We start from the raw sequence: 69,989 nt of genomic DNA on the forward strand, positions 1-69,989 counted from the left end.
TTAATGCAAGATATGTCTATTTTAAGAAGAACAAAATTAGATGACAATTCACCAATTAATTTAGTTCCTCTTAAGAAACACTCAAAAATTTAATTTTAAAAAAATGGAGAAACTTGAAGAAGATACGGTCTTGTCATATGTAGTGCGATGTCATGGGATAGAAGATGACTCCCCAATTCTCAAACTTAATTTCCGCTTTACGTTGATCTATCCTTCTATTTTTGTATGCAGAATATCAGGTTAAGTATTAATATTTAAAAGGCGTTTTAAATGTCTATATCAGAAAAGTTTTACTGATGAAGAAGGTGATGACATATAAACTTACAAAGACCAATAAAGATTATTGGACATAGCAAGTAAAACTAAGGATACTCCTTCTTTTTCATAAAACCCTCTTTTTTCCTTTTTCATTATTCTTTACTTATGATGTTTAAAAAATTATGAGTTTTCACTAATGTATTGTTTTATCCTAATTTAATCATGTTTTTTTAAAAATCAAATTTTGAATATGCAAAATATATCCAAAGATATCTCATCTTTTTTAAAGTTTAATTAGGTATTGGAACACAAATAAAGTATCTCTAATTGGTATAAATATACACCAATTTTTATTTTATTTTTTCAAATAAATGTTCTTCATTCCATTTTACTATTACCAGAAAAAAAGAACTTGTATCACTAATTATCAGAACGACATTGCAGAAATATTTAGCGGACCATTGTTGATATTGCATTGTAAAAATAGCTTATTCATATTTTTCTCATAAAAGCAATAATTTATTGTTAGCTTTGATAATTAACACCAAATAATTATTCATTAATTTTGGCTATAGTCAAAATTCAAATTGTAAGTTTATTTTTTCGGTATACTTAAAAAAAACCTAATACGGAAAAAATAAATTTTGATAAGTCAAATTACTTGATTCTCCGAAGAGAAAAAGCATTATCTTATTTTTGGTGACTTTTCAAATTAGAAATTCTTCTCTTTTTCTTTTTTAAATAAAAAATTGGAATTAGATAAAGAGAAAATGGAGGAGTGTATTACAAGGTAGGGTCAAACCCTCACTAGTAAATTTAGAATTCAGGTAGTCAACGAACATAGCTACTATGAATCTTAAAATAGTAATTTTTTGTATTTTATAATCTTTATTTCTCACAGAATCTGTAAGATTATTTATAATCTCTCTTCGAATGCATATTTTATCCTTCATTTCTATCAAGTGTTTATAATATTCATTAATAGCAATATGACAGTGAAATTATATGTCCATATTTTTTTTAATTATAAATTGATAGCAAAAGGTAATATAATTATTGATATCTTTAATTATGCTATGTTTATGTAGGATTAAGTTGTGAATTTTTTCAAAGAAGAAGTTGAAGAATGAATAAAGTTAAATGAAAAAAAAAGGAGATGATAAATCCTAATGACCAAATGGTAAGGATTAATCATGTTTCGAAGAAAGAATAAAGTTAAATGAAGAAAAAAAGGGAAGATAAATCCTGACGACCAAATAATAAAGATTAATCAAGTTTTCATAAAAATTCTTGATGTGGTGAGATCTGACAATAATTATTTTCTCTTCGAATCTCCGCTTCTCAAAAAGGTCTATACATTGCAAATATATATATATACATACACACACACACACACACACACACACACATATATATAGACACAAACATACATATATGTATATATATATATATGTATATACATATATACATATATATATATATACATATATGTATATATATATGTATATACATATATATATACATATATATGTATATATGTATGTATATACATGTATATTTATATATATATATATATTCATACATATATACATATATATATATATATATGTATATACATATATATATATATATGTATATACATGTATATTTATATATATATATATACATACATATATACATATATATATATATGTATATACATATATATATATACATATATATATACATATATGTATATATATATGTATATACATATATATATATATATATACACATATATGTATGTATGTATATATATATATATATGTATGTATATATGTATGTATATATATATACATATATACATACATATATATGTATATATATATATATGTTATGGTTTCTTATACGTTATATTTGTATTTTTATTATAAACTAAAACATAGACAATTAAAAAGAATAATTTGTTTCTTCTAAATCATGTGACCTTCTTTTCTCTTTAATCTATTATTAAAAAAAATAAAATATTTTCCTTATTGAAACATGATGATGTTTGAACCTCGTATATTTGATCTTTCAAAGACATGTTTACTTTAACTCTACATGGATCACAAAATTCTAAAACTTATTGTCTTAATTATGTTATAATATTTGTGTGACTAAAAAACTTCTCACTAATTATAAAATAAAAATTTAATAGATTGATTATTCCCAATATAGACAGAAGTCATATTTTTTTTGATAGATTGGTATCAAAATGATGTTACATAAAATAGGAAAGAAAGGAGTATCTAACGTGTAATACTAAATGTACTTTTTTTCTTTTTATACTCATTATTGTGAGGTCAAATTTACAGTACCGGAATCATATAACATGAATTACATATTCGCTATAAGTGCTAATATTTGTATATTTTTCAAGAAGATTTCTGTTATACAAAACAAATCAAGCAGCATATGGATTTATACATTATTCGAAACCTGTTAGAACAAGATAGGTTTTTTGAACTTGAAAATGTCAATTTCTTTAAAGATACCTTATTGATTTTTAGCAACATCATTGCTTATTATCCGAATATAACTCTTCAATATTTTTTCTCGCCTTAACTCAAAGTCATTATGTTCATAAACCCTAATTTTGTCGTGAAGTTGTGTGTGGATTAGTAACAATTGGACAACAAGGCAGATTAGGCACATAACAAAGCTCAAGAAGGTGAGTCGTTAGTGAGGAAGAGTACAAGAGTGAGAAATAAGGTTTCCAAATTCAAGAACGACGGATAATGACTGCAAAGGGAAACACCAAAGAATGACAAACAAAACATAAGAATATTTTAGAAGTAATGAGTGAAGCTTACTAGAAGGTGGTCAAATTTATAGATGTTTTTTTGGTGTATTAAATTTCTTTTTTTTTATAGTTCGGATAATTCAGTGTTTATTGTCAATGTATATTGGAGACTATAATTAATCTCTTAACCTTATTATGTGCCGTTTTCCTCAAGATTTTGTGTTTTGAAGAGAAAAAAATGTCTCCTAATTGAATTAACATAATTTAGTTGATGATGTGAACAATTGTTTGGTATGTGACTTGCATCAACCTCTTTAATTTTTTTGAAAAAATATTCATAAATTGTTAGCATATTTGAGCATTTTGATATTATCTTTTTTTCAAATTTTCTCTTATCCTATTACCCTCTATTGCCCACTCTTCCTAGGAAAACATTCGTAGACCATTAGGAAGTAATTGTCTTTTATTAAGTGACGGAACGAAGGCTAGTCATGACTATAGCTTCTTATTGAAACTCCATTACATCACACATTATTTTATCTTTTTAAGTATTTTAATAGTATAAAGAACAAGTACCCCTTGAATAGGACCAAAATCTCATACACATGTCTTTTATTAAGTGACGGAACGAAGGCTAGTCCTGACTATAACTTCTTATTGAAACTCCATTATATCACACATTATTTTATCTTTTTATGTATTTTATGTCACGACCCAAAACGAGCCGCGAGTGGCACCCACACTTATCCTCCTACGTGAGCGAACCAACAAATCTAAACCCCAACATTTACCAATATTTCAACCATAGTGAACAAAATATAATGCGGAAGACTCAAAACTCATTAAACGAAAATCAATTAAATAACTTCTAAAACTCAAAACTTATTATTCCCAAAATCTGGAAGTCATCACATCAAAAACATCTATCCTCAAATTTCTAAATCTATGAGTATTAAGCAGCTGAAATAAGAAAAAGGATGGTCCATGTCCGAAATTCAAGACATCAAGACGCGAAGGAGAGAATCCAGCACGAGCTAGGAACAATAGCTCACCCTAAATTCTAATATGGTGGAGAGTGGCTAGAGTTGAGGGCGAGTCGAAGTCGATGGCGCACTTGCTACACTCCACAAAATAACAAAGAAGGAAATACAAGTAGGGGTCAGTACAAGGAACAAGTACTGAGTAGGTATCATCGGCCAACTCAGAATAGAAAGCAATATATATTGAATAATAATATAAAATCAACCATAGTACTTAACAGGTGACAATCAACAAGTACAATAACCATTGGCAACAACGCCATGCATACCTTTGAGGACACAAACCTCCACACCATACTCATTTGGGAATTAGGTTCTTTGAATTTGAGTATATTAACATAATTCAAAATTACTTCTCTTCATTATTATCGTGTCGGAACATGACACTCCGATCCCCTAATTCTACGTGTCGGAACGTGACACCCAATCCCTTAAGGCTACGTGTTGGAACGTGACACCCGATCCCTTAATACTACATTTCGGAATGTGACACCCGATCCCTTAATACTACGTGCCGGAATGTGACACTCCACTCCCCTAATTCTACGTGTCGGAACGTGACACCCGATCCATTTATCTCATTACTTTAGTTCATCAAGCCTTCTTTATGTCAAGGCATCATCTTAATGGAGAGGGCTAAGATTAAAGATTTCCACAATCACAACATACAAACACATAATCAAGCATATAGAAGACTTTACAATACTACCCAACACATATCGATCGCTATTTTGAGTTTATCTATCAGATAGAAAAAAACTATAACCTACCTCCACCGAAGAATCGTGATCAAACAAGCTACTTCCCAACTCCTTTGCTTTCCTCTTCGCTTCTCCCTTTTCTCGCTCGTTCTCCCTCTCTCTGCTCTTTTTATTTTTCCTCTCCAAATTCTTTTTCTTTTACCCTAGTTATCATATAATTCATTATGACAAAAGTAACAAATTATTTATTTCAAGGTTATCTCCTTTAACCCCCAAGTGAATAAATTATTAAACTTACCCACTAATTTCATAATGTTTGTCATGAATGGTTCAAAATACCCCTTTAAAACTTTTAGCAGAAATCCGACCCAGTCAGGTTTACGCAACTCGTGACGGTCTATCGTATCTATTACGGGCCGTCCTGCACGTCCGTCACAGAGTTCAGAGACTCAAATTCAGTAAAGAGGTTTGTGACGGTCCGTCGTATCTTTGACGGTCCGTGCTGCAATTTCGTCGCGAAGTTCAGAGAGTTGATCCCAGTACCCAGATTTTTGAGTTGAAGTTTTTTGGAACGGAAACTCTCGATGGACCGTTGTGCATATGACGGTGCGTCCTACCTGTCGTTGAGGGTAATGAGGAGAGAAAAAGAAGAATTTACATAAGTGTGGGACGATGAAGTCCATCACGGTCCGTCGTGACCATGACGGTCCGTCGTGTGATCCGTCGACCCTGTCAGTTTTTATCAAAAATAGTTTCACTGCTCAAACTGACTTAACAGGTCGTTACAATAGATATCAATTTACCCATCGTTCATTCCCGAACGATCACAAGAAGAAAAGCAAGGGCGAGAAAGAGTACCTGAGTTTGTAAAAAGATGTGGATATCTTTCTTGCATATCAGCCTCATTCTCCCAAGTGGACTCTTCAATTGGCCGATTCTTCCACCGAACCTTGATAGATGCAATCTCCTTTTATCTCAACATGTGGACCTCTCTACCTAAAATAGTAACAGACTCCTCCTCATAAGACAAATTCTCATCAAGGAGAATTGAATCCCAGCGAATCATGTAATTTCCATCCCATTGGTATTTTTCCAGCATAGACACATGAAATACCGGGCGCACTCCTGACAGTCCTGGAGGCAAGGCTAATTCATAATCTACCTCCCCGACGCGCTTCAGAACTTCAAATGGACCAATTTACCTCGGACTAAGCTTACCTCGCCTACCAAACCGCATCACACCCTTCATGGGTGAAACCTTCAGCTAGACTTGTTCACCCTCCATCAAAACCAAGTCCCTAACCCTTCGATCTGCATATTCTTTCTTCCTGTTCTGAGCTGCTAGAAGCTTTTCAAGAATGAATTTTACTTTAGCTAACGATTCCCTCAAAAAATCGGTACCCCATGGTCTCACCTCAAATGCATCAAACCAACCAATGTGAGACCTACATCTCCTCCCATACAGTTCCTCAAATGGGGTCATACCAATACTTGAGTGATAGCTATTATTGTATGAGCACTCTTCTAAGGGTAAGAAGTTATCCCAATGACCACCAAATTCTATCACACATGCACGAAGCATATCATCCACCACCTGAATCGTTCGCTCAGACTGACCATTGGTCTGAGGGTTAAATGCAGTACTAAGATCCAACCTAGTACCTAATTTAGCATGCAATGTTCTCCAAAACATAGAAGTGCGTACCTCTATCTGATATGATGGAAAGTGGAACTCCATGCAATTGAATGATTTCTGAGATATAGAGTTTGGCTAACTTCTCTGCATTGTAAGTCATCTTGACCGGAATGAAGTGATCAGACTTAGTTAACCTATCAACAATTACCCAAATAGAGTCATACTTACCCAAGGTCTTCGGAAGATCAACTACAAAATCCATTGCAATTCTCTCCCACTTGCATTCAGGAATCGGCATTCTCTGAAGTGTCCCTCCAGGCCTCTGGTGTTCATACTTTACCTGCTAACAATTCGGGCATTGGGCAACAAAATAAACAATATCAAGCTTCATCCTACTCCACCAGAAATGGTGCTTTAGGTCACGATACATCTTGGTTGCACCAGGATGTCTAGAATACCTTGAGCTATGAGCCTCTGTAGGAATAGTGTGAATCAAATCATCGACGCGGGGCACACATACCCTTCCCTTAATTCTCAAAACGCCTCCCTCATCAATTTTTGCTTCTTTAGATTCTCCTCGCAATACCATATCTCGAATCTGGATCAGTTTCTCATCAGTAAGCTGTTTTCCCTTAATCTTGTCAAGAGAGGAAGATCTTGCCTCCACACAGACCAAAAATCCTCCCTTCTCCAGTACTTCCAACCTCATAAATTCATTAGCCAGAGTCTGAACCTCTCTAGTCAATGGGCGTCTAGAAACCTGCATGTGCGCTAGACTTCCCATGCTCCCTTCCTTTCTACTTAAAGAATCTGCCACAACATTAGCTTTTCCTTGGTGATACAATATAGTAATATCATATTCCTTCAGTAGTTCCATCCACCTCCTCTGTCTCAAATTCAAATATTTATGAGTAAAGACATACTAAAAACTACGATGATCTGTATAGACTTCGCATTTAGCCCCTTATAGATAATGTCTCCATTGCTTTAATGCAAACACTACTACAGCCAACTCCAAATCATGGGTCGGATAGTTGCATTCATGCACCTTTAGTTGCATCGAAGCATAAGCAATTACATTCTTCTCCTGCATTAGCACTGCACCCAAACCAGAATAAGATGCATCATAGTAAACAATGAAATTCTTACCTTCCACTGGCAAGGTAAGAATTGGTGCAGTAGTCAACAAGGTCTTGAGGTTCTGAAAGCTTTCTTCACATTCGTCCGACCATACAAATGGAACATTCTGGTTAGTCAAATTTTTCAGTTGGGAAGCAACAGAAGAGAATCTCTTGACAAATCGACGGTAGTAGCTAGCTAAACCAACAAAGCTCCTTACCTCTGTAACATTAGTAGGTCTTACCCAACTCTTCAGTGCTTCAATCTTGGAAGGATCCACCATCACCCATCCTTAGAAACCACGTGCCCCAAGAAGGACACTGAATCTAGCCAAAACTCACACTTGGAGAATTTGGCATAAAGCCTTTTCCCCCTCAACAATTCCAATACAAATTTCAAATGCTCCTCATGTTCTTTCCTGCTCTTTGAGTATATCAGTATATCATCAATAAATACGATAACAAAGAGATCCAAATATGGCTTAAAAATCCCGTTCGTCAGGCTCATGAAAGCAGCAGGGGCATTCGTAAGCCCAAAAGACATTACTAAGAATTTATGATGCCCATACCTGGTTTGAAAAGCAGTCTTTGGCACATCTGCTTCCCGTATTTTAATTTGATGATAACCAGATCTCAAATCGATTTTTGAGAAGGTACAAGCACCTTGTAACTGATCGAACAAATCATCAATGCGAGGAAGAGGATACTTGTTCTTAATAGTTACCTTATTTAGTTGCCTGTAGTCTACGCACATCCGAAAACTTCCATCCTTCTTCCTCACAAATAAAACCGGAGCACCCCAAGGGGATGCACTTGGCCTAATAAAGCCTTTACTTAACAACTCCTGAAGTTGGGCCTTTAACTCCCTTAACTCAGCTGGAGCCATCCTATAAGGGGGTATGGAAATGGGGCCAGTACCCGGCTCCAGATTAATATAAAAATCAATATCCCTATCTGGTGGCATACAAGAAAGGTCTGCAGGAAACACATCCAGAAACTGACGGACTATCAAAACAGACTCAATCGAAGGTACTTGGGAAGTATCATCTCTAAGATGTGCCAAAAAAGCTAAAAAACCTTTACTAACCATTCTCTTGGCACGAAGAAAGGAGATAATACGAACTGGGGTGGAAGTATAGTCACCCTCCCACACTAGCGAATCTGTCCCAGGCTTGGCCAATGTCACAGTTTTAGCATTACAATCTAAGATTGCAAAATTTGGAGAAAGCCAAGTCATACCCAAAATTACATCGAAATCAACCATCTCTAGAATAATCAAGTCTACATGAGTATTGCTCCCCAAAAAAGTCACAAGACATGACCTATACACCTTCTCAACTATCACAGACTCACCCACAGGAGTAGAGACACGAATAGGCATGTCAAGCAAATCACAATGTAAATCAAGACCAGTAGAAAATGAGGAAGATACATATGAAAATATGGATCCAGGATCATATAATATAGAAGCCTTGCAATCACAAACCAAAAGATTACCTGTGATAACAACATCAGATGTCTCTGCTTCAGATCTTCCGGGGAAAGCATAACAATGGGCTCTATCACCTGTCTGTCTGTTGCCCCTACCATGTTGTGCTGCAGTAGTTCCAACTTGCCCGCCACCTCGCCTGATTTGGTGACCACCATTACCTTGACCAACACGTCCTCTAGAATGGCGGCCTCTCTCATGACCACCTCTACCTCTAATTATTGGGGGTCTATAACTCTGTTTTAGACAATTTCTCCTAATATGTCCAGTCTCTCCACATCCATAACAATCGCTGGAGTCTGGCATAGGTCTCTGTTAGAATGACGATGTCTGGGGATAACCTCCAAACTCAGAGAAATGTTGATTGGTCTGCGATGAACCCCCAGCTACAGCCTGTAGTGAAGATTGAATAGGTCGGGCTGGGTAACCTGCTGAACTCTGCCCTCTGGGGTAAGAACCAGTAAACTCACCTCCGTGCGGAACTTCTTAGAGGTCGACGCCATGGTGAAGTTATCTGGCTTCATCCCCTCCACCTCTATCACAAAGTCAACCACTTCCTGAAAGGATTTTGCTGCAGCAGCTACCTGTAAGGCTGGGATCTGCAAATCTGACCTCAATCCTTTCACAAAACGGCGAATCCGCTCTTGTGGACTGAAGCAAAGCTGGGTGGCATACCTGGATAGTGCACGAAGTTTAGCCTCATAAGCAGTAACAGACATCCTGCCTTGCTCAAGACTCAGGAACTCATCTCTCCTCCTATCCCTCAACGTCCGGGGTATATACTTTTCCATAAATAAGCTAGAGAATGATGCCCAAGTTATAGGTTGTGCCTGTGCTGGTTGACACTCAACATACGACCGCCACCACATTTTCGCATTCCCTGAAACTGATAGGTCACAAACTCAACCCTGAACCGTTCTATTATGTCCATCTTATATAGCAGCTCATGACAACCAACCAGAAAATCATAGGTTTCCTCAGATTCAGCACCCTTGAAGACTGGAGGTTTCAACTTCAAGAATTTAATGAAAAGTTCATGCTAATCACTCGTCATTATAAGCCCTGCAGTTAACTGAGGAAACGTACTTACTTCCAATGAGGCATCCATGCGGGGAGCCACAACAGCTGCATGTTGTACCCCCGGAACCTGAAGTGCTGGTGCAGAAAACACTGGAGGTGTCTGTCCCTGATCGGATAACCCGCTAAGATAAGTAAGAAACTAGTTAATCATCTCTGGGGTAGGTTGGGGTGGTAATTCCTCATCCTGCACTTGCTTATCTTCCCCTTCCTCACCCTCTCTTACTACATCATCAGTCGGTGGAGGAGTCACCGCCCTAGTAGTAGCTGGACAAGGCGTTTGTCCTCTACCTCTAGAGGACGTCCTCTCGCGAACTCTACCACGACATCTTGCCACTGCTTCTCCTCGAGCTACAACCCCAGTGGCTGGCTCAGACGCACCCTGTCTTGCCGGTGTTGGTGTTGGCACAGTTGTTGCTCTCGTTGTAGCCATCTGCGAAATAGAGTGAGGATGTCAGATACCAATTTGTATCACATAGATACCAATTTGATCCAAGTAATATCACGAAAGGAAGAAAGTATGGAATTTTTCCTAAAGTCCTATAGCCTCTCAAAGAAAAGTAAGGGCGTCCCCCTACCGTTCCTCAAGACTTTACTAGACTCATTCTTGTGTGATGAGACCAATGAACCTAATTGCTCTGATACCAAGTTTGTCACGACCCAAAACGAGCCGCGAGTGGCACCCACACTTATCCTCCTATGTGAGCGAACCAACAAATCTAAACCCCAACATTTACCAATATTTCAACCATAGTGAACAAAATATAATGCAGAAGACTCAAAACTCATTAAATGAATATCAATTAAATAACTTCTAAAATTCAAAACTTATTATTCCCAAAATTTGGAAGTCATCACATCAAGAACATCTATTTTCAAATTTCTAAATCTAAGAGTATTAAGAAGATGAAATAAGTAAAAGGCTGGTCCATGTCCGAACTTCAAGACATCAAGACGCGAAGGAGAGAATCCAGAACGAGCTAGGAGATATAGCTCACCCTGAATTCTTATATGCTGGAGACTGGCTAGAGTTGAGGGCAAGTCGAAGTCGATGGCGCACTTGCTGCACTCCACAAAATAACAAAGAAGAAAATACAAGTAGGGGTCAGTACAAGGAACAAGTATTGAGTAGGTATAATCAGCCAACTCAGAATAGAAAGCAATATAATATTGAATAATAATATAAAATCAACCATAGTACTTAACAGGTGACAATCAACAAGTCCAATAACCATTGGCAACAACACCAAGCATACCTTTGAGGACTAAAACCTCCACACCATATTCATTTGGGAATTTGGTTCTTTGAATTTGAGTATATTAACATAATTCAAAATTACTTCTCTTCATTATTATCGTGTCGGAACGTGACACTCCGATCCCCTAATTCTACGTGTCGGAACGTGACACCCAATCCCTTAAGGCTACGTGTCGGAACGTGACACCCGATCCTTTAATACTACGTGTCGGAACGTGATACCCGATCCCTTAATACTACATGTCGGAACGTGACACTCCGCTCCCCTAATTCTACGTGTCGTAACGTGACACCTGATCCATTTATCTCATTACTTTAGTTCATCAAGCCTTTCGTTAAGTCAAGGCATCATCTTAATGGAGAGGGCTAAGATTAAAGATTTCCACAATCACAACATAAAAACACACAATCAATCATATAGAAGACTTTACAATACTACCCTACACATATTGATCGCTATTTTGAGTTTATCTATCAGATAGAAACAAACCATAACCTACCTCCACCGAAGAATCGTGATCAAACAAACTACTTCCCAATGCCTTTGCTTTTCTCTTCGCTTCTCCCTTTTCTCGCTTGTTCTCCCTCTCTCTGTTCTTTTTATTTTTCCTCTCCAAATTCTTTTTCTTTTACCCTAGTTATCATATAATTCATTATGACAAAAGTAACCCATTATTTATTTCAAGGTTATCTCCTTTAACTCCCAAGTAAATAAATTATTAAACTTACCCCACTAATTTCATAATGTTTTTCATGAATGGTCCAAAACACCCCTTTCAAACTTTTAGCAGAAATCCGATCCAGTCAGGGTTACGCAACTCGTGACGATCCGTCGTATCTAGGACGGGCTGTCCTGCAGGTCCGTCACAAAGTTCAGAGACTCAAATTCAATAAAGAGATTTGTGATGGTCTGTCGTGTCTTCGACAGTCCGTGCTGCAATTTCGTCGCGAAGTTCAGAGAGTTGATCCCAGTACCCAGATTTTTGAGTTGAAGTGTTTTGGAACGGAAACTCTCGACGGACCATTGTGCATATGACGGTTCGTCCTACATGTCGCCGAGGGCAATGAGGAGAGCAACAGAAGAGTTTATGTAAGTGTGGGACGACGGAGTCCATGACGGTCTGTCGTGACCATGACGGTCTGTCGTGTGATACGTCGACCCTGTCTGTTTTTATCAAAAATAGTTTCACTGCTCAAACTGACTAAATAGGTCCTTACATTTTAATGGTATAAAGAACAAGTACCCCTTTAATAGGACCAAAATCTCATACATATGCCTAAACGTAACTGCGGTCCTATTACCCCCTCCCTCCCATCCCCAACTCATTTTTTTAAATATTTTTATGAACCTTTTGTGATGGAATGACAAGTTCAACCACCCAAGTATGTTGCATTTGTACATTGGTCTTCCATGTGTTTATTATATATATATATATATTAAAAAAATTGATATTACTAAAAAAATATTCTTATTTTCTTTCATTTTCATTTTATTTCAAATCTAATTTCAAGTGTCTTATATTTAAAAAAACTTAGTTTTGAACTGATATCAAAATAAATGAAGAAAATCAAATCAAACATCAAACAATAACATGTTAAAACTAAGGGACACTTTTAAATTATTTATTTTTTGAAAAAACATAATCCTTTTAAATATTTTGATTGTGAAAAGATAACAAATTAATTTTTAAAAATTAAAAGTGAGAAATAAATTAAAATATATATTTTATAAAGAAAGAAATAAAAATAGTTAAGTGTATATACGTTTTATATACTACCTTTAAAATATAAATTTCCTAACTTGAATGTGAAATTACTAAAACACCTCCAAATTAAAACGCTTAATTTAGTATATATTTTATATATTTAATATTGTATTTATTTAAGCTATATTATAATTAAAGTATACACATTTCACATTGTTGGGCAGTGACTCTTCTAAAAGGTTCTGAATTTTTTATAGAGTTGTGACTTTTTCAACGAGTTGTAACATGTTCGAAAAGTTGTGATTTTTCTGAAGGGTTGTGACTTCTCTTAATGATGCGATAAGAACCTTTTCATAATATCCTTTGATGTTATTAAAAAGAGGGGGTTTGTCACATGTTTAAACTATAAATTTTGTAAGTTTTCTATTCTTGTAATTAAAATAAGAAAAATTGTTAGAGTTGTTCAATCATGCAATTATAATTTTTTTTTGGTTTTCTATTGTTCTTCTTTAAACAAGGAAGATTGTGAGATTTTCTTAATCATTCAATTACAATATTATTTTGTGGGTAAATTAGATAGATCAACAAAAAATGAGTCGACAACGTAAATGAAAAAAGTCAACTTCAAATGAAAAGATTATCTTGATAATTCATATTTACTCTTTTTCAAGCAATAAAATATACTTTTGTAGCAACTTCTACTTGACAAAAAGATCAATGATTTCTGTTGCACAAACTGTAACTTAGTTTTGAAAATCTAAAAAGACTCAAAATGTGGAGGAAAATGCACTTAATCAAAAACTTATTTGAAGAGTCCAAACTACATTTAGTAAAAACACTTTCCTTTCCAATTTATTTAGTGAACTTTTACTTTTATTCAGTTTAATATAGAATATTATTTTTTCTTTTGGTGTGACACATCTTTAAGACAACAAAGTGAAAAGAACTTTTAATAATATATTCAACATATGATTTTTAAATTTAAATTCTTCTTTATTTTGTAAAATGTCATATCAAATTAAAATTGGACAAATCTATAGATAAAACTTTTATCTGTCTATACTACCTAACTTAAAACACGAATTGTAGTATATCCTTTATATTTTATATTGTATTATATTTATTTGTATGTATTATACTATTGTATATTAAAAGAGACACATTTTTCACAATTGAAGGGTTGTGACATTTCCGAAGTGTAATAACTTTTCATATAAGTTGTGAGCTTTGAAAAGGGTTGTGACTTTTGTATTCGGTTGAGAATTTGAATAGTTGTAACACTTCTAAAAGATTTTACAGACTACCCTTTGTTGGCTATAAAAAGAGGGTTTTCCTCAAATTTTTAACTACACTTTTCTAAAAAAAATAATTTATTATTCTTGATCTTCTTCTTCTTAAAAGATACGATTTAGTATATCCTCTGTATCTTTATGATGGAATAATATGCACACATTATAACTACACATTTTAACTATAAATGATGGGATTTGTCACATTTTTAAACTATATTTTAAAAACGTATTTAATTCTTCTTTAATAAAACCTTAGGATTGATTTATAGACGTGGACAATCTCAAAAGTTAATGAAATTAGAATATTCCCTAATATGAATGTTAAATTAATATAATATGCCAACTAAAAACACCAAATTTAATACATCTTCGATATTTTATAAGAATATTTATATCATATTATATTATATTAAAAGTAAAAACACCAACATTATAAAATAATAACATACTACCACACTAAAGAGAAGGGAGGAAAAACTATATTGAAGATGTGTAACTATGAGTTGTTAAGAGTGACACTTTTTTTTATTCTAATAATGTTTACGTTATATTTAAAAATATTGTGCTACCTGATTTGACATTCACGTCAAATGCATGTGCGTCAAAACTAGTAATCAATAAACATGTGTACTAACTAATTATACAAATACTAATCAATAAATGACATTTGTCCAATTTGTGCACTCATAACTTGTCTTTATGTGTGTGTGCACACTCTCTATGCCATGTTAACCTATGTAGTATATTTATTCAATTTTTTAGTTTTGGGTGGAGGGTGGAGGGTGGAGTAATAGGACATAGTTAAATTTAGGTGTGTCTTAGAGATTTTATTCATAATCCACAGGGTTACTTGCGCCTTATCCCTATTATAATTTATGTAAACTCTAGCCATTTGTCTACCAAATCTATTAGCCCCATAATCTTTCTATTTATTGGAAGGAAAAATTTTCCCCCTACAAATAGTGATCGTCTTACTATATAATCAGCAGAACATTCAGAATAATTGATTTATGCTTAGTAATTAAACGTGATCAAGCATGGCCATAAATTCTCATTCAAATTCCATTATTTTATCTTTTTTATGTTTTGTGATTCATATAAACTCTATGTTACGACCCACAATTACCCCTAGAATTTAGCTAGAACCCTTGGTTAATCACAAGGCGTACTTGACCCTTCGGGGTCTTTTACAATCTCTTTAACTATCGTTCATCACATAAGACATGAAAAGTATTGCGGAATTTAATGTTTTAATGAATATTTTGATAAATGAAACATTCTTCATAAAATAATAAGAAAGTGTCATTGTCACAAGATAATCTTAAAGATACGACATAATATCTTATGCGACCATGGCCATAACTTCTCATTCGAATTTCATTATTTTATATTTTTTATGTTTTGTGATTCATGTAAACATTATGTGATGACCCAAAAGTACCCCTAGAAGTTAGGGACAACCCTTGGTTCATCATAAGGCGTACTTGACCCTTTGGGGTCTTGTACATACCTTTAACTATTGTTCATCACATAAGACATGAAAAGTAGTACGGAATTAAAAAGTTTAACGAATGATTTATTAAATGAAGCATTATTCATAAAATTCTAACGAAGTGTCATCGTCACAAAATAATCTTAAATGCACAACATAATATCTTAAGTACACAGCCCTTTACATTGAAAGAAAATATCGAACTAGTCTTTAAATAAGAAACTAAGAGTATAAGACTATGCCCTCGGATATATGAGGACATGCTTGGTGTTGAGAGAGTAGATTCCCAAGCTTCACCTTCAAATCTTCAAAAGCCTCCAACATATAATTAAGTATAAAAATGTGAGTTAGTACAAAACAATGTACTAAGTATGACATATGCAAAAATATACAAAAATGGACATTTTAGTAAAAACACATTTCATGCAAATAAAGTAAAACACAATAAAAATAATCATTTAACACTTAGAGAAAGATTTCCATAATTTTAACCAAAAAGGACTATTTTATAGTAAGCTTTCAAAATTTACACTAACCTTTTTTTTTTAACATTACAATGAATAATTTTATTCCAAAAAAGTGAACTCCCAAAACCAATCAAAGAGGAAGTGAACTCATTTCCGTAGGCGTTTCCCAAGTTAAGAGTATCCTAAGTCTCACTAAGGTAAGACATGAAGGAAATGCACGTACACCTCCTTCACTACACACCTAAGTAATCCCCAACACTTCACCTTCTAGGCTTACTCACCTCGGGAGAACAATCCCCCACTCAATGACAAGAAATTAGAAGAACACTCAAACAACACACCGAGACTTCCCTTTCGCAATGCCTGCTTAGTGCAATGAGTAGATGGCGTCCCATTCCACAACCTACCCTAAGTAGTACATTCTTTAAGTAGACTAAGTACTTTCAATTCATATAAGATTCACCAAGACTCCCCTTTCGGAATGCCTACCTAGTGCAATGGATAGATATCGTCTCATTCTACTACCTACCCTAAGTAGCATACTCTTTTAGAAGACTTAGAACTTTCATTACTTTTGTGAGGGTTAGATTAACCGACATAGACCATGAGATCTAGAGATGGAATCCCAATACTTTCTTCTCCGAGAAGGGTCCCCTTACTTGCCTTGAGAGAGGTATTTTCTTCTAGCTTTTACATGGCTTCTTCAATAGCTACACCTATGTGTCTGTATAGTTAACGGATAAGGAGACTCATTTTGTACTAACGAGGGGTACTTATCTCAAGAGGTACACTGGAATACAACATCTCAACTCCCAAAGTAGAACCACCTCTCCTTCATATCCTCTCGGTGCTAGGCATGACTCGCAATAGATTCTCAATATTATACACTATAGGTTAAGGATAACTAGTGAGCACTACATCTCAAATCACGAAGGGAATTCTTACTATGACATATGTTAGAAAGCTCTTAGGATGTAGTGAGGTTGCTACTACACACTTCATCTCAACTCACGAAGAGCGTTCACCTCAAAGCTCCAATTTCGACTTAACTTAGCTTCTTTCATTCATTCAAGTGTGTGTACATGTTAACACACCTTGCAAATAAACATCATGTCATTTACAATAACTTCTATACATGCTTAGGCCTTCATTCATCTCATTACACACTTGAACATGCTCAACATATACAGTTACTTCATTTAGGTCTAATCTAGGTAAAACATACAATCGAAGCTTCATAATGCATATCAACATATAACTCATCATTATAACATCATTTAACACACTAGGCATTCAAAGACATACTCACAATACATTACCAAATACAACTGAATACAACAAGTAAACACCACCACAAAGAAGGTGGACTATACCACTCAATAGAATTTCAAGATAAGAGTTATACAATAAAACTAATTCTCCATTTAACCTATATTTGACAACATATAATCAATTCTCAAATATTTCATAATATATGTCCCTTAGGGCAGTAGCTAAACCATAATAACAACATAAGGAAACCAAAGTTCAAACATTACACAATCATGCTCATTCAATCTATTTCTTAAGTCAAAGATTGATAAAAAGCTTTAAAATGTTTTCGTTGAAGCTTAAACATGAAAATAACCAAATAACATTAGAAAAATCATATTTGAATAATTTAAAATGTTTTCATGAAAGATTCTTATTTAGAGTTAAAGATAGAGGAAGCTAGGGTTGAAAACCCTTTTTGATAATTCATAAGAAAGGACTCCTTGAATGGAAGAGAGTTCAAGAATGAATACCATACCTTAAATAGAATAAACTCTAATTATTTTGATGAAGAACTCGACCACCAACAGCCCTACAAACACTTTCTTGAATTCTAGCTTCTATGAAGCTTTACAGAGTTTTAAGAGAGATGGATTTTAAATTTTAGGAAATGAAGTCTAAAATTAGGTCTTAGAGGGTTTGAAACACTTTTATATACTAAAAGTACCATAAAGGTATCATTATAGGTTTATAAAAGACTTGGGGTAAATTTACCAAACACCCCCCTAAGTCATTACAGGAAAATGATATCTCTTTGCAGTATTTACAGACGGCTCAAACCAACGGAATGTTTGTCCATACACGGCCCGTTGGTGGTGGTAGTTGGTTAGTTATGATATTCTCCAAACATGAAGGCCTTTATTTCAAATCGGCGAACAAAGTCGATGAGACATTTGTTGGACCATTAGACGTCGACTGGTCTCGTTGGTGGACGCTGCCTAGGCAGTCTTGGGTCCTAGTCTTGGAATTTTCTCTAGGGACCCTTGTAGTTCCTATGTGGGGTCCTACATTGACGTTAAACCCCTAAATATATTCGTCTAGGTCTTAGGAATATCTCACACCTTCAAACAAAACGAATACGTAAAACTAACTTAAACACATGAGAACACAGAAGAACTATGTAAGGCATATCTTCCGAACGTCATGGACGTTCTTTGACGTTTGACATCCAAACTTTACCCACTGACTAAAAACATTAACAAAACTAGTAGTAACAAAAATTTAACTCAAGAAACAATCAAGAATTTCTAGTTCACCTTAGTTCGTTTTAGTGTGCTACATTCTCCCAACCATGGAACATCATTCGTCCTCGAATGACACTAAAACATTAAGACCCTCAAGGATTACATTAGGAACACATATCACATTAAAATCGTAATAAACCATTCATATTCAAGTCACCAACTAACAAGGAGCACCATTTCACATTTCAAAACACTTGTAACGCATACAACTTTTGCAAAACTTCACAAATTCAAAATTCACCTTTATTCTTCTTTTATGGAGAAACTCCCTTCTCCAACCTTAAACATGATCATATACATCACCTTTACACACATTGAAACTTCGATTAAAGACAAGGCAATTTTTTCAAAATTCAAAATTTTTATAGTGAGCATCACTGTAAGACAATAAAACCTGCTAGAAAATCCAAAAATCAACATTTTCGGCAATTCATCAAGAAAACATGATAATATGAAGTATAAATCCATATAAACTGATCTTACAATATAAAAGCAAGAACCATAAAGAGTAAATACTTATTAGGACTATCAACTGCGGATTAACTATCCTTCTTAGCTGCCATCTCATAGGGAAGATTCTTTTGTGGACCTTACTACAACAACTAAACCATCCGTGTAACTTCTCTTTTGATCGTTTTGGATACTGGAGATTTTTATTTCATAAAATATTTTTCAATAGATTTTAAATGGGTATATTGGACAATACCTCAAATATAACTATAGAATTTTTTAGGGTAGCTTTAATAATCAATTTAGTTTGTGGTTAATGAAGATAACATTAAAATTAATATTGGGTGAATTTTACCATTATTTTTATTATTAGTCCGATATATTATTTAAGATATCAAACAATCTGAAGAGAAAAGAAAAGGAGAGAAGCGGCGAAAAACAAAAACCTTAAATGTGATGATGCTCTGAGGTAAATCCTTATCACAGTTAGTATTCCATGTTGATTGGAAAGGCATAATTGTTTAATAATTACATTATTATGTGTTGGAACTTGGAACTTAGAGAATAAAATTATATTATAGCCATAGAAGCAAATTGAAGGAAACAATTGCTACCAGGTGTTTTCTTAGAATTCTTAATAAATTAGTGGTAATTGTAGTTAATGATTAGGCAATGATTGAAGCGGTAAGTGCCTCATTTCACATTAAAGTTCTAATTATAAAGTTTTCGTCTATATTGCATCAATATAGATACGATCTGTAATGGGTTGAAATTTCATTGTAAGGTACTATTTTATAAACTAAAATTTAGTATATTGAGATAGATTATTAAATATAAGGCTTAGTATTTATATGAGTTACATTGAATTTATACTAATTGGAGGAATTAAGACGTACTCTTAACTTTAAATTTTAGGAAATTGATTATAGAATTATGTGAATTTTTTTGTATAGGCTAGACATAGAATAATGTGAGTTTTAATGGAATTTTAACTTGTAAATTTGGAATATAAAACTAATAGATTGAAAAGGTTTGGTGGCATTGAGGAAAAAAAACAGTACTTCCTTGACTTCTGTTCTTTGGTGGAGGTAGGTTATGGTTTATGCTATTTGATAATAAACTCTTAATAGTGATTGATATGCATTCAATGATATTGTGACGTTTTATATACACTTGATTGTATGGTTTCGATGTGTGTTTTGTGATTGGTCTAATTCATGAGGCTGTGGAATTTATGTTTCTTGAGCCCTCTTTATAAAATTGATGTCTTGAATAAATAAGGTTTGATGAAATATTAACAATGAATTGAAAGTGGTGATAATAAAGAAAAATTAATTGTATAATTAGATCAGAGTGTCACATTTCGACATGGTATAATTAAATCAAAGTGTCATGTTCTAGTACAGTATTCTTGGATACGAGTTTCACGTTCTGACATGAAATTTTTGGATAGGAATGTCATGTTTCGACACAGTATTATATTAAAGGAAAAGGATATTGAAATAATTTAAGGTACTTAATCTCAAATAAAACATTTTACAAATGAGCGTGGCGTGGAGGCATGAGTCCTCATGGGTGTGCTTTATATTGTAATTGATTATGTATTCACTTGTTCATGTTTTTTATGGCTTACCACTTGTTAAGTGTCATAGTTGAGTTCATTCTATTATTCGTTGTATATTAGTTTCTATTTTGGATTGGCCAATTATACCTTCTGAGTACATGTTGCCTCATACTGAATCCTACTTGTAGTTTTCTTTGTTTTCCTTTTATGGAGCACAACGAGTATACCAACGACTTTGACTCTCCCTCAACTCTAGTCAGTCTCTAGTTTATCAGGTTCTAGGGTGAGCTATTCATTCAAGCTTGTGTTGGATTCTCTCAATCATGACATGATGTCCTATGTTTTCGGACACATGCCATTTTAATATTTTATTTTGGTGTATTTGGTACTCTAAGACTTAGTATTTGGAGATTAGATGTCCTTGATGTGATGACGTTCAGGTTTGGGTATGTTTTTGTGTTTCTTACAATCATGAGATTTAAGTTTCTGCATTATCTGTAGTATTTGTAAATTAATGATAAATATATGTTCAGGTTGAATTCATTGGTTCAGGTCAAGTGTGTGTTTCACTCACGACTCAATTTGGGTAGTGAAATTTCGTTCCGCCAAGAAACATACCCAAATGTTGCTTTTCACAGTAAGTATACCTAATCCTCTCAAAATTATTGCCACCACCTTGGGAATTTTTGTTTGGATCCCTGTCCTTGTTCCCCAAGGAAGACTCTTGGTGATAGAACCTATTCTTAGGTTTTTGGTCACTAGAATCATCCGACGTAGGTCTCATACCCTCTTTCATTATTTCCCTAATTTTGGACTCCTAAATTGGTTGAGCATACACCATGAGCCTAGAAATGTCCGTGCCATTAAGAATCGTTGTCGTACGACACTCTTTCTCCACCAAGTAGACATCCCATCACAAATTTGTTCATCCTAGCCCTAGGGTTGGGTACTATGATTGGGGCATACTTAGAGAATTGGGTTAATTTAAGGGAGTACTCTTCTATACTCATTCCACCTTGACAAAGATTAATGAATTCAACTATTTTTTCTCCCACAACTCTAGGGGAAAGAACCTATCTAGGAAAGCCTCTTTGAACACCTCCCAATCAATCAGATCATCTCTCAAGGGTCTCTCATCCCTCCATTTCTCCAACCACACTTGAACCACATCCTTAAGTTTATCAGGGGGTAACTCCACTTTCTCCCTAGGGGTCACACCCATAGTATCCACCACTTTGAACACCTCATCTATGAAGCTTTTTGGATCTTCATCCACCTTAGTGCCATGGAAAGTGGGAGGGTTCATCCTCATGAAATCACGAGTTCTAGATGCGGGAGTACTAGCATGAGGTTAAGGTCCACCTCGTTGATTAGATTATGAAACAAAGTGATTATTGACGACAAGAGCTTGAGCCGTCATGAGTTGGGTCAAATTCATTAGTTCAAGCCTTTACTTCACAATAATTATATCCCTTTCAATAAATGGATCATGAGGCATAGGGGGCATTTCGGGCACTTAAGTATGTTGATGTCTCGGAGGCACTTGAGATCCTTCTAGGGGAAACTTCTCATTTTATCCCTATAGGAAAACTATAGGAACATGGTCAACACGGGGAGGGATCCTCTCATTAGCTACACCTCCCTCCTCCCTTCTAGTGGTTTATCTCCTCGTATTCATGTCCTGTAAACACAAAGACAAGTGGTTGACAAAGATATCATATAGAACTCAACTCTAAGGTACGACGTTAGAATAATGAAGAAAGTGAAACTTCTACCATCTTATAGACTCTTGTCCATGGATGTGTCGTGACTCACACAAGTGACCCAAACTCTAATAGACGTGGCTTGTGAGACTTTTAGAACCTAAACTATTTCCCATAACCTTATGCTCCGATACCCAGTCTGTAACGATCCACAAGTACCCCCTAGAAGTTATGAAGAAGCCTTGTTTCGTCATAGTACGAACTTTACCCTTTAGGGGTATTGTACAAGCCCTAAAACTATCATTTATTACATAAGACATTAAAAGTGGTACGGAATAAAACTTTTCATGAATAATTTAATAAAGGAAACATTTTTCATAAAATATTAAGAAAGTCTTATCGTCAAAAGCCAATCTTAATGACATGACATAAAGTCTTAGCTACACGAACCTTTACATCAAAATGAAATACATACTACGTCTAGGAATAAGAAACTAAGAGAACAGGACTATGCCCTCAAATATATGAGGACATACTTTGTCTTCAGAGTGTAGATTCCCAAGGTTCGCCTTTAAATATTCAAAATCCTCCAACCTATACTTATCAAGTATAGAAAAGTATGGAGTTAGTACAAAACAATGTACTGAGTATGACATATGCAAAAACATGCAAAAAAAATAATTTTCGTAAAAAAACATTTTGATGCCAATTAAATAAAAAATTCATGAATATAGAAGTAAAACAACATAAAAATCATCATTTAACACTTAGAGAAAGATTTCCACAATTTTAACCCAAAACGACCATTTTAGAGTAAGCATTAAAAATGTTATAGTGAACTTTTTTTAACATTACGGTGAATCATTTTATTCCATGAAAAATGAACTTCCAAAGCGAAGCCAAGAGGAAGTGAACTCATTTCAATAGGAGTTTCCTTAGCTAAGGTTATCATAAGACTCACTAAGTAAAGACTTAAAGGAAATGAACATACACCTAAGTTATCCCCAAGACTGACCCTCCTAATCTTACTCACCTCGGGAGAACAAGCCCCACTAAATAACAAGACTTTTGAAGAAAACTCAAATAACACATCAAAACTCGCCTTTCAGACTTCTTACTTAGTGCTATAAGTAGATGGTGCCCCATTCCACCACCTATCCGAAGTAGTTATCTCTTTTAGAAGACTTAGTACATTCAATCACATAAGACACTCCAAGACTCCTCTTTCGAAATACCTACAAGGTGTAATGGATAGATAGCATCCCGTTCCACCACCTACCTTAAGTAGAACACTCTTTTATAAGACTTAGAACTTTCATTACTTTTGTGGGGGTTAGATTAATATAGACCATGAGAGCTAGGCATGGAATCCCCATACTTCACTTACCAGGGAAGGGTCCCCCCACTTGCCTAGAATAAGGTGTTTTCTTCTAGATTTTGCATTGATTTCCCAATAGCTACACCAATTTTGGCGCATAGTTAAGGGATAACTAGATTTCTACTAACTATCTCATTCTCTATTAACGAGGAGTACTCATATCAAGAGGTACATTAGAATACAACATCTCAACTCATGAAGTTTAACAATATCTCCTTCATATCTTGGTGCTAGGCGTGACACCCCACGGACTCTGAACATTATTAACTATAGGTGAAGGTTAACTACTGTACACCACATCTCAACTCACAAATGGCATTCATCCTCTGATCTAGCATAGGAAGCTCTTAGGATGTAGTGAGCTTGCAACTAAATACTACATCTCAACTCACGAAAAGTGTTCACCTCAAAATTCTCCATTTGACTTAACCTAGGTTAATTCATTGATTCAAGTGCGTGTGTACATGTGAACACACCTTCATATATACATTATTTCATGTACATTAAATTCTATACATGCTTAGGCCTTCATTCATAAAAATACAAACTTTAACATACACAACCTATACACTTACTTCATTTAGGAATAATATAGGCAAAATATACAATTCAAGCTTCATAAGGCATATCAACATGAAATTCTTAATTATAACTTTATTTCACACACTAGGCCTTCAAACCCATACTCACAATACATACCAAATACAACCGAAAACAACAAGTAAACACCGCCACCAAGAAGATGGACCATACTACTCAAGAGTATTTCATAATAAGAGTTATAAAATAAAGCCAACTCACCACTTATCCAAGCCTTCACCACCTATAATTAATTATTCAATATTCCATCATAATATGACCCTAAAGTCAGAAGCTAAACCATAATAACAACATAAGGAAACCTAAGTTCAAACGCTACATAATCAAGCTCATTTAACACATTTCTTAAGATAAAGTTTGATAAAAAGCTTTAACATGTTTTCATTGAAGTTATAGAATTAAAATCACCAACTAATATTAGAAACGTCATAGCTAAATCATTTAAAATATTTTCATGCAAGATCCATATTTAGTGTTAAAATAGAAGAAGTTAGGATTGAAAATCCCTTTTGAAAATGCATTAGAAAGGACTCCTTGAACGGAATAAATTTCAAGGATGACAACCATACCTTAAATAGAAGAAATAACAATGATTCCAAGGAAGATCTAGATCACCAAAATCCCTGTAATCTCTTTCTTGAATTCTAGGTTCTATGGAGTTTTAGAGAGAGTTTTTAGAGAGAGGGGTTTTAGGTTTTAGAAAATGAAGTCTAATAGTATTATACTTTCCATAAAAGTATAATACTAGGTTCATAAAAATCTTGGGGTTAATATACCAAACACCCCAAGTGATTAATGGAAAGTGACTGTTTTGTAAGTCTTGACAGACTGCTCTAACCAACGGACCTTTTGACAATAATGGCCCATTGGTGGTGGTAATTGGTTGACTTTGTAATTCTCCAAACATGAAAGTCTGCAGTTCCAATCGACGGACCAAGTCGACGAGCCATTGTTTGGACCACCTGTCGTAGATTGGTCTCGTTGGTTGACACTTTCTATGCAGTCTTGGGCCCTTCTCTAGGGCCTCTTGTAATTTCTAGGTGGGGAAGTACCCGGAATTTTAACCCCTAAACATAATCTTCTAGTTCTTAGGAAAATCTCACATGAACTTCAAACAAAACAAACACGTAAAACTCACAATAACACATGAGAACACACAAGCACTATCTAAGACATATCTTCTAAACATCATGGACGTTTGACCTTCAAACTTAACCAAACTTTGCACACTGCCTAAGAACATCAATACAAGTCATTTTAACAGAAGAAAAAATCACGAAGCTCTAGTTCACCTTAGTTCATTTTAGGGTGTTACACTCTAGGTCATTTATCTACCAAATTTACTACCACATAATTTTCCTAATCTTTGCATGGTAAATTAGTCCCCTATATATAGTGATTATCTTACTTTTTAGCAGTACTTTTTAATTAATTCCCTTTTGATTAGTGGCTGAACGTGGTCAGTCATATTGGCCACAACTTCTCATTTAAACTCCATTAATTAACGATTAGGTTACGTCGATATAGAAAAGCGAGTGGGGGTAATCTTGACGCCGAAAAACATATTTGTAGTATTTGGAATTTTCTCAACCTAGTCTAGAGTTGGAGGAAACTTGATTAATTAAGGTGTAGGGATATCTACTACCAATAGGGTTATTTATACATAATTATGATTAAATGAGGGGGTGGATATCTCATTAAGGGATCCGTCCGACTTTATACAATTGAACTTGGCTAGTAGAATTCCATGAATTGATCTTAGCACGAAAGAGGTTTCCTGATTGCCTTTGGTTAAAGCTGTGTTGTGAAATAAGGGTCTTGGAATTTTTTGAATAGCTCACTGTTTTGCAAAAACCAATTTGGTGTTGGATTTGTCATCAATGGAGAAGAGTTTTGAATATGAAACCATGTAGAGACGCCTAAGTTTGGATACTTGGGATCATGAGTATGATCTACGGTTCTTAGAATTGCTAGTAATCAAGGTAATTAGTGATTGTTTATTGACTCCCGTATTATTTTTATTACTTGTAAACCGAGAACAAGCAGAACAAATCAATAAAGAGAGGGATTTAGGGTTTGAAGTCTGTTTCAAGATAGGTGATGATTGTGATTCTATGATATGTCGGTTTGTTATTCATTATGATATATGTATATATGCAATGATGCATTATTGATCACACTTTCAGTAAATTAATATAAAGGAATAACTATATGCCATGAATCACTTCTTGACTATATGATATTGAGACTATACTTGTGCTTATGTTTGAGATGTGTGGGGACGATCGGGTTCAATGTTTTGGCATAACTAATTGAGATCAGTTGACACGTATCTACATCAGGGTGGTGTTGATTTTCACATTTCGACATAACTATTTGATCGGGTGCCACATTATTGTATAATAAAAGTTTGAGTTTGGGTTCCTTGAGAGGACCAACTACTTGACATAATTTCTATATTCATAATTGTAAAATTGTACGTTGTTCATATATATTCATAATATTTTATATGTTTGATACTTTGCATGTTTATGATGTTTAATTGACTTGCTTATGTTATACTTAGTGGGATAGCCGCGTGCTACAATCACTACATTATTGTTTTGTACCGATTGAAAGACCTTTTCTTGAAGATTACTGATGTTGTTCGAATTCAAGGGTGAACCAATCTTTTGAGCTTCCGTGAGTTCGCCATATGTCTATGTCCACATTTGGACTTAGACACTTCTAGTTAGTTAATATTTCATTAATTTCGGGGTTTATCCTTTCTTGTTTAAACCTTGATTCCTAGTTTAGTTATTTAGTGCATTGACCTTCAAGTTCTAGGATTGTTCTTTCGCGTTAGTTTGGTTAGTTGTTTGTTAAAACTTTGGAGTTTATTGTGTTTCCATTTGTAATGTCCTTAAACCTACTTTTGTATCTTTTAATGCCTAATTATTCATAAAAAATATTAATTTGGGTTACGTTGGGTATGTTTCAAGAATTGATTGGAAATATAGGGAAAAAGAAAAACTTTAATAGTTGAGAACTTGAATAAATGGGTACTTAAAAAGTCATCTTATGAATTAATGAAGAGTCATTTGTCCCTCAACAGTGGTGGAAAGAAAAATAGCAGAGTTTAAATATAGAAACACTCCTTTTAATTGTTAAAAGGGTTGAAAAGAGAGATCCCCGTTGTGCCATCATCGTGGTCGCTCACTCGGTCGGCTACAACTACCGCTACGACTTTGGCAAATGATCGATCAGGAGATTATTTTTGGACAAAGTTTGTTTTAATTGTTTAATTAATTATTTAATTTATTTAAAAGACCAAAATGTTTGTAAAAATTAGGCAAATCACATACTGTAAGGGAAAAATTACATTCTATTCCTATTGTATCCATATTTACCAAAAATCCCTTTTCTTTGAGTATTTCGGATACTTAAAATAACATAACGATGCTTAAATTATAGAGGGAGGAGACTTAAATTATTTGTTTGTTTTTAAGAGTTACGGCGCAATCAAAGGGATAAGAATTATCCCACAATTCACGTTTACGTTTAACAAATTAAGCGTCTAATCTGCATATATATATCATGTACTAATTTATCTCATTATTGAATTTCAAATATCAAAAGCTTCACATTGTGAATTGAAAAAAAAACCGAGCTTGTTTAAAAAAATCAATAACGCAATTTATGAAGATTCAAAAATGAATATTTCAATCTTGTTACGACATTATGAAATATGGGAAAGTGTTGTTATATATGAGCGATAAAAAAGTGATGGGATAGTGGTCAGGGAAAATATTTGGTTGATGAATCTTATTTCAGTAATTGCGGCTGAGCTGGGTATTGATGAATCGGAATAAAAATATCGAGATTAGATATGTTGTTGAAGGTAATTCATCTCCATTGTGTATTCGGAATGATATGGGTCTAATATTGTACATTCAAAATAATAAACATGAGGTTGTATTTGGAACATATCCTCTATGCATTGATACTTTAGATAAAAGTATCGAAGAGATACTGAATTTCGATGCAACAACAAGTGTCATCGTGTGTGTTCAAGAGATACTAAATTCTTGATGATTTTTTTTCTTGTTTTATGCTTGATATGTAATAATGTTTCTGGATATTATTAATTTTCTAATAAGATGTGAACTTTTTCAATTAATGTGATTAAAACCAAGTGAATGTTTCAAGCTACAAAATATATATTGATACTAAATATATCGAATTTTGACTGTATTATATGAAATTTAAAGAAATTGAATAATTTAGAACTTGTTTAATATCATTTACATATAATGGTAAATATATATTGTATATGATAACAAATTTTTTTTATGAAACACAAAACAACAAGCGATACTAAATATATACAGATTAATATATGATTCAATATGCTGAATGATACTCAATATATTCATTAAATAATTTTGTATTAATTTTTAAAGATAAAAAATTTATTTTTTTGATAATAATATATGTATCATATACTTAATAATACTATAGATTGTGTGTCTGGTTGTAATATAATATCATACATTTTGATTTACTTGAAAATTACGATTTTGGAGTATATTATTTTGTATCAGTTTGTGTAACAAATGTGTAAATGTAGTATCAGGTATACTTTGAACAATATTTATATGGTATTATTATTTATTTTGTATATCTGACTTTTACAAAAATAATTTATATGTACTGTTAATTAACTTATATAACTGGAGATAAAAAGTTGAAAAAAATATCAGACTCAACCTGCTGAACGATTCTAAATATAATCAGTACATAATTTTGTATTAATTGTCAAAGATAAACAAAATTATTTTTTGATACTAAAAAATGTAGCATATACTCATTAATACTATGGATATTGTGTAACTGATTAGAATATAGTATCATACATTTTTTGTTTACTAAAAAATTAAGATATTATAAGTAAATTATTTTGTATCATTTATTGTTATAATCATGTAAGTATATTATCAGGTATATTATGAACATAGTTTATATGGTACCGTCAGTTTTTCCGTAGATCCTGCTTTTACAAATATAATTTATATGAACTGTTAATTAAATTATATTATTCGAGACAAAAGTTGACAAAATTATCTAGTATATTATTAAAGATGTTGAACGATGCTAAATATATTGATCACATTAATTTGTATTAATTGTTAAAGATAGACTAATTTTATTTTTTTAAAAAACTATTCGTTAGTATCCGTTGGGGAAACATTATTTTAAACTACTGCATTAGCCACCCTCAACTTATGCTTTTGGCATAAGTTGAGGTGAACATGTCCAAGGAGGGACCAGAGCCAACACATTATTCTCAGAAAAGATCAGTTAGGGTGAAAAAGAAAGGTCTAGTTTAAGCTCAAATCATTTGGATCCAAGAAGGATAAATTTCATTTGCTTTTCTTTAATTTAGGCTAAAAATGGGCTTTATTTAATAATGGCCTATGATCCTTTCCGAATTGTCTATTACAGCTTACTTTTAGCAGGACTAACCAGGGAAGTTCTAGCTCAGTAAAAATAGTGGACTATTCAAATCTTTCTCACACTCACTTGACATTTCATTACTCTATCTGATTATTAGAAACCTAGTTCAAATTTTAGACTTAGGGTGATGTAGTGGTGTACCTCTATGTTATGCTTAGAGCAACACATTTATCAATTACTATGCCTAGTCATGCATAATTTTCCATTTTCGTAAGATATCATTTTAGCCATCATGCTTCAGAATTAAACTATGTACACGAGATATAGACATGCTGGTTCAATAGAAAAAGTAATCAGTCTCTTAGGGAAAAAGAACACAGACAAGAAAACCCTAAAAAAGGATAGTGAATTGGGCTACTCAGACTTCACCCTAGCACTCACATTTCATTTACCCCACCCCCAACAAAAATACATGCAATTGCTCCCAATGCATTAAAAAATTGAAATACAAGAGTGATAGGTGAACCAAGCCTGGGGCGCAAAGTGCTGACAATCAACAAGCTGGTCGGTCCGGTTCCCCGGAACCCACTACCTCTGTAATTTGGACACCCTCAGTGGTGTCATTAGTATCAACAACACTATCAGCAGTGACTCCCGCTATCTCCACATTATTGGAGCTAGACGCCCTATCAGTTTACTCTCCTGCTCTCATTTGACGCTCCTCCTCCTCAGCAAGTGAGGCTCTCCTCGCAGCCTCCATCTCACGGCACTCCTTCTTCCGTTCTCGAGCTTCATCCTCCCCTCGACCCCTACGCCTCTTGGCATGCTCTCGAGGGGGAGGTGGTGGAATATCTGAAGTAGCAAATAGAGCCGCCATCACTGTCTCTTCAACAGGCTCTGCAGAAGGGACCTCAGACTCAGGCACCCTATCCTCTAAGATCATATCGATGTCTGCGCGAAAACAATAGACCGCAACATGAAGTGTCGACACATCCACCGGAGGATCTGGTCGAGCTAACACGCGCAACTCAAAATCATCCAATCATTGATGAACCTCAGCGATCTTCCGCTCTGTGTGCTGGACTATTGTCCATTCCAAGCGCTCTTCTGTCTCAGCAATAGACCTTTGCATCCAAGGCACAATATAATGCAGAAGTGTAGCAATTTGTGCCTCTAATATCTGGACCCTAGCAAGCGGGACCAGAGTGGGAGGAGCTCGAGGTAGTGCTACTACCCGGGATAGACTGGACCAAGGTAGTGTTAGTAGAAGCCGCCTGCGTAGCCGTGTGGGCATGTGCTGTTGTATCAGCCAGATTATCACCAATTAGAGGCAACTCTTGACAGGGCCCTCTGCGTGGAGCTAACTCATTAGCCTTATCCCTGATAAGTCTGATATCAACAATGACCAGCATGGTCTTGAGCTAATCAACGTGCCATATAAGCACACCTGCGGACCTGCATAGAGAAAATATCATGCACGGGAAAGGGTAAGTAGTTGTGACCTTAAAAGCCCTCTCGTGCATAACCGCTTGCAGAAGCCAAGCAAAATCCACCTCAAACCTGACTATCATCGCCGCCATCAGTACTACTCGATCCAATGTGACTTTATTATCAGCGGTTGTGTGAGAAAGACGATTGTGGACAATCAACAACAAAAACTTCGTCGGGAAGGTCAGGTTAGCCTTCTTGATGGCTCCCTTCGGCTCGATCACTAAGTCAGCACCCTCTCTATCAATGGACAAGTGATTGTCCATCCACCTCTTGGTGGTCTCTCTCAGCAATGGCTCACGCAGGAATTTGCCATCTTTGACAATCTACCATCGGTTGTCAAACTCGGTAGTGAGAGGGGTCCGGTTAGCATCAACATTCTCGCCATATAGATACTGGTGGATGGCAGGCAAGGAGATATTAACCTGAATGCCACGTACTCGGACCTACTTCAGTGGGGCCTACTTGGCGGGGGCAGCCCGCCTATCAACCTGTTATTTGTGAGTCGCTACGTAGGAGGCATAGAACTCTCAGATCTTCACTATAATGTCCCAACAGACGCGCTGTCCACGCTAGTCGATGTCTGTGTAAGAGATTGTGGATATCTGGCTTCATGGGGAGACTTCCCGTAAGGACGCGCCGCTCCAATGTAATTTTCCAAGTCATGACTCCTTTGTCATTCAAGAATATTGCATCGGAATAGACTTGAAACTGCTCGTCGACACACCACCGGTTGGGCTGGTCGGTAAGCGGGGTGAGAGCACGTGTTAGTAAACCGGGTGTGGATTCTGAATTTTCAGCCTCGTTAGATGAGGCAGACTCTAATGCAGTGGCGGGTGCTGGAACCTCAGCAGATCCGGATGCTTCCTCCGACCACTAAAATCCTAAGGAGCCAGACCCTCCTTCTTCATTACAAGCTGACCCAAAAGGTGTGCTGGTTAGTGTGCACTCCTCATCAGATTGGGAGGCAGTGACTACACCGGACGCCTCCTTTTTGGGTGTTGCTTAGGCAACACGTACAGCTTGGGATGTGGAAGTGCCTGGAGGCACGTACTCGGGGTCACGCTCATCATCAGAGACAATGACCATGCGTGCACACTGGGCGACATACTTCGATCGCCCGCGTGCGTAGACTTGATCTTGTTTTGGTGCCATAATAGATAGTATCTATGAAGAATCAATATTAGTACTAAAATGATCAGACAAGAATAGCAAAACCACACAAAATAACTAAAAGAGTTAAGGTGTAATGACATTTCTATAGTAACAGTGAAACACAACGGACCAGGTTACGACTCGTCGTGAGTACGACGGACCGTCATGGGTCCGTTGTGTCTTACTTAGACTATGTTTATATGGAGAGCCCTGAAGGAGAGTCTTTGACAAGTATGACGGTATATGCAGGATGGACCGCCATAGGTGTCCGTCCAAGGACACTTGAAAAAAAATATGGAGACCCTTAGAAGAGGGGTCTCTGACCGTCATAACGGTCATGCAGGACAGATCGTCCTAGTTTTACATTGAAGGACACTTAGAAAAAATATAGAGACCCTTAGGAAAAGGGTCTTTGACAACCAGAACGGTTGTACAGGACGAACCGTCCTGGGAATGCCAGTCCGTTGCATGTGTCCGTTGGAGGACACTAAGGCAAAGTGAGAGACCCTTAGGAATAGGATAGTGTGGTGTTAGGGCTATTGGAACGGACCCCGTGTCGGTCCGTCGTGCGTACAACGTTCCCTCATCGGGGTCTCAATCTGTAACTCAGTGACAGAACTAGGGATGCCCCATTCATCCCCTATGACCCAAATAGAATTAGTAGTGTTTTAACCTACATTTGTTCAACCCAAATACCTAGTAAACTAGCAACGCTAAAGCACCTATTTCTAGAGTTTTAACACGACAATTTTGAGTATTTTCAACCTAGGTCAGACAGAATTTTATTAAAGAATGAACCTATCAAGAAGAACTAGGCTAATACTAATTAATAAAAAAAATGGAATATAAATGAATAGAAATTAGAGACACATACCTGAGAATTTGAGAAAAACAAGAGAGGAAGGTACTTGGTAACCCACATCGGTAGCTCTAACTAATAGATAATGAATTTTAGGAATTTGTAGAATTTGGGGAAAATGATGGTTGTAAGAGAGAGGGGTTATGATCTTTGGAAGTTGAAAAAGGAGGGAAATGGGAGAAAGCGTGAAGGAATGGGGTGAAATGAATGGGTGGGGGTTTTAAATGTTGAATTTTTAAAAAACTCCAGCCGGGTCGGGTCGGGTACGCTTCATTAATGACGTGAAGAGTCCCCGACAACGGTCCCTCGCATGTGCGATGGTCCGTCATTATTTCCGTCGCGTGTGCCCTAGTTTGAAAATAACATAAAGACGTACCTGGCATGACAGATTCATGTGACGGTCCTTCACAAGATCAACGGTACATCGGTGTATCTGTCAGTGACTGCTGCAGAGTGATTTTCTGCAGAAATTCGTGGTGATGTGCTTACAAATTTAAAACTCATTAGTAGAAAATACTACCAGTACAAGAAAGAAAAACAATAAGTATTGGGTTGCCTCCCAACAAGCGCCTGATTTAACATCGCGGCATGACTGAGGGCACTTGATTACTCAGCCTTCATCAAAATGATATGCCTCTATCACTTCATTCACCGATGCAGTATGCCCAAAATAGAGTTTTATTCGTTCTCCATTCACCTTAAACCACACTCTCTCCTTGGTTTCTTACTGAACTGCTCCATGAGGGAATACTTGGGAAATCAAGTAACGGGCTGTCCGTTTGGACTTGAGTTTTCCCTTAAGCAAACACAACCTAGAACTGTCTAAAAGCACCAAATCCCAAACCATAAACTCCCGTTTTTCAGTTTTTACTTCATTATCCTTCTTCATCTTTTCTTTGTGGGATATGGCAGATACCGATTGGAGCTCACCAGTCTTCCTCATGGACCTACAAAAATTGAAGGTCGCTTATTCATTGTTCAACCAAAATTTCATCTACCCCTTTTCCATATCAACTAAGGCTTTACCTGTAGCAAGGAATGGCCTCCCAAGAATAATAGGCACTTTAAAATCGACTTCGCACTCAAGAATAACAAAATCTGCCGGAAATATGAACGACTCCACTTTTACTAGCCATCATGGAGTATTCCTATAGGCCTTTTAACTATTCGATCATCCACCATTAGCCGCATCGCAGTGGGCTTTGGGTCACCCAAACCCAGCTTTTTGTAAATCGAAAGGGGCATGATATTTATGCTTGCCCCTAGATCACATAATGCTTTCGCAAAATGTAATGACTCGACTGTACAAGGAATAGTGAACGCACCTAGATCTTCTTTCTTTTGTACGAGAGATCTTGTAGCAATAGCACTACAATGTTGCATTCAATCATCATTCTCAAAAGTTATCAATCTTTTCTTTGTAACCAGATCTTTCATAAACTTGGCATAACTGGGCATATGTTCTAGAGCTTCTACCAAAGGGATATTGATAGAAAGCTGCTTCAGCATTGTTATTAAATGCAAATATTTACCATCCTCGGTCTTTTTCACTAACCTCTGAGGAAAGGGGGGTGGTGGTGTAGGCATGGGATTTACCTTTATAGGGAGTTCTACACCTTTTTTAGTGCTATCTTCTGCTTCACCACTACCCTCTACCACCTTATCATTATCCTTTCTCACCTTTTTGTCATTAGATGGCATAGGTGGGTGAATGGTTTGCTTACCACCCCGATTAATGATTTCCATACAGTGTGCATCATTTTTTGGGATTTTTGATAGTGTTACTAGGGAGAGTGCCCGGTTTTCGTGTGTTCATAGTCGCAGATAATTGGGTCATTTGCAACTCGATCTGGTTAATCAATATTGAATATGTATTGACTTTTTGCCCAATATCCGCTAAATCACTCCATAACTCTCTAATTTGCTCATCACTAGCATCAAACCTCCTCATCATTTTGTGCAACATATCCTCAACTCGCACCATATTACCTCCACCATCCCTAGGAGTAACTTCACGATTTTGAGGAGGAACATAGGGCCCATTCCTATCATTTCTAGCACCATAGTTAACCCTGATGAAGTTGTTATTACGGTTGTAGTTTCCCTGTCGGACATAATGACCCTCACGATTATAGTTACCTTAGTTCCGACCTTGGTTCCTTTGACCATGGCACCAATTCTCTTGATTAGAGCCTTGAGAACTTGGTCGAAAACCCCCTCGTCCGCTCATTTACCGCATAGGAATCCTCCTCATAATAACACTCATCATTTTGTGGCGGTAGTTTTGACAAGTAGTTGACTACATTTATCTTTTCTGCACCCCTAGTGACATGTTTTAGTACCAACCCAAGCTCGGTTCTCATCTGAGTCATTTCATCATGAATCTGATATGTGGCTGGGTTGTGAGTGAACTTCACTGCGAAGGTATTTCTCTAGGTATCTGACTTCCTAGTACTCCAAGCTTTATTATTCCGGGAGATTTTCTCTAATTTTCAGCAATCTCAGCATAAGGACACTTCCCATAAGATCCACCTTCTATATGTCCAACACCTTTTTATTATTATCATCCTGTACCCGATAGAAGTATTCATTCAGTGATTCATCATCTATACGGTGATTTGGGATGCTTCTAAAAAACGAAGTGAATCTATCCCAAGAACTACTAACTGACTCTCCTGGTAGTGCCAGAAAGTTGTTCACTCTATCGTTGTGGTTTCATTTTTTGGAGACTGGGTAGTAGCGTTCTAAGAAAACGTCCCTTAGTTGGTTCCAAGTGAAAATTGAGTTCTAAGGGAGCTTGGTGAACCATATAGCAGCCTCTCCCGTTAGTGAGAGAGCAAAAACTCTTAGCCTTATTACATCCAAGTCCAGGTCAGGCCTCCCTACACAGCTTTTACACACTGCCCTAACCTTAGCTATATGGGCATGTGGATCCTCAGAAGGTATCCCTGAAAACAAACCTCTAGCAGTGAGCATTTGCATCAGGTTACTAGTTACCACAAAGGTGTGGCCTGGTGGTAGAAGGGGCAAGACAAGTGGCCCATCGGAGTCTGATATATTGTCATAGACTCTGTAGTATTCTTGGGGCCGTGGAGCAGGATTTTATCCCCTCTGTTGGTGTTCACCCGGAGCATCGGGTAACAACTGACCATGAACATCAACCGGAGCTGGGATGTTCTGGTTTGGATCATCATCATTGCTTCCCAAGTTTCGATTCATGTTTCATAGTGTACTCTCTAATTCGTGATCGTAGGGAAACAGGGGTTCTCTTCTTCTTCGTATATTTGTCATACAAGGAAGAGGGTTCTGCAAGAATCAAAAACAATGAAACAAAGTAAAATCAATAAAATATCAACGAAACTATAGTAATAAGTTTAAGTTAATCTAAAAGCTACTTTCCCTGGCAGCGGCAAAATTTGATACGCTCAAATTTACTTCTCAAATAAGAAGTAAAGCGGTCGTGTCAAGTAAATAACCCAACTAATGAGGTTGGGATCGTTCCCATGAGGAAAATAGTTTAGACTTAACTTTAACTTCAATCTATTATTAATATTTTTCTGTCAATTACATCCTTGGAAATCAAAAATGATAAAAATGGGGGTTTTCTTTTTTTAAATAATGAAAATAACTAGCAAAATAAAAGGAGACAACTAGCAGCTTCGGATGTTGGAGTTTAATCAATTAATAAATGTAACTAGGGTTTATGTGTTCCCCACAGGTTCATAACTTGATAATTCTAGCTATAACAATTCTTTCCTAGTATCTTGCATGCAAAGTGATAAGTTATGTATTTCTAAATTCTTGGTCCGACATCTAGAAAATTTCAATCTGCACCTTGGTCTGGCTGCGCGTGTTGCTTCTAACACTTATCTTTACCTCTTATTAAGCTCATATTCGATATTTGACTATGTTTTTACCTCGTACCAATAAATACTTGCTTATTAGTTAGTATACACTAAATTTATGTTGATAAATCTTTTCCTATTATCTACCTCCTTGGTCCGACAAATAGCATTAAGGCGAGTTCTAACGTTGGTCATCCGTTAAAAAGACTTCTAGGCGAAAGTATTATCAATACATGCAAGACACTATTCTAGAATTGTTATTATAGTTAGGTTTTACCTCATTATTTGCCCATGGTTCCCACAACCCTAGTTATGAAGTTTTGTTACCCATAGTCATAATAACAATATTCAAATATATGGTAGAAGAACTCATGTACTTACTTGAATGAGAAAGAGGAAAATCCAAAAGTTCGCATGATTAATCAACCAAAATCACCAATAATCAATTACAAGAGTCTCAAAATATTTAAGAGTCTCACCAAGGGTCTAAAAAATAATCAAGAGTATAACAAAATAATCCAGAGTTTAACAAAATAATCAAGAGTCTAACCTCAAAAACGAGGTTTTTCGAACTATTTATAAAAAATAAAAACCTAATTAAATAAGGACTCTATTTGCTGGAAATTTGTCAAAACGCGTCTGGGTCGACAGACCTCGCGACGGATCGTCGTCGTCACGACAAACCGTCATGGACTCCTCATCCCATACTTGTGCAATTTCTTCCGCTGCTCTCTTCATTACCCTTGATGGCAGGTATAATGGATCGTCATAAGAACAACGGTCCGTCGAGTGTTTCCGGTTTCAAACACTTGAACTATTGGAATCTGGGTATTGGGACTACTTCTATGAACTTCATGGCGAACCAGCAAGACAAACCGTCATCGCTACGACAGTCCGTCAAGCACTCCGTAACCCCACACTTGGTCAGACTTTCCCATCTTCCTTCTGCAACTGCACTACGATGCCATCTATGGATCTTCACGAGCACAACAAAATGTCACAAGCTCCGTAGGTGGTGCTTTTCTATTTTTCTCTCTCAAAAACCTCCGCATTCATCTTTTAGATAGATTTCCTGCAAATAAAGAAAAACTTACACAAAAATTATCACAAAAAGGCCTTTGGACACACTAAACTTATGGAAAAAAATATTAATAATACTGTGAAACCACGGTATATCAATTCGCTGAGACCAGAGTTTTTTGCATCTATACTCTAGTGGGAGGCTATACTCCAAATCAAAACTTGGATACCAGAGGGGGATAATTTTGTTAAAGGGACACTGTAAATTCAGTGGACTTGATCTTTTTCCGATTTAAATGTTTTTCAAAATTTTTGTACGTTTTATAAATTTATTTTTGCGAATTAAATTTCTCTTCATCTTTCTTACTGATTCAATAAATTTTAGTTTTTTCTTGTTTCTTCAAAAATTTATTAGAAATGTGTATTTCTAGTTTTTTCTAACACAGGTTATTAGAAATGTTAAGGACATTTTTTTTATATCTGGTTTCTGGTGGAGAAAAAAATATTCGTTATTTTATACTCCTTTATGTCTGCAATTATAATTTATTGCGTACAAAGATTGTATCAACTTTTGTTTAATCAAAAATGACAAACAATTGTGTTACAGTGGCTGTTGCTGCACCAACCCGAACTGTTGTACCAAAAGCAGAGAAACTGAATAAATTCACAGGTGTGAATTTTTCAAAGAATAGCAACAATGAGTATTTTTCTTGCATTACCACTCTTGGTCTGCAGAAATTTACAAGTGAAGAATCTCCAGTACCTTCTGATGATATACCAGATAGGGGAACATTCGTGATTATTGAAGCATGGAAATAGGCAGACTTCCAATGTTAAGGCTACATTTTGAGTGATTTAGAAAATGTCTTACATAATGTCTATTGTGCAATAATAACTTCAAAAGAGTTGTGGGATGCACTTGAGAAGAAAAATAAGACAGAAGATGCATACTTAAAAAAGTTTGTCCTCGCAATGATTTTAGATTATAAAATTGTAGATAGAAAAACTGTTGGATCACAAGTGTATAAACTTCAACTTATTCTCCATGATCTGATTGCTGAAGATATGGTAGTAAATGAAGATTTTCAAGTGGTTGCAACGATCAAGAAATTGCCTCCTTCGTCGAACGATTTCAAAAATTATCTAAAGCACAAGCGTAAAGAATTAAAGCTTGAAGATCTTGTAATTCGTGTCAAGATTGAGGAAGATAAGAAAAATGCCTTTGTAACATTTCAACAATCATTGGAGTTAATATTGTTGAAGAAGGTCCTACCAAAGACAAAAAGAGAAAGAAGTCCAACCAGCAGAAGTCAGAACTGCCCAAGACGAACTTCAAAGGCAACTGTTACAATTGTGGCAAGCCTGGTCATAGGTCTTCTGATTGTCGTGCTCCAACAAAGGACAAAGAAAAAGATAAAGACAAAGGTAAAAGTCAAGAAAACATCGTCGAAAACACGGAAGATGCAGAAGACTTGTGTGCAATGATCTCGGAGTGTAACTTAGTTGGAAATCCCAAGGAGTGCTTTCTTGACTTAGGTGCCATAAGATATATTTGCTCAGCGAAAGAAGCCTTTGCAACGTACAGTTCTGCTGAGTATAATGAAGATTTGTTCATGGGAAACACAGTAACAACAAGCATTGTAGTAACTGGGAAAGTAATATTTAAAATTACATCCGACAAGGTGTTGACTTTGAACAATGTTCTGCATGTCCTTATTATTAGGAGAAATTTAGTTTCTGCTGCACAGCTAATGAAGAACGGGTTTAAGTGTGTCCTAGTTAGTGATAAAGTTGTAATAGGTAAGAATGAAATGTTCATTGGAAAGAGATACCTCAATGAGGGTCTTTTCAAGCTGAATGTAAGTGTTATTGAATGTATTAATAAAAATTCAGCTTCTTTTTACTAATTGGAGTCTAAACATTTATGGCATGCCCGTTTAGGACATGTAAATTACAAAGCCTTGCGAAAATTGGTTAATATTGAAGTATTTCCTTATTTTAAATGTGATAAATCGGAATGTGAAATTTGTGTGGATAGTAAGTTTGTTAAACATCCTTAGAGGTCTATTGAAAGTAATTTGAAAACTTTAGAGTTAATTCACAGAGATATATGCGATATGAAGTCAACACAGTCTCGTGGTGGAAAAAATTATTTTATAACTTCTATTGATGACTGCACTTGATTTTGTTTTGTATATTTTCTTAATAGTAAGGGTTAAACAATTGATGATTTTAAGCAATACAAAAATGAAGTTGAGAACCAATTTAATCTAAAGATAAAAATGATTCGGAGTGATAGGGGTGGAGAATATGAATCTCCTTTTGCAGAGATATGTTTGGAATATGGTATCATTCATCAAACTACTACACCTTATACACCACAGTCAAATGGTTCGGTGGAACTAAAGAATAGAACATTAAACAAAATGATGAATGCCTTAATAATTAATTCTTATTCACCGTGAAACATTTGGGAGGAAGTCATCCTTATAGCTAATAAGATACTCAATAGAGTATCCCATCGAAAAACACAATCAATTCCACATGAGTTGTGGAAGGGAAGGAAACCCAACTTGAAATATTTCAAAGTGTGAGGTGTTTAGCCAAGGTAGAGGTTCCTTTACCGAAGAGGGTTAAAATTGGATCAAAAATAGTAGATTAAGTATTTATTGGGTTTGCTTTGAACAGTACTGCCTGTCAATTTTTGGTTCATAAATTTGATAATCCTGAGGTTAATGTTAATACGATAACTGAGTCAGATAATGCAAAGTTTTTAAAAACATTTCTCGGTATAAAGCTGAATGTGAGTCAATAAGTGAAAGACCTAAACAGTCAAGACAAGAAGCAATGTAATATATTCTAACTAATGAGGAACCTAGGCGTAGTACTCACCAATTGAAACTTTCTTCTTTGGGACCAAATTTTGTAGCGTTATTGCTTGCAAATGAGTCTCAAACATTTAAAGCTGCTATGTCATCGTCTATGTCAAATTATTGGAAAGAAGCAGTCAATAGTGAGATCGAATAAATTTTAAGCAATCATACTAGGAAATTGGATGATCTTCCTCTAGGAAATAAACCTTTAGGATCAAATTAAATCTTTAAAATTAAAATGGAACCTGGTGGGACTATTGACAAATATAAGGTTTGACTAGCAGTCAAAGGGTACAGACAAAAGGAAGGTCTGGACTACTTTGAACATACTCTCCAGTAAGAAGGATAACATCAATAAGAATGTTAATAGAACTAGCAGCAGTGCATGATCTTAAAATCCTCCAAATGTATGAAAAGACAACCTTCTTAAATAGAGAGTTGGAGGAAGAATTTTTCAGGGAACAACCTGAAGGGTTTACAGTTCCTGGTAACGAAAAGAAAGTGTGCAGACTTGTGTTGTTACTTTATGGACTCAAGCAAACACCCAAACAATTGTATGCTAAATTTTACCAAACAATATTTGTAAATGGATTTAAGATTAACGAATGTGATAAATGTGTTTACATTAAAAATGTTATGAATCATGAAGTCATTGTTTGTTTGTATGTTGATGATTTGTTAATAATGAGTAAAGACATTGACGATATAAATGCTACTAAGTGCATGCTGTCCAGCATGATCGGTATGAAGGACTTAGGAGTTGCTGATTTGATCTTAGCGGTCATGATTATCAAAAATCCCCAGTGTCTGGCATTATCTGAATGTCATTATATTGAAAGTGTATTGGATAAGTTAAAGTACTTGATTTCAATGTTGTCAAAACATCAACTGATTTTAAGTTTTACATTTAAAAAGAATGAAGGTCAAAGTGACTCTCAATTGGAATATGCCTGAGTGTTGGGAAGTTCGATGTATATTATGAATTGTACGTTATTAGATATAGCATCTGCATTATCAAACTGAGTTGGTTCACTAGTAATCCATATCAAACTCACTGCATGGCAATGAAACCTGTGTTGGGTTATCTAACATATACACAACATTATGCTTTGCATTATAATAAATATCTTGTTGTGATTGAAGGATAAATTGATGCAAATTGGATCACTAGGTTAAATGATGTAAAATCCACTAGTGATATGTGTTCCTAATTTGTGGAGGATCAGTCTTTTGAAAATCGACCAAACAGACATGTATTGCTCCCTCCACAATGGAATCTGAATTCATTGCTTTTGATAAGACTGGTGAAAAGCTGAATGACTGCAGAATTTCATAGAGAATATTTCATTCTATCCCAAACCTTTTAGACCTATTTTCATACATTGTGATAGTCAAACAATAATAGGTAGGCAGTGACATTATGTACAACGGGAAGTCTCGTCATATAGGATAGAGACATAACACCGCAAGACAAATTCTCTAGGGGAATTATCACAATTGACTATGTAAAGGCAAGCGATAAAGTTTTGGATACACGAACGAAAGGCCTAGTGAAAGAGGAAGTTGAAAGATCATCTAAGGGAATGAGTTTATAGATTAGGACAAGTCAGCATGACGTTAACTCTATCTAGAAGACTTGAGATTCCAAGAGCTAGCTTCAAGGAGAAAAACAAAGTTGTGGCTGACGGTACGACATTGTCAATTAACTCAATCCATTATCATGAGGAAGACAATGTTCACGAACAAGATTAAGACTTTAAGGCTTTTTAATGAGGTAATAAAGCTTAATGTTTTTATTTCTTTTAAAAGTTTAGTAGATTTGACTAAATAGTGTATCTACGAGATGACATGGTTAGAAATCACCTATGTGAGTGTGAAGTGGAAGTCGCTCCAAAGAGAATTTCATTTCAAAAGTCTATTCTCTATACACTCATGAAACCAGGAGTTGTTCATGGCTAAAACTAACACAATCATAAAAATTATAAACAATAAAGGGTTAATTGTGTGCCAGATGGTTGTCTAGGTATACACCAAATCTCGAAAGTTTAAATATATCACATCTACTGAGTGACCGATTATATTCGACATATGTTTACTACGGAATGTCCAAGAGGAAACCTACTTATCCAGAAACAATTAGTCTTTGCCTGTAGAGTACACATTTATTTGTGAATTCCTATGCTATAGCCATTCCCCATCAATGTGGGGGATTGGTGGGTATGTTGCAAGAATTTATGGTAAATAGAAGAAAACAGAGAAACATGAAAAGTTGTTAACTTCAATAGATGGAACTTGAAAAGTCATCTTATGGTTTAATGAAAAGGCATTTGTCCCTCATCTGTGGTGGAAAGAAAAATAGGAGAGCTTAAATATAGAAACACTTCTATTAATTGTTAAAAAGGTTGGAAAGAGGGACCCCCTCATGCCGTCGTTGTCGCCTCTCGCTTGGCTCGACTTCGGCTACGGGTTCAGCTTCGGCTTTGGCAATTATTTATTTATTTAATTAATTAAATTAAAAGGAAAAAAATATTTTAAAATAATTAGTTGATCTTTTTAGTTATTTAGTTAAAATTAACCGAAACATTTCAATATTTAGTTGATTAACCCGAACCGACTCGAATCCGTGCGCGACCCGTTTTATTTGAACTTCTCTATTATCATTAATAAAAGTTTGCAACCTTTCAAATGGTACTGACCCATCCTAAAATTTGCAAACCTTACTGAACCTTTTCTTTTTGCCTATAAATATAATTCATTCTTTAGAATATTTGTTAGAGATCTTCTTCTTCTGCACAAACTTTTCTTGGTATACATTCGTGCTGTTTATTGGTTCGTTGACATCAGAGCTTTTGGTATCTATACTCTGATGATTGAGATCATTTTACGCTGGGAGGTTATGTTCCAAATCAAAACTCGAATAATAGATGGATTTAGTGGACTTGATCTTTTTCCTACTTAAATGTTTTTCCAGATTCTGGTACGTTTTACAGATTTTATATTTTTGTGAATTAAATTTATGTTCATCTTTCTTACTGGTTCAATAAATTTTAGTTACTTCGTGTTTCTGGAAAAAGTTATTAGAATTCGTATTTCTGTTTTTTTTCTGACACATATTGTCAATAGGTTGTAGTATTGGTTCTCCCACCGGAGGGTTAGTATGAGTGACAATCACGATGTTGTGGGTCGTAATATCTTCTAACTCATGTAACCTAGATGTCATTTATCTAAAAAATTTACTACCCCATATCTTTCTTATTCATTGCGAGGAAGAATGTCTCCCATATAAATAGTGATGGTCTTACTTTGTTATCACAATGTTGGAGTAGTTGCGATTTATTTAGTGAGTGAACATGGTCAGCCATATTGGCCATCACTTCCCATTGAACTTAATTAGTTTAATCATTATTTTATATTTTTATGTCTTGAAACTCATGTAACCTTTAAGTTATCTGTCTATCAAAGTTACTACTCAACAATCTTCCTATTCATTGCAAGAAAGAATGTCTCCACTACATATAATGATGATCTTATATTTTTCAATGTATAAGGAAATATAGAGAGCTTAAAAATGAGTAAATAAAAGTTCTTAATATTGAAGGAAGATGTTCTTTTTATGAATATTTAGATTCAATTCTTATCTCATATTTTTTGACTAATACTTGGAGTTATGGTATGTTTTCCGGAGAAAACAAGTTAAGAAACTATTGTTAGACTGGTGAGAAAACCTGTTTTCGTGGGATTAAATCTCCATAGAAAGAACAAGATATATATTCATGTCTCAACCTGAAAATTATTTTTTAATTGTAATTTTGTAATTCCACCAATAAAAACCACTTGAATTTTACATGTATATATATATATATATATATATATATATATCATGTTGTAATTTTTTGTTTTATTTTTTTGACAGAAACTATACTCTCTAATAGGTTGAAGAATATCCACGCATACACCTAAATTTGTTTTCTCTATTCTAGTTTTATTGACATATTTTCTTGCTTACAACCATATTATGAACTTTTCTTTCGACTCGTAGTTCTATTAGAAATAATATTTTTATGACACAAATATATGGGTAAAATGTGTACATCTTAATTATTATTTTCCTCAAACTCACTTGTGTGATTACACAGAATGTTCTTTACTAAAAAAATCGACTTCAAAAGAGGTCTAAATAAACCCATCTTGTAGATTGTGGATCAATTACAAAAAAGACTCTTTATCCCTAAAAACAAGGATAAGATATGTGTACATCCTACCTCCGAGATTCAACTATAAGATGAATATGTTTTTCACTACTGAAATTTGATATTGAAGAAGACTTTATTTACATCAAGTTGTGGTTATGTTGAAAGTTGATCACAAATCTTGACAAATTTCCTTACAAAAAGTCATTCTGATCATCAAAAAGTTGTTCTCAAACCTAGATTAATCAGCATAATATATTTAGCATTAACAACAATATCACATTATTTAATTTATCTCCTTTTATATTTGGGATATTTCTGAAGGAAACGGAACTGATACACGCCCTACCAATTGAGATCTGCCAATTTATACTTTGTAATTTCATTATTCTCTTTCTATTAAACTAAAACTGTGCTCTTGAAAACTCAACGATATATAAATGTGCGTATAGAAATTTTTCCATCCCATTTCACTGGAATGTTTTTTTACTAATCATGAATAGCTTGATTTTATTGGTTGAAATCTCTCATTTCGAGAGGGTAAAAACTGTGAAGTTTGACATTTTAGCGGAGCAACTTTTTGATGAATTAACCAATTATGAGTTAACGACATATTAACTTGTATAAGTGGTTGTTATGAGAAAGAAAATCCTGAAGGAAACTACTATAGAAGTTTGGAATGCCATTTTATCCATTAATATTTTCTTATATTCATTTAAAGGTTAGTTAAAATTATCTTTCTTGACCTTTCAAGTAAGGTTTTAAATAAAAGAACTCTTAGTTCCCATTCCTTTATTCCATTATGCTAATCTAGGAAGTCTTCCATTTTTTCTCCTATTCTTTGTCCCCAATCAATTGAAATATTTCTATTTCTCGAGTTATCCCAATACATTGTCCGTGCATTAATGAGAAAGAACTTCATCTATATTTCTTTGCACTTCTCAATTTTTATTGTATTAACTAGCGGCAGACCAACACTATATCGTGGGGGCGCATGTGCACCCAGTATCTTTCGAAAATATCATATGTATGTATATATATATATATATATATATATATATATATAAAATTTGAAAAATTGATAGAAGTTAAAATATATTTAACAGTGCACCCATAAAAACATAGAAGTGACCTTGTGCAAATAGTAGAATATAGATATTCCACCCTCTAGACCAGTGTTCGAATCCCACTTAAACCTCTTTTTATTTTAAGTTTATCTTAGACCTTATATTTGAGCTATGTTTGTATTTGTGCACCCAAAGCCTTCAAATCGTTGGTAAGGCAATTGTGAAATAACTATATCCATACAAAATAGTAAATTATTTGAAATGTACTTAATATCAATTAAAGAATCATTGTCCTTAACTTGCAATGTAATTTTCTTACTTAAATTCTTGCTTATAGAGCGTAAGATACGCCAATATTGAAGAGGAAAGTTTAGTTAAGGTAAGAATTCATCATATTCCCTTAACTAATGATGACAGAGAATGTGGACCATATTTCTCCAAATGATAATTTTGTGCCCTCCTAATTTGATGCACGAAATTTTATTTTGTAGCTACAAAAGGTTGAGGTATAGTCATTAATTTGGAGACTTGACATCGATGTATCATCCTCATCTTTTTTTATTTGTTTGCACATTCTTCATGCAAGACGATTTAAACAAAAGTTAGAATTTTCTACATTTAAATTGTTGTTATAAGTACTTGAACATGAGTAGCGTTTCAATGTTTACCATATTCCTCTACTATATAAGTCTATTGGTTAGGGGAACATAATTTCCTTAGATTTTCCTTATTATGGTGTATAAGAGTTTGATATCTAAAGAGTAAATCATCCTTAATAATTGTACATATTGGGAGTTCATTGTCCTTAAATTTTTGGAGGAGCTACAAAACTCTTTAGGATTACTTCATATGTGGTGATCAATAAATCTGTTATCCTATCCACAATAGATGGAATTTTGATTTTATATATTCCTATACAATCTGAATGTAAGTAGTTGGTAAGGGGGATGAAGGTATTTTCTATATTAGGAACTCACAAAAATGATGGAAATTTCATAATTTAATTGTTTTTTAAAAAATACATGATTGAAATATGTTGAGCATATTTGATATTTTTATAACTTCCTAAATTACCCAGAAAATCCTTTGTCTAAGGATCAATTTTTTGGTCATATTGGCCATTTAATTAATTATCAAAAAATTAAAATAAAGTTATGGCCCAAGCCCAAACAAATCTGATTAGGGTAAAGACCACATTCTTAGACATGTCTATAAAAGCTAACTTCAACTTCCTATTAAGATCACCTTTATTTCATCTTACTATTTTGCCACCTGGCTTAAGTCTGAATGTTACACTAGTCCTTATTCTCTTGTGGGCTATACAAGCTCACTATTCCAACATTCTGATCTCTCTTCTTCTCATACAAAATGTGTCAGTCAATCAAGGTAGCGTAACTCCTATCTTTTCACTTCCTTTATTCATCTCTTTTCTAATTTTTTTCTTCTTATACATGTGAAAGAATTTGTTGTTAAAAAAATTTATTCTAAAATTTTAAAATTATCTTGTGAGATTAAAAAATGGCTAAAAAGGGAATTTCATTTGTGGAGAGAATCAAAGGAAACTATTCATTTTCTTACCAAGAAGATGTTAATTACGTTATTCAAAATTACACATGTTAATTACTTTATTCAAAATTACACATGTACTTGCTATATATATATATATATATATATATACATAAATGAGTAAAATCTACTTTTTTTGGGCTACCCCGTGACGTGAAAAATCTTATTATTATTTTCTATCTCCTAGTATTCTTTCTGTTAGAAGTTTCTAATAAGAAGGTTGTTGAATCTACTTCAAGTGGTATGAATTTTGGATACCCCGTGACGTAAAAAATCTTTTTTTTATGTCCTTATATTCTTTCTCTAAGAAGTTTCTAATAAGAAGGTTGTTGAATGTACTTCTAGTGGTATGAAACACATAAAATCTTCGTTCGATGATGTTAAGCACATATTGGAGCAACATTACTAAGTTGAAGTGTCTTTTCCCCTTTTTATGGTCTTTCTGTTGTGATGTCGAGCACTTCCCGGGTTGAGTGCCAAATCTAAATAGAATCTGAAGTAGGAACCAAGACGCAGTGAATCTAATTCACAATGGATCACAACAGGGTTCAATCCTATACGACTAATGTTAACAAAAATTGTAAAACCTCCTGTAAAAGCATCAGTAAAATTATGGGGAGAACTAGAATAGGGTCTAATAATTTTATATTTTATATTTTTTCCATAATATCATATATGGAAATAAAATAAAAATATGCATTCATATATAACTATGATGGTCCACCATATGCGAATTACATCTCTTAGGTATAGTTCAATAATTTAACAATCGGAAGAAAAAGAAGAGACACCTAGAACAATCTTTTTTAACTTAAATAAGAGTGTATGAACATTAGTAAAATATTTTCCTATTTTGGTTATGTGCAACACAACACATAGTCTATAAGGCAATACCATTCTCGTACCCCTTTTTATTAAAAACGACATCGGTTTTTTAACCAAACTATTTTTTGAACCCCCTTATCTCTTTCCTCTAGTATCCAATGTATATTAAATTTATTCTCTACCTTGAAGTGTTAGTTTATTCAATGACGTCATAACAGCGAAATGGTGAATTGATTTAGGGAGAAAAATGGATTAAGTTTCGTTACTTATGTTAATGATGGCAATGAACTCTCACATAATCAATACAGTATAGATGTGAAGGTTTTCATAGTTTAGATGATGTTGAAGCTGTTAAACTCAATATGAAATCTGGGTATGATGGTCGTACTATGTTTTTCAATGTTATCGGTAATGATTTTGCCTATGTCTAAGGAAGAAAACAATATGGTGGAGGTGGTGGGGGTGATTTATATGGTGGTGGTTGTGGATATTAATCATGAGGTGGATATATGGTGATTTTGAAAGTGGTTAGGGCAGTAGCAAGCACTATGCAGGTGATGGTTGATATGGCGATCGTGGTGGAGGTATCGTGGAGTTTGCGGTGGTACAGGAGGAAGTGGGTATTACAAGAGTGACTATGCTGGTCATTTCCAAGGAAATGTAGTCAAGGTTATGGATATGGCAGCGTTAGTGGTGGTAAATATGGTTGAATCACGGAGAAGGTGGACGTTGTGGTTGTTGTTACAAGTTAGGAGAAAAAGGTTGGTAACATTGACATCCTCTTTATAAATATTACTATCACCACCTCCGCCTCCATTCTCATGCAACCATATCTCCGACCACTTGTACCGCTGCAATATTCACAACCTTGACTACATTCCCTTGTGAAATGACAATCTTATCCACACTTGTAACACTCAATTCCTCCTCTACCACAACAGTTGTACCATCGCTAGCTCAGCATACCTCCAACCACCACCGCCATATAACCTGTAACCTCCATACCGCCTGTTTCAACCCTAACACCTTCACCACCACAATATTTCCCACAAAAAAATGTATAAAACAACCAGCACCATAGGAATCACTTCCACCACCTCTGCGATCATGAGATCCTCTTTTGATAAGAGAACCATCTGCCCGGCAACATTGGTAGCCTTCATATGACCATCAATTCCATATTTCACATCGAGTTCAACCGCTTCCCTGACAGTTAAACTGCAAAATTATTTACATCTTATAATAGATTGATGAACAAGAAAACTCATCACAACCATTATTTGGAGAAACAAAATTGAATCCCGTTTTGTCACTAAACCACTTCACTGTTCATTTTTTCTTACGCCTCTCGTTGTACCACCTTACAAAAGAGTTGATTATACGTAAAATTCATTTTTACATTAAATCATATACACGACCATGATAAAAAAGCTTGTGTTGAATGAAAAAAATAAAGAGCTCTAACACATACACTTCATTTTTATTTCCATTTCAAATTAATTATCGTAAACAATATGAATATAAGGGAAAAATAATAAAACATGTTCATAAAATTGATTAAATAGAATAGTATCTATAAATATGAATAAATTCAAATGCATATGCATGCTTTTTCTTAATTTATATTAACGTCATGACAATTTTTTTATAGAAGTTTCAAATAGATATCTCACCACATGAACAAATTAAATTAGTATAAGAGTCATAATTTATAGATCAATAATTTATTTCAGTAGGAAAAGTTTTTTTTATTCAAATTATTAAGTAAAGCTCAATATATTTTTATTCCAATATGTTTTATCTGTTTTAAAAATAATTTTTCTTTTTATGGATATAAAAATCAATCAAAATTTTAAAACTATATTTTCCGATAAACAATTATCATTTTGAAATACATGAGTTTATAATATACTGATTTCTATGCATATAGTTTGCACCATATATTCTTAAACAATATTCTAAATATAACATATGTTTTAACTTTTAAATACTCTCTAATATGTTATTTTATGTTGCTCTATTTATTTGTCACAACACCAGATGAATTCTTGAATTGATTATTGACAAAACCAATAGAAACACCAGTGTTATTAAAATTGTCCGATATTTTTTAATTTATCAAAATTGGCTCATATTATAAATGATAAAGAAGAATTACATTATCCTCTAGCAATTCCTTAACCCTAGTTCTAAAAAAAACCCTGTAGCCATCGCAGATCTTCCTTTTTGTCAACCCTTTCTAAGCTTGCCTCAACAAAAGTCTTCCCATGACCTAACTTCTTGAATTTTGATGAAACCTACTATATAAGCTAGTATGTAAGACAACCCGTATCAAGAAGGTAATATCGTGAGTGCAAGGGTAGAACTATATTTAAATGATACTAATAAAACAAAGAGACAGAAGCGTGGTGAATAAAAAAAACTATATTGAATAGAAACCCTCCCAAAACCTTGAAGTCACTAGTACAAACCTATTCTTATGTGAAAAAATACAATTCCAAAAAGTTTACGTCAACTATCAAACTCGAAGGCTACCCCTAGACATAACATTGGACCTAGGATCATGAGTGACCGATGAATCTGGCATACAATGAAAATACTAAAAATAGTTAAGTTAAACAAGTACTGTGCGGAAACTACATTGAAGGATACCTGAAAATGGGGAACACCTAAATGCACTAAATATAAGTGAAATAAACTTGTGTTAGTGATAACTAAAATAACTCAAGTTGAATCTACTACTATGTATGAAAAGACTCTAAATGAGTTGGGTGGATGAGACATGCTCCTAGCTAAATCAATTAAAAATCAAACAAAAAATAATGACTAAAATGAAAAACATGTCTATTGTCCTCGAAATATGATGACTCGCCTTTGAAGTTTCTGAATGTGCACGGAGAATTGCTATAAGTATGATCTGTATGCTGAGTATCTAAACCTATTTCTTAAAAGGATGTAGCGTAAAGTATGAGAAACTACTTCGAATATAATCATCATGCAGGATATATATAGATACTATGCTTAAAAAATATATATAAATAGAACTAAGTATCACTGAGACATTACATTGTAAGAGCATGTATATAAATACCGAAACATAACAAAAAAGTTAAGCTGAATGAAGTTACCGAGTACTAATCATGAAGATAACCTGATATAAATTATACTGATATAACTACTAAAAACCTGGTTGAATGCACGAAGAGTTCGTCTTTGGAATATACTATTAACCGAGATATAAACCACCTGATCTAAAAAATGATCCCTTTTGACACCTGATAGTTAAAATGAGGCCCCTGAGTACTGTAGTTAATTACCTTCGTCATCTTTTATGTTAGGGTTGTTTTTTCGTTTCCTTATTTGTTGAGGCACTTAAGCTACATCCTTTGACGTCTAAGCTACATCGTTTTACTAGCACATAAAGAAAGAGGACCCAGTTTCTTTCAAGAACAAGCAACAATGTTCTTCACATTTTAGCCCAAAAATCCAAAGGATTTCAATATAGATTTCTTAACTAGGTATGTGGATTTCACAAGTGAGTTTCTCATCCATTAGGTCCCTAGAATTAAACCAGTTCCTTCATTCTACTTAGATTGTATAGACCTACGGTTTGAATAAATCTTTGGATGTTTTTTTGTGATTTCAGCTGCTATAGAATCCATAGTGGAAGTAACATGTTTTCTTAGACACGTTGCATCAATATTGTTTTCTCCATACTTACAGTAGGAGACAAAAATCAATAGTGTTTGCTAAACTTTTTGCTTAATTTCTGTTTTGATATGATAAAATAAATAAATTGATAAATCATTCTTTAAAATGTTAGTAAAATTTCCAAATTCAACATGGGAAAAATGAACAATTTCATAACAAAACTCTAATATCGTAGAAGGAATGTAATTTTTAAGAAAGTGAATACAATTTAGATACCATGAAATTTATGAGAAAATGACAACGAACAAGAAACACTTGTTTATTTTTACAACACTTGCATTAACCGATCTTGATTCATTTAATTCATATTCAATCAAATTAAGATTTTACCAATCTAACAACTATTCATTAATGCAAGATATACCTAATTTAAGAAAAAAATTGGATGACAATTCACTAATTAATTTAGTTCCTCTAAAAACACACTCAAAAGTTTTCTTTAAAAAATGGAGAAAGTTGAAGAAGATATGGTGTTGTCATGTGTAGTGCGACGTCATGGGTTAGACGATGACTGCCAAATTCACAAATTTAATTTCCGCTTTACGTCAATTAATTCTTCTAGTTTCATATGTAGAATTTCATGTTAAGTATCAAAGTTGAAAAGTCATTTTAAATGTCGATATCAAACAAATTTTACTAATGAAGAAGATTATGACATATAAACTTACAAAAACATAAAGATTATTGAACATAATAAGTCAAACTAAGGATACTCCATCTTTTTTATAAATCCGTCTTTTTTCCTTTTTAATTATTCATTGCATATGATGTTGACGGAATTATGACTTTACACTAAATATAAAAAATGCATTTTAAAAATATTTTTGGGAATTTTTTTTAAAACAATACTATTAACTATATTTTTTTTAATAACAAATTTCTTAACTAATTCATGTTTTTTCTCATAAAAGCACTAATTTATTGTTAAATTTGATAATTGGCCCCAACTAATTATTCATTAATTTTTGCAATTTTCCAAATTCATTAAAATGGAAAAAATGAATTTTGATAAATGAAATTTCTTGATTTTCCCAAGAGAAAGAAAACATTATCTTATTGTTTGTGACTTTCCAAATAAATAATTCTTCTCTTTTTTTAAATAAAAAAAAAAAATCGAATTACAGAAAGAGAAAATGAAGGAGTGGATTAAAAGGCAGGGTCAAACCCTTACCAATAAATTTAAAATTTCGATAGTCAACCATCATAGCTACTATGAATCTCAAACTGGCAATTTTTTGTATGTTACAATCTTTATTCCTCAAATAATCTGTAAGATTATCTATAATCTCTCTTCGTATGCATATTTTATGCTTCATTTCTATCATGTGTTTATAATTTTCATTAATATCTATATGAGAGAGAAATTATATGTCCATATTATTTTTTTTAAATTGGTAGCAAAAGGTTATATAATTATTGATATTTTTATTATGTTATGTTTATGTAGGAAACTTTTTTTTGAATTTTTTCAATAAGAAGTTAAAGAAAGAATAAAGTTATATAATGAAAAAAAAAAGATGATAAAATCCTAATGATCAAATGGTGAAGATTAATCAAGATTTCATAACAATTCTTGATGCAGTGAGATCTGACAATCACTATTGTCTTTTCAAACCTTAGGTTCTCCAAAAGGTCTATATATGTGTGTGTGTATATATATATATATAGGCCTCATGTACTTATATTTGAACTTTAATTTTGAATTAAAACATTAACAATTAAAAAGAATAGTTCATTTCTTCTAATTCAAGTGACGTACTTTCCTCTTTAATCTATTATTAAAAAATAATATTTTGTTAATTGAACATGATGGAGTTTGAACCTCATATATTTTATCTTTCAAAGACATGTTCACATTCACTCTACATTGAACACAAAATTTTGAAACTTGTTGCATTAAATATGTTATCATATATTTATGACTATAAAACTTTTTACTACTGATTAAATAAAAAATTTATAACTTGATTATTTTTAAATATAGACAGATATCATATTTTTTTGTAGATTGATACCAATATGATATTACATAAAATCGAAAAGAACTGAGTATCTTACATGTAATACAAACAGTTCATTTTTTCTCTTTTTAAACTCATTATTGTGAGGTCAAATTTACTGTATAAGCACTACTAGAAATTTGGTCTATTGTCACAGTTAACCTACCGTTGCAATAGACGTTGCTACCATATCCATAGGTCTAAGGCTACGGTTACGTCAACCACTTCAACAGATCGTGAAGCAATAGCCCTATTGCTACGGTTCTGTGCGACAGTTCATATAATTGTAGCCATACATTGACCTATTTCCAAGGTTCTCATTTGAATTAATTGCCAATGGTTATGGCCGTATAGGTACGGTTTTGAACCATCGTAATAGAGGTTTATGCATCAGTTCCTTTAAGGATATGACTATAGTTTTCTTTCGATTCAACACACCCTTTCACTCTATTGCGACGGTTGTCATAGGGTATTGCAACACTTTAAAACAATTGTAGAACTAATGTTTAATGCCTATTGAAACGGTTATTACCTGCTATTTGCAACAATTCTAATGCAATATTTGTAACCTATATATACCTGCTATATACTAAATAATTCACGAAAATAAATTTTATGACATAAAAATACACATAAATTGTTAACGAGAATAAATGTGCATTACGAAAATTAGAATTCAAGATCCGTGATTCAAATATCAATTAAAACAAAATATATAAATCTTTTTATAGAATTCAAAAAGGTGAAACACATGCCATATAATTTTCAATCTTCAAAAATATATGATTTCTAGAATATCAATAAAGTTTACATCAATACTTCAGCTCCTATGTCATGTGTTCACTACTGCTTTCCTCGCCTTCTTCGATTTCAATACCTATATACCATCAGAAAAAAAAAATTTAGCAAACCTCAAATCTTGGAAATTAACAAGTATACATGTAGTTACAACCATGCATTAGCTTTTAGAATTATTCAACCCTAAAACTTTGAATCATGTACATGCATATAACATTCAACTGCTAGTTGCATTCAAAATTCTACAAGCAGCAGTAGAAAAAAGAGACCAGACTACATGCAGCAACATGCATTAGCTACTACGTTGGCTCGACTAAACAAAATCGTGAAGCTAGGATTCAACACTAACATGCTATAAGAAACAAGCAGCGGAAACAAGAGACGTGCTACAGAAACAAGAGACAAGACTACAAGCAGTAGAAAAGACACTATCATGATTCAACACTATCATGCTACAAGAGACATGTTTAATTAGCATAAACAAGAAACCACAAGAAACCAGACTACAAGCAGCTAGTATCAAAAAATCATGATTCTAACAACTGGTCCTCTACTAGGCTACAAGCAGCACCAGAAAACTCATGAACCAGACTACAAGCAGCAACTCAGACATTAAACTATTAGAGAACAAGCATCAATTAAGACATTAAACTCATGAATCAGGCATTTACTGATCCTCTGCCTAAGTTTTCCCCAACTTCCTTAGATAAATAACATACTTTTCGAATCTAATCCTATAGCAAGTAGCAACAACAAATAACAATCAAAACATAGAATTAGCGACACCAACCTTGTTCAGCCCCTTGAACAGAAGTAGATTCTCTTGGTGAAGGATTCGACAATGCTGCCAATATGTTACGATCAATAAATCACGCATGCTTAAGTTGTGCAATAACATCTGCCATAACTTCTTGTCGCACAATTTTATTTTGTTCCTCCTTTTGTTTCTACATTTTCTGCATCCTCCCTTGCATTTGCTACATTCCATCAGTTGTTGCACTTAAAGTTGATTCCGAATAGCCAATTTTTTTTCCAAAGTAGTCTTTGTAACTCCTGCGCCATATAGTCTTATACATCCCGGATGTTCAGGACCCATGATGCTTGAAAATGCATCAACATACTCACCATTAATGCTTATTTGTCTTTCAATTTCCTCCATTTCAGCCTACCAAAACATATCCAACAAACACAATCTTAGGAAATAAATATTTGATCTCAATAAAAATAAATGAAAAATTACTAGTAGTATCTTCATTTGAGCCCTTGTACGAACGCCCAGGTTTTCTTGTTCTTGTAACCGCAAAGAGATCCTTAGATGATACTGTCTCCTTATCTTTCTCCTAGTCAAATTGAAATATATATCAGAAATAAAGTCACACTTGATGAGATCCAAAAGCAAATTTCATGAGCAGTGGATTAGAAACCTTATTTAAGGAAAGTGTACCTATTAATAAAAAGCCCAAAAATTTGATTAAAAAAATAATATATAAGAGAACTTACAAGCTTATTACGAACTAAAGCGAAACTCTTTTTGCCAGCAGTGTGTGGATTCATCAATTTTTTTGATTCTTAGCATGTGTTTCAGACATTTTCTGCAAAGAAATGAATCAGTAATGTTAATCGAATGCATATTAGTGTTATATAGTGTACTAGACGAGGTCAATATTAGTCTGTCTTTCCTTTACAATAGTCTATCTTTCCTTTATAATAATCTGTCAATATCAGTCATTTTATAGTGTTAAGGTGTCTTGTAAAATGCCTGGGACTGTCATAATAAATGAAGAAAGAAGCTACAACATATTACAATATAGAAGAGATTAAAAGAAAAAATAAAGCAAAATCTATACTATTATCACACTACTATAGACACTAAAGTACCAACCAAGCCTCAAGTAAAGCAGAATCAATACTATTAAGTCAGCAACACCGATATCACACTACGGACAATTATGTCATAGCACTCAGTGTTGGCACTTTATCCATATGCTTTAGTATCTATAGTATTCAGATGGTTACTATATGTTTTGATTTACTTTTGTAGCAGTCATAGAGGAGGTTATGCAGGCTGGTCCGTATACAAACCATAATTATTCTTGAGGTATGAATTACAAATAGAGATGAACCATATTTCGTATGCCAGACTATTGACATTTCTCAACCTTTGGTGGAGATAGTTACACTTGCTGCTCCTTATGGGTCTTTCTAGTAAGGTCTGAATTACAAATGTAGGCCAAAATGTTTCTCTAATTGCTTAAATTTTGGGCATCATGATGATCCACCTGCTGATTAAAAAGGCACCTACGAGAAAGAAGATCTAGGAGGAAGCATAGAAATATCCAACCTTAGCAAGCCAGGTCAACTATATCATATGAAATATCAAAACATGCTAGACACAGTGATGCTATTGGAAACAGAGGTGTACTATTTTGTCTAACAACTTTGAAGTATTGGGGATCACTAGGTGGGAAGAAGCTGGGAAGGGAGCAAAAATCAGGAGCTATAATACAAACGCTACTTATTTAAAAAAAATGAGATTCTGAAATACATTTTTACCTTGAAATTTTTAGAATTCCAATATTTGAGGAGCTGTCTAAATTGACATTCTGGAATATGACCGGGCTTTTTTGCCATTCGAACTGCATCATGGTCATATGGATCGTAAAAATAAAGCTTCAAACCACTTCTATGTCTTCTCCAAACATCTCAAATTGTTACCATAGCCCAATGGTACGCAGCTTCAGGAATAATATATTTCTCCTATAATTTTGTGTCATTCAATTAGCCAATAGAAGTAAAATACATTTAAAAATAATAAATTATTGTAAACTACAAACCTTTGTATAATCCCATAAATCCTTTTTAGTGTCCATGCTCCTCCAATACAATATATCAAATGGGCAAAGAGTCGCATTTCTAGACAATGTTCCTAGGAAGCTACTTAGCTCTATGACAACATCATCAGTAGGACCAACAGGTCTATTTTGACTATTATGTATGATCAAATTACGTGCTTTTCTAGCATGAACATCATGCATTTGCATTCTACCTATTAATTTTGGACTGGAGACATCTTCAGCTCTAATAAAATACAAGAAATATAATTAAAAATCTTTTCCATGTTGCTCAAGAACAGCTCCTCGAGAGGCTGAACAAGAGGCAGCTCCTCGACAGGCTGCACAAGAGGCAGCTTTTTGACAGGCTGCACAAGAGGCAGCTCCTCAACAGACTAATCTCCAAAAGGAAACTCCTTGACATATTGTCTTTTTGCTTCAGATTGTGGTGCTACTGATTGTTGTGCTCCAATTAATTTGAGCAGATGTCCTTTCTCGCACTCTATTTCTATATTAATTTCATTTGTTGTCAATAACCGTCGTTTCTTATTTGCAAAAAATGATAACTATCCTGGTTTAGCAAATTTCTTCTTTTTGGCTTTTTTTATTCTTTTTGAAGTTTCTGGTTGACTCATAGCTATGATTATTCAAACCTTTGTGAAAATAGAAATAAAAAGATAAAATGTGTGGTAGTGTGCACCTGCAATACTTAAACAAATTAATCACCAAGGAATTACAAAGAGTTGAAAATAAAATGTACCCTTAAGGGACATTCTAATAATATTTTCTGCACTCAATCACATTCAGTAGGTCTGTTACTGTTCACAATCACACACAAGATTTAGGGTATTTTTAGGAACCAAATTGGTGGAATTATATGATAAAGTCACTTGAGTGATTTGTACAGGTGCACTTCTAGAGCATGATTTAATTTATTTCACTCTCTTGAGGTTTCTGAAGTTATTTCTAAACTCCAGCTTGCTGCGACTTATGTTAGGTCTAGAGATAAAAAATAGATTCATAGATTGTACATTAAGTACTCAAAGAGAGATATAGCGAAGAAATATTCAAAGAATCATAAAACGGGGTATGAACCTAAAGTGTTGGACCTTAATAAAGAGATAAGAACCTAGTGATTTTCTTGTCCACACTAATATATTGAAATTGCTCAGAGAAACTGCAAAAAGAAGAAGAATGAAAATGATCAAAAAGAGAGAAAAAGGACTTACCAAAAGTAATAAGCCCAAAGTTGTAGTAATTAAAAGATAAAATGAAAAAAAAAACATAAAAACAAAAATAAGAGATAGAAAATACAGTTCACTTAACATTCATAATCTATATGATGCAACTCAAATAATATTCATTACTTACTATAAGAAAAAAAACATAATGTATTTGAACAAGTCCACAACATCCTTTGTTAATCATCAACTTCCATCCAATTCCATCAGTATCATCAAAGTCATCCTCCTCTTCCGTATTTCGATGATATCAACAGGAAGATCTTCTCTAGACCATCTAAAATTTACATCAAGTAATCCTTCTGATGAACCAATATCATCATTAGGCTCTCTCCAAAATGTTTCTTCAATATTAGGAAAATTCTCTTCCACCAAATCATACAAATCCACAGGGACTTTGTTTCTTGCATAATAAACATTTTTCTCAACTGGGTCATCCACATAAAAAAAACTTGATGAACTTGAGATGCTAGTACAAAACGATCATTTGTACTACATTTTTTGTTGAAATATACCTGAGTCAATCCATATTCATCGACTTCATTATGAAACCAATCACAATTAAAAACTACAACACTAAAGCAACCCCAATAATCAATCTCAATGATATCTTGAATAATTCCGTAATAGAGAACCATTCCATCAACAGGATTTTGGTCCCTAGAACTAGCAAAACTATCTGTTGTGGCTGACAAAGTCACTCCACTATTTTGTGTTTTACAAGGGGCATACCGTGTCTTCGTATGAAATCGATATTCATTAATGAAATATTCAGTATATCTTTTTGCCACAAAGTTAGGCCCTTTAGCTAGCCATTTTAAATGATTGTACACTTTAATATTTTTAACCTTTTCACTAAACCAATCACCAAATTCTCTACTACGGACCTATTCTTTTACCCATGCATTGCCTCAAGTACGCTTATCAGTTAAGCTTTTATGTTCCCTGTAATCATGTAATATTATTTAATCAGTGTGTATTTACAAATGAAATAAAATTTGAAATACATTATCATAACATCTAAATGAATTTAAAAACAAACGACTATTTTATCTTACTTGATAAATGCCTCTACTTGTTCATCACCTGTATTGGACAAAGTATATCGATGTGCTTTAAACAACTCATGATGCTCCATGTTAATAATCTTGCCTTTCCTTTATTCTCACTTCCAATTGGATGACCTGTCTTAGAAAATAAATGTGAAACACCACCTTCCTCTGTTTGAATGTACTCATAATCTTCTATTACACACCTACTTATTTTTTTCTCCACCGTATTAGGTAGGCATATGGAAATAAAGTTCAAACAATCTACAACTGAAAAACCTTCTACTATTGATCCTTAAGGATTTTTTCGATTACGAACAAGACCCTTGAAGTCACACATAGTTCTCTCTGTAGAATACATCACGCAAATAAGTTGGGCCTCCAAGCTTAATTTCATCTACTAGATGGATAGGTAAATGTGTCATTACTTCAAAAAAAGATGGAACAAAATTTTTTTCAAGCTCACATTCGATATCTTTGATTTCTACTTTCGTCTTATCAAGATCGCTTCTACTTATAACCTAGCTGCATATGGATCTAAAATAATTCCCCGATCTAATCAAGACCATAGTTACATTCTTGGGTAACACTTTTTTTACTTCAACCGTGAGCAAGGAATGCATTATGAAATGGGCATCGTGACTTTTGTATCCTGATACTTTCATCTCTTCGACTTGCACACGACATGATATATTTGAAGCACACCCTTTTGATAATTTGGAATCCTCTAAGACGGTGTAAAGTAACTTTTTCTGATCTGGTGTCATAGAGAAACAAGCTTTAGCTAGATGGATATTTCCTGTATCACAATCTTTTAGAGGTTGAAGCTCTTTACGTATCCCCATTTCATACAAGTCATAGAGAGAATTTATATGATCTTTGGACTTTCCAACTATATCCAATAAAGTCCCAAGTACACTGTCACAAATATTCTTCTCTATGTTCATCACATCAAGATTGTGCCTCAATTTGTTTTTTTCCTAATAAGGCAACTCAAAATATATGGATTTTTTTTCAATTTTTTCTTTTCTTTTTTTCTTTTCAAATACATTATTGAATTCACGAAGCTCTTCAAAAATTTGTGCACCTGATAATGGAGTAGGTGCAACTTTATGCTCTTCTTTATTATTAAATGATCTTTTATCTCTTCTAAATTTGATGATCAGGAGATAAAAACTTCCGATGACCAAAGTAACACATCTTGCGACTATGTTTGAGATATTGGGAACAAGTATTATGGTTACAAGTGGGGCATGCCCATCTCTTTTTGGTGCTCCATCCAGAAAGCATTGCTACAGCTGGAAAATAACTAATTGTCTACATTAAAGCTGCAAGCATTAGAAATGTTTGATTAGTTACAACATCATATGTTTCAACTCCCACTTCAAATAGTTCCTTCAACTCCTCAATGAGTGGTTGCAAGTATACATCTATTTCATTTGCCGGAGACGATGAACCTAGAATAATCATGGACAACATAATATTCTCCATCTTCATGCAAGTCCATGGAGATAAATTATAGTTCAATAACATAACTGGCCATGTGCTATGGGAAATGCTCATGAGTCTGAATGGATTGAAACCATAAGTTGAATGACCCAATCTAACATTACGAGCATCATTTTCAAAGTCAGGATGTAATGAATCAAAATCCTTCCAAGCTTCACCATCTGTAGGATATCTTAAAATTCCTTCTTAAAGTCGTTGAGTATCATGCCATCTTGTAGCTACAGATGTTTCAGAACACATGAATATCCTATGAAGCCTAGGCTTTAAAGGAATGTACCTTAAAACCTTCACTGGGATTTTCGTAACCTTATTATTTATGTCATTACAAAAAATTCTTCCATCTTGAAGCTCCACACACAGAGCAATTATCTAACATTGCATTGACATTCCAAAATAATATGCAATCATTAGTGCAAGCATGTATTTTCTCATAATGAAGACCCAAATCTTTTATGACCTTTTTATACTTGTAAAACAAGTCGGGTATCTGAGCAAATGGAAATGCCTCTCTTATCAAGTCCAACAAATCTGAAAAGGCCACATCAGTCAACTTGTGAATGCATTTAAAAAAGTATAGTCGGATGGTAAAACTCAACTTAGAAAAATTCTTACACCCTGGATACAACTCTTCTTTCCCTTCCTCCACTAATTTAAAAAACTCTTTGCATCTTCATGTGGCTCCTCCCTCACTCATTCATGTCTCTGATCATCTACTACATTTCTAAAAGTATCATGAAGTAATCTATCAATGTCGTCATGCATGTTAGAAATTTTTTCTTCATCAGATGGATGTGGCAAATTTTTTTGAGGAAAATCCTTCACTATGAAAAACCCATTTGGTGTATCCATGAACAAATCCATGGAAAATCAAATGATCCTCTACCATATTTCGGCAATGCCAATAAGGATTAAAATACTTCTTACCAGGAGACAATATTTCATTTCCTTGAGAAGCTCGTTCAAATGATTTATCAAGAAAATCATTAACTCCATGAATATATTCATTTGTGGAACTTGGGAGATTCATCCAACTTCTATCTCCAAAATCAATTGAATATATCCTACATGACATGTGCCAAACAGTCTTGCCAATAAATTCATGTGTACAAATAATATCGGCAGAACTTAACAACTTGAACTTGTAGATTAATCGAATCTCAAACGTTCACATCAATTCAACAACAAACAATTGCAACACTAATAGTAGAACCAAAAAATATTGACAAGTTAAGTTATTAGCAGCTTTCACCATTTAATAAAATTTATACAAATGAATGACTAAAGGCACACTCAAACAAATTTCAGAGCAATAAGGGCAGACCAAGATTAGAGTGAATAACATACATTATAGCAATAGACTGCATGAAGCAAAAAAAATAACTATGAATATATTAGTTTTGATTCTAGAAAAACAACTCATGTATTTGTAAAACAGTAACAGAGTTGATTATTCACATAGATAAACTAGTTCGGTCAAACTATAACAACTCATATTCTCTTTATAAAAAAACACAAGGGTGTTAGCTGGTCAATCTAACAAGTACCATATAGCAGAATTTTTTTTTTACTTTCAATTTCTTACCAATCAGCCTTCTCGGGTTCCAAACGAACTACTTCAAAAATCCTGAAGTGTTACCTTTGAGTCTGTTTCAGCCCAGCCTATAAATAACTTAATAACACAATATATATTATTAGGAAACCAATCCAAAGAGAGGATAAAATATATGAGATATAAGTGTCCAAGATAAGTAGCTTATCTTAGAAAACTCCATCAAAAAAATTCTTTTTTTTAATCAGACATATAAAAAAAACAGTGGCACAATGACTCTATTGTTACTAAAGTCGAGAAAATTGATTTATTTGAAACCCAAGATTGAATTTTTATCGTGTGTTTATCATCATCATACAAATATCACCAAATATAAGAACCCCATTTTGAATTCTTGGTTCAAATAGACCCCATTTTTTTATTTTCTTTTTGAAACAACCAAAGCTCAAACAATTTTAAATCCAATACACAGTATTCATAATGATTCCCAGGTCCACGATTTCTCTGGAGGCGAGGTCAAATTCACCTCACATTTGAACTTTATTCCTTAAAGAAAGGAGGAGGGAGTACACTGTTACAGGGTCCTTGATGATGATGGTTACTAAATCACTAGTGATTTTGCACCAATTGAAAAGGAAGTTGCACTGAAAATATATACTGACATAGTCACACTTCAACCAATTGATATAATATATTATGAAGCACAAAGACAAGGAATATTTTATTTCTATGCTACAGTGATGAATCAAAAAAATATCGTCTAGCTAAGTAAATCAAATGGTGGAGAAGAGACAGAGACTCTGTAAGCAGATTTAGGGAATGGATTGAAAGAGACAACTGTTTCACTTTAAGTTTGAATCAGAACTTCGAAGTACTATTAGGAAGCAGTTATTGCAGGCCACTCAAGTTGCAAAAAAACAAGAGAAGCCCCCAAATTGCAGCATATCATGAAGCCCATAGGGGCCATAGTTACATGGGAATTTTGGAAGAAAAGGAATGCTAAAAGACATGTTAAATAGGTCTGTTTTAATAAAATGTACATTCACTGTCTATATAATATTAATTGTGCAAGCAGTTAAAAAGATGAAAAACAAATTCAAGTTCCACACATTTCTATTAATTGGAATGTCGAAGTTAAAAAATGACACACAAATTCCTAAGACTAACACATTTGTACAAAAAATGATATAGCAGTTTAAATAATAGACACCGCATCCAAAAAAACACAACGAACATGTAATGTGAGTAGTAAATCATACAACGGAAATCAATGTGTGCTTCGTGAATGATCAAAACAATATCGCAAAATGCACAAATCCATACAATGTCATTAACATTAACGTATAAATAGGGCATTATGTGTCACATATTATGCTGGCAGTGACTCACAAGGGAAAATAACAATCGAACAAGCAAAACACATAGAAAATATCAGAATCCGAATGTATTTGAAATTAAAACTACAGTCATACTCAAGTTTAAACATCCCTTATATCAAAAATAAAATTGAAGATAACTAAGACTTAATCAAAAACAAGTTGAGATCAGCAATATGAATACCAAAAAAAACAGAGGAGAGAACACAGGGTCATATAACTAAAATATTTACATCAAGGTTTGTGGTAAGTCAAAGGACAAGAGTGTTTTTCAAACACGAACTAGCTTAAGCTATATAAGTCAACAAAAAGTGAAACAATTACTAGTAGGAAGTAATGTGGGAGTAATTTTTGTCCAAATTCACATCAAATGGGGAATATTAAGGAAGAATTCAGCTGGAAAAAAAAGGCAAAGAGAAATACTTACAAAACCACAAACATGGAGCACTAGATTTCAACTCTCTTATATATCACAGAATCAAACAGGGGAAGTTTATATTACTAACTATATTGGAGAAAATAACATAGATTCAAGACTAACCCATATATTATTCTTTAATATTTTTCAAAATAATTCAATGGGGACTTAGAAATGATGAACTAGCATCGAAAACTTAAACATTATTCACCTTTAAGATGAATTCGTAGTCGAACATCAAAAACATCACCAAAAAGAACGAGCTGGTTGTTTTCCTTGACAAGCTTCAGCAACTTCACCACTGAGCTTCACAAACGAGCTTCAACAACAGCTTCACCAACAACTTCTCCAATAGCTTCACCAACGAGCTTCACAAACAGCTTCACCAACGAGCTTCACCAACACATTTCGTTTTTCTCAAAAAAATTCAGAAATTCCTTTCATAGCTTCACCCAGAAATAGGCTCTCTCACATGCTTTGATGATTGCTTTTGAAAACTAAGGGTTTAAGAAAAAAATTTCACTCTTTTTCTTTTACATTTTTTAAAAGGTACTAATATATCAGAATAATTTTTTTAGGAGGGACTAATGTATCTTTGCCAAATTATATTGGAGGGAAATATATTTTTTTAGGATGGAAAAATATTTAGGGCTAAAAAAACAAAATTAATTTTCTAAAAAAACCATTTCCATAGAGTTATCTATAGCGACGGTTTAAAAGCTTTTTGCTATAGATTCTCTATAAGGACGGTTATAGGAATGATGCAATAGTTTATTTTAAGAATTGTTCTATTATATTCAAGGATATTTGGCAACGGTTATAAACGTTGTAATAGCTGAGCTATTTCTACGATTGTATAACCGTTGCTAATAAGCGTTGCAGTAAGTCAAATTTCAAGTAGTGCAGGATCATAAATCATGGATTTCATATTGTTTATATGTTCTAATATTTATATTTTTTTCAAGAAGATTTATATTATTCTAAACAAATTAAGCATTATATGAAATTATACATTATTAAATAAAATTAGAACAAGATATGTTTTCGAACTTGAAACATGTCAATTTCTTTAAAGATATCTAATAGATTTTTAACAACGTCATTGTTTTTTAACCTGAATTAAGATCTTCAATATTTGTATCACCTGAAGTTAAATACATTATGTTCAGTAACCCAAATTTTGTCGTGAAACTTTTTGTGATTAGCAACAATTGGAGAACATGACATATTATGCACATAACAAAGCTAAAGAAATTCAGTCGTTTGTGAAGAGGATACTAGAAATAAGGCATGCGAATTCAAGAATGATCCGGATAATTATTAAAAAGGGAAACACCGAATAATGACAAAGAAAACATAAGAATATTTTTGATGTAATGAGTGAAGCTTACTAGAAGGCGGTCAAATTTGTAGATGTTTTTTAGGTGTATTAAATTTCTTTTGTATTGTAGTTCGGGTGATTCATACTTTATTGTAAAATGTAGATTGGACACTATAATTAATTACTTAACCTCATCATGTACCTTTTTTTCTCAAGATTTTGTGCTTTGAAGGAAAAAAAAGTCTCATAATTGAATCAACATAATTTCGTTGATGATGTGAACAATTGTTTGGTATGTAATATTGCATCAACCTCTTTAGTTTTTTTTTTCAGAAAAAATATTGATAAACTTGTTAGTATATTGGTGAATTTTAATATTATTTTACTTTTAAAATGTCTCCAATCCTGTCACCCTCTATTACCCACTCTTCCTAGGAAAACATCAGTAGAACATTGAGAGTAATTGTCTTTTATTTAGTGACAGAACGTGGTCATTCATGACTATAACTTCTTATTTAGTGACGGAACGTGGTTAGTTATGAGTAAAACTTCCTCCCGAAATCTATTATATTACACATAATTTTATCTTTTTATGTTTTTTAATGGGATAAAGCACAAGTACCCCTAGAATATGTCCAAAATCTCAGAGACAAACCTAAACTTAACTAGGGCCCTATTACCCCCTCCCAAACTCATTTTTTTCATATTTTTGTGCACTAGTTGTGATGGTATGGCAAGTTCAACAATCCAAGTAAGTTTTGTTTGTACATTGGCCTGCCACGTGTGTAAATATATATATATATATATATATATATATATATATATATATTTAAAAAATTGAATATTTCTAAAAACAATATTACTAAAAAATATTCTTATTTTCCTTATCTTGTGTTTAAATTAATTATAATAAAGTTGTTTTACTTTATGCCGAAACTTCTAATCTTTTTCCTTGATTCATTGTTTTTCCAGTGATTGTGTTTTCATTGTCTTTCGTTTTAAATTTATTTCAAATCTAATTACTAGTGTCTTGTATTTAATAACTTAATTTTGAATTGATATAAAAATAAACGAAGAAAACTAAATAAAACATCAAACACTAAAATTTTAAAACTAAAGGACACTTTATATTTTCTTAAAAAAATTAATCTTCTAAAAATTTATAAGTGAAAAGATAACAAATTAATTTTAAAAAAGTTTAAGTGAGAAAGAAATTAGAATAAATATTTAATAAAGAATGAATTAAAAATAATTGAGTGTATATATATATATATATATATATATATATATATATATATATATATATATATATATGAACATCTATATCTATACTTCCTTAAAAACATGAATTAGATAACTTGAATGTTAAATTATTAAAATACCCCCAAATTAAAACACTATATGTATAGTATATATGTTGTATATTTAATATTATATTTATGTATGCTATATTATATTAAAAGCATACACACTTTTACACTATTGCGCAGTAACTCTTCCGAAAGGTTTTTATTTTTGATAATGTTGTGACTTTTTCGATGAGTTATGACATATTCGAAAAGTTGTTATTTTTTTTTAAGGGTTGTGATTTCTAAAAACAAAAAACGCGTTAAGAACCTTTTCATAATATCTTTTAATGATTTTAAATAGAGGGGGTTTCTCACACTTTTGAACTACATATTTTGTAAATTTTCTATTCTTCTTCTAAAAATTAGTAAAACTATGAGAGTAGTTCAATCATGCAATTATAATATTTTTTGATTTTCTATTCTTCTGTAATGACCCACGAGGTTATTTTTGGAAATTTAAATTATTCATATAACTTGAATTAATATATTTATGATTAATGGTAAATAATGGAATTATTAGATAGTTAGTTGGCTAAAGTGATCATTTATTTAAGATCCTATACTATTAGGTCATGTTTTAAAAGAATAAGTTAGTGGTTTTGGTTAGTTTAATAAACAATTAATTTAGAAAAGAAAGAGAGGTAGATATCTTACATGAGCGACGCACACGAGAGGAAAAGAGATAGCGATCTGCAGGTAACAATCATTCGTACTTTGTTATAATTGGTTTTGCTTATTTGATTATGGGTAAAGGAAGTATTTTATGAATTTCAGGAATGGGTTTGAAAGCTCAATTAATATTCCGTCTTATGCAAAGGTGGGTTAATTATATTTGGGGTGAATTGATGCCAGGTGAATAAAGTTCGTTAGTTTGCAATTGTAGACAATGTTAAATGTAAAATAATTAAATTAATTAGGTGTTATTGAAATGGAAATTACGTTTTGGTTGTAAAGTTACCTTTGACTATTCTTGGAATTTAGGCAAGCATTGAAAAAAAAACTTGGGTAGGTAATGATTGCCAATGATTGGACATCATGAACCATTCATTAGAGGGTAGAAAAGAAAGGTAATTATTGCCAATGATTGGCCATCATGAGCCAATCATTGGTGGGTAGAAAAGAAGAAAATAGAACACGCGTTAATGTGCATTCATTAGGCGTAATTTTCAGAATATTAATTATTATAGTATGGTTCAAGTTTTGATATATTGATATGTAACTTAAATATAGGACAAAATAGTGAGTACCATTTAAATTATGACGTTGGAAAAAATTGGGATACAATCCTACACTTCAAACTTGGGAACTATGATAGTGAAAGTTTTAATTGACATCAAGAATTACAAACTTTATTATAAATTTGGGTGACTTTTTTGTTCAAGATTAAACACAAAAAAATTTGGGTATAGTTAGTTTCAAAACCTTATTGTGAATTTATATAGTGGAATAGATTGCATTGATTCGGAAGCTCAACGGAAAGGGAAGACACAAGACCAGGAGTTATTATTCAGCTGACTAAGGCAAGTGAATTTCTAAACCCTTGTTAAGAATATAATATCCGTGTATTTCCTTGTGTGTTGTTGAGAATGATTTGGAGACTTGTTGCTTATTTGTTTTTGTTGTATTCCTTGTTGTAAATTATGTTTTGTTATAAAATTGGTTATCTCCTCATTTTTTTTTAATATTTGAGCATGTCATTTGCATTGTATTCGAGACATGGTTGTGATAAGAGTTAATTGATAAGAGAACTGATGCCAGGTGAATATAGATCATGATGGATATTATATATCGAGGGACATATAGCATGCTCCGACTGTTACTATTATCGAATGTCATGTCGTGCGCCGCGACAGATGCATAGAAAGATAAGTCCCCCATGGGTCCCATACTGAGAGACCTCGGGTGTGTGTCGTTAGGGAAGACATGCATCACTATACTTGACAGTGCATCTCATGGCATTACACA

At 33.7% G+C, this 69,989-nt stretch overlaps 1 protein-coding gene across 1 annotated transcript; it reads left to right on the top strand.

Moving 5' to 3' along the window:
- The first annotated feature begins 39,323 nt into the window (after positions 1–39,323).
- Positions 39,324–41,378, top strand: LOC138341695 (uncharacterized). Its single transcript, XM_069293288.1, has 3 exons — positions 39,324–39,825; positions 39,912–40,151; positions 41,281–41,378. The coding sequence occupies exons 1-3, from the start codon at positions 39,324–39,326 to the stop codon at positions 41,376–41,378; spliced, it is 840 nt and encodes a 279-aa protein (XP_069149389.1).
- The last annotated feature ends 28,611 nt before the right edge of the window (positions 41,379–69,989 follow it).

Source organism: Solanum lycopersicum, chromosome 1 (assembly GCF_036512215.1).
Source record: "Solanum lycopersicum chromosome 1, SLM_r2.1".
Taxonomy (NCBI): Eukaryota; Viridiplantae; Streptophyta; class Magnoliopsida; order Solanales; family Solanaceae; genus Solanum; species Solanum lycopersicum.

What these genes read in the sequence shown, in the direction of transcription:
- LOC138341695 (XM_069293288.1), top strand. Translation starts at nt 39,324, where the DNA reads ATGATTTTAGATTATAAAATTGTAGATAGAAAAACTGTTGGATCACAA. An exon ending in ACGGAAGATGCAGAAGACTT is followed by an intron (nt 39,826 to 39,911) that starts GTGTGCAATGAT and finishes ATATTTGCTCAG; the next exon opens with CGAAAGAAGCCTTTGCAACG. An exon ending in TAGTGATAAAGTTGTAATAG is followed by an intron (nt 40,152 to 41,280) that starts GTAAGAATGAAA and finishes CAAATTTTGTAG; the next exon opens with CGTTATTGCTTGCAAATGAG.